Source organism: Ursus maritimus, unplaced genomic scaffold, assembly GCF_017311325.1.
Source record: "Ursus maritimus isolate PB19 unplaced genomic scaffold, ASM1731132v1 scaffold_28, whole genome shotgun sequence".
Classification (NCBI taxonomy): Eukaryota; Metazoa; Chordata; class Mammalia; order Carnivora; family Ursidae; genus Ursus; species Ursus maritimus.
In genome coordinates, this window is record NW_024425341.1 from 10284606 (window position 1) to 10356694 (window position 72089).

General features: G+C 45.7%; 1 long non-coding RNA gene across 4 annotated transcripts; it reads left to right on the forward strand.

The window, feature by feature from the left end:
• Positions 1–4905: 4905 nt before the first annotated feature.
• Positions 4906–25700, forward strand: LOC103659097. Of its 4 annotated transcripts, none has more exons than XR_005838250.1 (4): positions 5801–6157; positions 13746–14021; positions 16282–17335; positions 24709–25700. It is a non-coding gene; the product is annotated as an uncharacterized LOC103659097 (long non-coding RNA). The 4 variants fall into 4 exon arrangements; XR_567398.2 differs by lacking the exon at positions 24709–25700 and having other exon boundaries at positions 16282–16748; positions 17011–17661; XR_567399.2 differs by lacking the exons at positions 13746–14021; positions 24709–25700 and adding an exon at positions 6894–7023 and having other exon boundaries at positions 5800–6157; positions 16282–16979.
• The last annotated feature ends 46389 nt before the right edge of the window (positions 25701–72089 follow it).

The following is a 72089-nucleotide window of genomic DNA, read 5'->3' on the forward strand; positions in this document are numbered from 1 at the left end:
AGATTGTTCTCTTACTTGAACCAGTTCTAGGCTGACATCAGAGCCCTTGGGGTGTGGTTGATCTGACCCTAGCGCATTTGCTTCTTCCGCAGCATCAGGTAGGAAGCTCCTGTTTATCCTGGCACTGTGCCGGAAGCCAGCTTTCCCTCACCCATCTCCCAAGGGACGTCTCCTTCCTCATCCTTCAAGCTCCTGCTCTGGTGTCATCTTCCTGCGACCTTCCTTAACTGTCCCCTTTCCCATGGGAAGACCTAATCACAGGGACTCTGTTCAGGTGTGTCATACCCATTTGACTACAAGTTCTGGGGATCGAGTCTCAAAGGTGACACTAGAGCAAATGGTCAGGAATTCAGGCTGACCTGAACCAGACACTCAGCACTGCCACCTACCTGGGTGACCTTGGGCAAGTTACTCCATTGTCCTAAGTCTTGGTTTCCTTACCTATAAAATGGGCAGGGAGCGCCCGGCTGGCTTAGTCAGTAGAGCTTGTGACTCTGATCTCAGGGTTATGAGTTCAAGCCCCATGTTGGGTGTGGAGCCTACGTTAAAAAAAATAATAATAAAGTAAAATAAAATGGGCAAACAATCGTACTTACTCTTGAGGTTAAATAAGCTAATACTTGGCCCAGCGCCTGGACCACCCGCAATAAATGTCACTCTTTCATTGTTCCTATTTATATCCTTACTTTTAATGTAATCCCCACGGACTTAGTACCGAGTGGGTGTTTAATGATGTTTATTGAATTAACAGTTAAGATATGTATCCTTATCACTGGATCTGTTGATGAGTACGTTTTAAGGAGTGGGCAACTCAGTATTTTTCCATAATTCTTCAATATTTGGTGGTGTTTCCTCTTGCACAAGGATTGGTTTCAAGTGGAATTATCTCAGTAAGTTCAGGCGGGCTCTCCCACCCACTCTTCTTCTTTTGTGTCTGTTGCTTCAGCCCGTTCCTCGTACTTCTGTTCCCGTCCTCGCATTTGCTGTCCTGCTTCTAAAGGAAGAAATCAGAAAATGATGCCTATCTAAAAGTGCCTTCGACCGCGCCCTAGTTCTCCAGAAGAAAGTAGCTTCAGACTTCCATTCAATCTGTTAGAGATGTTTGAATTCCACTTCTCCCACTGTTGATTTCCACCTTGTGCGATGAGACAGGAAGAGCTAAATGAACGCTGAAGTCCTTTTTAATTGCAGTCACCTGTGGTCTCCTTTTGTGCACAGCTGGATTTTTAGGCTTAAAAAAGGGAAAGCAATTTTTGTAAACAAACATCATGTAATGACTGGTTCTGACTCCCTCGTATGGATCATCTCAGAAAGAAAGCAAAAATCTTTACTGCTTGCCCTGTTTTCTACTTGTCTTTGCTACTGGCCTGGAATTACCAGGGGCTGTTTGCATGGCTGAGTGAAATGTCTGGACACTTGGTGGAGGTCCCTGGGAGTTCAGGAATTCTTAGGAGAGCTAGCAAGGGTGGACTGAGCTCAGAATGAACCAAGCTATTCCTAGAGATCTTAATCAAATAATCAAAGGTTAAGATGAAGAGGAAAGTAAAAGTTAGGTGAAAAGCTGGTAACAAAGAATTTGCTAGCTTTCTTTCCTCTCTGGGAGAAGCTATGAGTCCCATCTAGCCTGTGGGGGCTGAAGGTGGGCAATGTGTTCAGCCTGCCACCCAGTCCACCCCACCCTTCCAAGTGGTCCCTGAGCCCAGGAGAGGCCCTGAGGGTGTGGGAGGAACCCCATCCCCTCCTCCGGCAGAGGCGCCTGGGTACAGTCCTTTGTCTTGTCTCTTCCTCCCTCTTCCCATCCAGGGTGGCCCACTTGGAATGCATTCTTCCTCTGGGCCATGTTTCTCATCCTCTCTTAATCCATTCTGCTTTTGAAAAGCATTTTTAAAAATCTCATATATACCTCTCCCCACCCCCACCCCCGAGGTTTTATCATAGGCACCACTGGGCCCAAGCCTGTCCTACACCCACCCACTTGGTGTGGTCAGTGCCAGTGTTGGTTCCTCCTTCCCACCACGCTCCATCGGTTGCTGGCAAACTTTCAAATCCAGACATCGTGCAGTCACATACAGTGTCTAAATGAATCATCCATTCATGAGTGTTTCTTAAGTATCGTCTACGTGCCATTAAGCACTGTGCCAGCCCAGGGGCTCCCACGATGCATGAAACGAAAGCCCTTCCAGCATTCAGGAAGCACCAGAAAGCTACATGGACAATTTCAAACTGCACTATCTAAAACTACGTACAGAGTCCTGTGGGACCCGGAGAAAGAAGCCACTAGCTCTGCCTCGGGGTGGTAGGGCGGATTTTGCAGGCGAAGGAAGGAAAGACGGCCAGGAACAGAGCGCAGACTGAGTGTGTCGAGGGGCAGGATTTGGAGGAAGCATGGCTTATTAGGGAAATGGCAGGTGGTTGGCGGGGCTGGGGAACGGGAACACAATGCTGGAAAGTGATCGGCCGTGATGTCGGGAAGCGCGGTTGCTGTCAGATGGGAAGGCAAGTTGAGGCATTTGGTCTTGATCCTGTTGGCAATGGAATAATAATCAGATAACTCGGCAAGGCACTGAAAAATAATATGAATTTTGGTCTTCCAATATAAAACTACCGGTTTAGACAGCATCTTAGGGGTAGTCAAGAAATTAGAGGTCAAACTTGAGAAGGAATCAGTGGGAGAAACGCCTCCAAAGCAGCTGGGGGCGGGGGGGGGGTACTCTTGACCAGCGAAGTTGCAGTGGAAAGTAGGGATCTAATCATCCTAAAGCTTTAGCTTACTGATTTAAACTGCCCCTGCACCAAACTTGGTTTTGCTGTGCTTCTAGACAGAATCAGCTCAGCTTCCTGCGTGACACCGCGATATTACAGCGAGAGATGGTAAGTAAGAGGATTTCTGTGAAAGTGCTTGCAACATACAGGATGTTCTACGGAAACACTGGTAATGAGGATTGCAGTTTTCCATATAACTACTCAGATAACCTCCTCGGAGAAGGCTGTTTCCTTCAATATGAGGGGCAAAGTGAAACAGAGCACAGTGAGAGAGGATGGGCCCAGCCGATCAGATCATCCAAATCAAATCTGTGACCATTAATATTGTGCTTGTTATTTAGAATAATAACCTGAAGGCAGCAAAAAATAAAGCATGGTTTTGTGGGTCTCCAGCTTTTGGACATGTTCCCTGGGGTTAATTAAACTGGCTTCTTTAAAAGCAGGACTTCTCAGAGCCTTGAATATGCAAATGAGCATTGTGAATTCAAATCAGGTTTTATATCCAGTGTCCCTCAAGTTGATTTGACTACCAAACCCTCTCCTACTACTTCCTGGTCCATACTGTCTGGAGGCCTTTGCAGACCCTCAAGAAGTATTAGAGTCCACTCTCAGTCAGTCTACATTTCTAGAGGAAAACACCAATTTCTAGGGGAAGTTGGAGGTAGCCTGTGAGGCCACAGCAGGGGCTCCAAGCCCCTCGAAGCCATCAGCTCTGCTCTCTGCTGCTGGGACTTTGGGTCTGACCCCAGGAGCTTCCCCTCCTGTTCTTCCCTAAGACCAGCCCTACTTCCCACCTGCCTCGCCGCCCCCACACACGTTGCCTGCTAGCCTCATCCCTAACTCGTGATTGTTCCCAATCCTTCATATTTTCAACCCTGGCCCAGAGCTTATGCCAAGAACTCAGCAAGAAGGGCCCCAGGCTACAGCATGAATCATCTCCCATTGCTGGTACACTGGCCTGTGAAATATTATTTTCTTTCCTCACATTTAAACAAAAATTGGGGGCGGGGATAGAAGGATTCTTTTAGGACATCTTTTGTTCTGGATTCTACTTCGCATAGGTACCAATTACTCATGTTAGTTTCATGTGCTCGCTGAGGTTTGTTCTGCTTTTCCATCTTTGTGTGTTACCTTATTTGTTTTTATTTCTGATACTTTTTATTTACATGGAGACAAGAAGAGACCTTAATTTGTTTTTGCTTTTGTGTTTAGTCTTAATAACATACGATTTTCAAAAATACGATTTTTTTTTCAGAATGACATGCACAAAATATTCTTCACAGGTGGTTATGATGAGGACAGCTGCATTGAACAGGAGACTTTTCCCTTTTTTATGGGAAAGAACTATATTTTCCTGATCTGGCCCTTTGGGTTTTGGTCTCTGGGCCTCTGCCCCTGGAGGGATACTCCTGAGCTTTCTATCTTTGTAAGGCAAAGAGCTGATTTCCAAAACTACCTGATCGGTTCTGAAAATTAAATCTCAAACCTTCCATTTGAATAAGAAACTGTCTTCCAGCTTCCAGCTTTACCTCAATCAGCATTAGTTTTATTCAAGTGAAAAATGTCCTCCTGGTTCCCTCTCCTTCCACTAAAATTCTTGGTTACTCTTACGATCCTCACGTTATTGAAAATAATACAATTTCTTCCATTCCCGTGTGCTCTAGGCTTATATTTCCATCTGTTTATGGAAAAAAAAAAGTCTCTCTCTCTCGGGCCTAGGAGTTTGTCAAATTTAGCCTGTCCAGAGATAAATCACATCACCCTCCTCCGAGCCGTCCCTCCCCTGTTGCCCGTGGTCGAGATGCACAACGGTCTCTGCCCAGGTCCCCCCAGTCCTCACGGGGTCTCCCTTCTTCCCCCTTCCATCAGTCTCAGCTGATCTAACTTAAATGTTCTCAAATCTGAATCAGTAATTCCTCTTGCCTGAATCTTTCTCTTCCTTCTGCCATCGCCAGCTCTTGTCTCCTCGTTTCTGGACAGCTGAATCATCTCTTAGGTGGTCTCCTTATGAGAACGTCCCCTCTTCGAAATCCACGCTCTGCGCAGCAGCGAGAAAGGCCATCAGCAACGAGCACTCCCCCACCGCACCGAGAACTCGCTGCCGGGGGCTGGCCCCGGGTCCTCGGCAGTGGATCAAGGTGCGGCCACAGCCATTCGTGCCTCCAAGAGGAGGAGTGGAGGTCATTGTGGATCTGAACAAAGTGACTCGAACTGCTCCTTCACCTACTATCCCAAAACGTTCCTGCCTTCTGACAAAGGGCCCATGGCCATGTTCCTTCAGCTCCATTCCCTTGGCTCTGGAAATTGCTGCAGGCTCTCATTCTCACCTGGTTTCCCCACTCTATATACTTTGCTTCATTCCAAGATCTTCCCGTTCCGCCTATCCTCCGAGTAGTGGCCCAGTGGGACTCTCTGGAGGTTTCTTCTTGGCTCACACTCCGTGTCATGGTCTACTGGCCATAGGCAAGCCCCATACAGCCCAGCTGACTGGGCCACCGCAGACCAGCCCAGGTCCAGCACCGTGACCTTCCACTGGTCAGTGACGACACTGAAGACTTTGAGGTGTGAGAGAGAAAGCTCATTGGCAACCTCTTAGAGTCCGCAACAAATGTTTCTGTGTGTTCATTCATGGACTCATTTAACAAACGTTTAGATAGAGAGACTGCTGAGTACGAGATACATCACAGAGTATTGGCAGTATAGCACAGAGGGCGTCAGACTGGATCCCGCCCATGGAATCCCGATTCTAGGGTTGGCGGAACAGAGACAAATTTAGCGTCAATAATTGTCGATGGTTTTAAAAGCATGAAGACAATGAAGATGTGCAATCTGTAAGTGATCTTAGTGGGAAGGGCTATTCTAGACAAGATATGCCAAGAAGTCACCTCTGAGAAATGACGTTTAAGCAAATATCTGAATAATGAGAAGCCAACAAACCAATTTTGGTCGGTCAATCATACTAGGTCAAGGGGTCAGCAAAAGTGAAAAGCCCTAAAGTAGGAATGAACTTGGGTGAGTCTGAAAAACAAAAGGAGAACAGTGTGACTGGGCTAGGTGAGCAAACAAGTGAGCGAGAGGAGATGAGATCAAACAGGAAGACACAGACCAGATCACGTAAGGCTTCAGTAAGTTTGCGTAAGATGTTAGCATTTCCCCCCGAGAGCAAAGGGAAGCCATGCTCTGCTCACCCAGAAACAGCAGTGCTGGAGGTCATGGTGACTGAGCAGCTAGGCTCCCACTCATCGTACGGGGAGCGGAGACAGGTCCGAGGAAGTGACTCACTGCTGAGTTTCTTGTATGTCCCCAGCCTGGCGATAATATCTGGGTAGGACCCCTGACTCCAAGGGCTAGTAAGGAGTTCAAAGAAGAAGGGGGCCACATGGATGCAAGAAGAGTAAGTACAGACCCACTGTTCTTTCTTAAGTGCTACTAGAGGCAGGGGTTTGGGAAGGTGGAGAGAGAGTCCCAGCGTTCATGGAGGCTGGAGATGTGAGCTCTAAGGCAGTGTCATTACAGCCTCAAGACAGGTGCAGGTTACGGGTTGCAAGAATGGGGCCACGTGAGAGGAGCAAAACCACTCGCGCTTAAGCCTAGCCAGCCTGGGACATACCATACCATTCATTCTCAGCTCCTCTCCCCTGCACGGTGGCTGTCCTGCCCGGAACAGCACGCACAATTCTGTAAAAATACATGCAGGAATGGCACCCTGCTCTTCATGGGGGGGGGAGCAGAAGTGCCCACTGTACGGTAGTATAAATCCCAACTCCAGGCAAAATGGCCCCCTTGACCTTTTTAATGGTCTAATAAGCAGATCTCCCTTCAGAAGGGCTTCTTCATTCATGGCTGTTCTTTTTATTGCGTGATAGTTTTACCTTTGCTAATACGCAATGGCACAAAAAAAGAAAGAAAGAAAGAAAGAAAGCAACCTTATGAAATAGAAGGTACTTTGAAAGTGCTAAGACTGCTCGGTTCTCTGACAAGCCTTGGGCAACAGTGAGGCTTTAGAATAAAATTAGGAACTGTATGAAGGATGAATGGGTCCAGTCTGTTTCCTGCAGAGCTCTGCAGCGTGGATGGGGCAGAGTCGTCACTCGGTTCCTCAGCTTTAATAGAGGGCCTTTCATTCAAAGCTCCCAGGACACTTTGCAGCTGCTAAAATGATCCTAAGCAAATATTTTGGAGCTACACAGTACAGGTGGGACTATGGAGGCACCGAGAAGAAAAAGAACTGACCAAAGACCCCAAGAGACAACTGTGGAGGTAGGACCAGAATCCAGGACCAGAGCCAATTCGGAGCGCCTGTCTGCAGGGTCAGGTCTGGGAAAGAGCACTGGGACTTCGTGATTGAGATGAGTCATAATCAGACAAATGAGGGGGGGTCCGCAGTCGCCACCAGTTGTGAGCCAGCTGCTGCCTAGTCCAGTGCCGCCCTGGCACGTGTGCATGGAGACTTGGTGACCTGCAGCTCAAAGTGGTTAGGACTTTAAAAATTCAAGCTCTCGAATGACATTGACGGTGTCTGTCAGAGAGAGCACTTGCAGCGAAGTGTGTTCTGTGTTCCTGACAAATTCACTTTATGGCTTCAATTAAACCCATTTCCTGTGTCCTGGGGCTCAAAAGGTCAATAGACAAAACGACCACATGGCCATATTGCCAAGATAAGGGAGAAACAGTACAGGTCACCTGTGCACGCTGCAGGCTGGAGTCTGAGTCGGGAGGCCACAGTGAAGACTGAAGAGTGCTATGGTCTGAATGTTTGTGTCCGCCCCCCACCCCCGCAAAATTCTTACATTGAAATCCTAACCCCGGAAGCCAATGGTATTAGGAGGTGGGGCCTTGGGGTGATTAGGGCATGAGGGTGGAGCTCTCATGAATGGGATTAGTGTTCTTACAAAAGAGCCCTGGGAGAGCTCCTCAGCCTCTGTGCCATGTGAGGCTGCGGTCTGGAAGTGGGCCCTCACCCCATCAGGCCGTCACCCTGATCTTGGACTTACAGTCTCCGGAACTGTAAGCAGTACATTTCTGTCCTTCATAAGCCACCCCGTCTGTAGTGTTTTGTTATAACAGCCCAAAGGGACTAAGGTGAAGAATATACTTTGATATGGTCCCCCAGGGTGGACACTGCCCCATTCTTGCCACTGTTGACCTTGAAATAAACAAAACTTGGACACAATGTAGAGTCATGACTTGGGGTACTCAGACCTCCTTTTCTCAACTGGCCGCACTGGGGCTGAGTCGCTGAATGACAGACAGGAAAGGAAGGATCTGGGAGCAAAATAGGAAGGATTGAAAATAAGAAGAGCTTCAAGATTCATGATGGCCTACCAGCAATAGTACTTCTCCAACCATTTGGTCCATAGAGATTGGTTTGTCCTGGGGCTTCTCCCAAGGGTCAGATCTCAGTTGAGATCTCCCTAAATAACAGGATCTCAGAGCCCAGAGGAAACATCCAGCATGGCTGTGGGAGGTCAGGGACCGTTGTGGCATTACGGGGAGGTGGTTACGAATTTGAATTCATACTTCTTTTACTAGCTGTGGGATCTTGGCCAAGTCACTACATCTCTGTGCTTTCTGGGCACAAATAGTATGGACTGGACAGGGTTCTGAAGCAAGAAGTTGATAGAGTGAAGTGCTTAGAACAGAGCTTGGTCTGCAGTAAGAACTCAATAAATGTCCACCGTTATTATTAGCAAACTCAAAGTACCCCGGAGCTTATTAGATTTCTGGCTCCTCTTCCGTGCAGATCCAAGTCACTCTTGGGTTCAATTTAACTTTGGAATTACACCTAAGACTTGTTTTCCGGGGCACCTGGGTGGTGCGGTTGGTTAAGTGTCCAACTCTTGATTTGGCTCAGGTCATGCTCTCAAGGTCATGAGATGGAGCCCCGTGTCAGGCTGTGCACTCAGCAGGGAATCTGCTTAAGATACTTCCCCCCACCCTCTCCCTCTGCCCCTCCCCCTGCTTGTGCTCTCTCTGTCTCTCTCTAAAATAAATAAAATCTTTAAAAAAAAAAAGACTTATTTTCCAAACTTAAGGGCCTCGACCAAAAGACCACCTGTGTTGGCAGATGAGAAAGGAAGCCAGGCTGTCCCGAGGAGCCTCCTCGCCACTGAGTTTTGCCCAGCATCAGCCAGGCCTGGCCCTGGGTAAAACTGAGCGGCCAAATTTGCTCACACGGAGCAGCCCCCTTCTAGCACCCCGTCATGCTGGGGCCACCCAGGATCCGTGACCCCAGAAGCCTCAAGGGCAGGGACATCAGTGGCAGACACACCATCAGCAATCCGTCGGCAGGCTTCCAGTGGGCTGGGGAGCAAGGACCAGCTCAGAGGGCGTTACCCATCGCTTGGGGCGGGGGAGGGGAAGGAGGGAGACAATTAGAGCAGAGGGGGTGGGTGTCAGTGCTAGGATTTGTCTGAGCAGGCCCTCTGCAACCGAAAAGCATTGGTGTTCTATAAAGGGCCGCGGGAAGGGGCAGGGGTGTTATCATATCATTGCTACTACTTTTCATTCAAAAACCGGTTGTTAGCGTCTCCGAAACAGGGAATAGAGTGAAGGAAGCCAAAGGGATCTGGGTCTGCACTACCTCTGCACCTGGCACAGGACCGTGGCCTCGCAGAGCCTCCCTGGCCCCCGCAAAGGCCCAAAGAGCAGGGTCTTTGATGGACTGGGAGTGACCATGTGAAGTGCCTGGCCCCGAGCAGACAGTCCACCGAGGTGACTTTTCCCTTCGCTCCGGCGAAGACACAGGGTACTTTTTTCACATGGAAATGGAACTTCATAAAACTAGAAAACAAGACAGCGGCCCCAGGGAAGGCTTTAGAGGGGAGTTACTTTCATAGCGTCTTTTCTCTCGTCAAAGATCCCACAGAGAGGGAAATACCGGCTCAGTGTGGCTCAGGCTCGGGCAGCATTTGCTGCGAAGAGTGGGGCTGGGGAATGTTCTCCCTCTGCGGAGCTCTCTTGTTGACCTGGGTCGCGTCTCTGCAGACGGCCCGGCGGGAGCCTCCAGGTGTGTGGCCAAAGGGCAGAAGGAGCTCGCCAAGGAGGCGGACGGCTCGTGGAGAGCCCGTGGGAGCCTGCAGAAGACAGCCAGGCCGGGGAGTGCGGAGGGCTGTCCACGTGCCGTGGGAGCCTGCCGCTCAAGGCCGTTCCATGTGGCCAGCGGGAGTGGCTTTGTGTGGGTGCCTCTCCTTGGGCTGCTTCCAAGCCTGCAGTTGCACTGGTCTAGAAGCTGAGCAGCTCTGTTTGCGAAATCTCCTAGTCCCTGGAGGCCGAGGCCAGGCATCTGTCCAACAGGGGGATGGGCGTCTCTGGAGGCAGCGTGGATTTATTATTCCAGAATCCTTGTGATTGGCGCCCCTCTCTGCCCTGACTTAATTCCCTCCTACGTCAGTTGTACTCACACCACCACCTCATGGACAGACCGACTCACTACAGTTGGCACTGGTTGCCTTTCTTTTCTCGGTTAGTCCTCTTCTCTGGGAAAATGAACTCTCCTGACATCCACCCTTCCTAGGCCTGCGGGGTTGCCAAAAAGGAAGCACAGCCCGAGAAAAATATCCTTAGGGCGTGTGAGCCGATTAGGCCCATAGTCCCAGAGATGCTGTGCGCATATAAATATGCATATATAGGTTTATTTTCATATATGAAATAGGCATGAGATATATGTGTAAACATACATACGAGACGGGTGTTGTGTATGTATGAGAGTGGTATTCAACACATCTGTTTTTATTTACGGTACATAAAATACTTAAACAGAGATTTAAATAAGAAAATATGTATTGGAATATGTAACGTAAATATTGTATATTTATTCCTGGGCCATCTCTAGGTCAACCTGGAGAGGCGCCTTTCTGTCTTTCAAGTATTCCTCAAGCTTCATACTTTGTGACTTCTGCTCCGCTCCAATGCTTCTTCTAACTTGATGTCACCGGGATAAAACTCACACAGCCTCTGGGCCTCAGCATGCCTATCAGTGAAAAAGGCTAGTGGCGGGTGTTGGTAACAGACCCAGAACACCTAGCCCAGGCTTGGCGGTGTTGGTAACCAGACCCAGAACACCTAGCCCAGGCTTGGCGGTGTTGGTAACCAGACCCAGAACACCTAGCCCAGGCTTGGCGGTGTTGGTAACAGACCCAGAACACCTAGCCCAGGCTTGGCCCAGGCAGACTTTGATGAATGCTGTGGGTGGATGTGGGGCTTGTGGTCATGGGATAACACAGGACGTAGAGGGCCCCATGTGCCCAAGGTCAATGACATTCTGGAAGACCCCATAGCTCTTGCCCTCCAGGCCATCCTCCTGTCCCTCAGTTAGTCGAATGAGTTAACTAATCAGAGCCCGGGAGCTTGATTCCGGAGTGTCTCTACTGCTCGTGGCCCTTCGGCATTGTGAAAACACATAGTAGATGGAGAGGCAGAGCCGTATTTGAAGTCTGGTTATCGCACAAAGAATTGAGCTATCTGCGGGAGGCACGCCCTCTCCATGTTCCTGGATGTCTAATCAGAATGCTCCCCCTTGAGGTCCCTGGTAGGTGGGATAGGTTGCAGACTCCTTAAGCAGTGTTTTATTATGACAGTGAGAACAAACAGGGAAGGCTCCCATTTCATTCACTCTCCTTTCACACCAGGGTGCTGGAGCAGAGCTCAGAGGGTAGGATATAGCAGGGAAAGTTCCATTCAGCTTCCAGTCCTGTGTTCTTGGTTAGAGGTGACAAGTTACCAGGCCAGACACCTGGTGCAATCAGTAACCAGCCCAGCGCAGCATGAATCAGTGTGCTGTGCCCCAGAACACACACACTGGAGCCCAAAGGAGTGGGTTCCTGACACTCGGACACGGGTGAGCTTGTCTAAGGCTAAGACTCTGCTGTGACTCAGTTTCCTCATCTGTCAAGTGTTGATCTTAATGACCCCTAAGTTCCCTTTCATGGTTAACATTCTCTAATCCTCAATTTTCAAAAAAGATTTTTATTTATTTATTTTAAAGAGAGAGTGAGAGAGAGAGCATGAGCAGGGTAAGGGGAGAGGGAGAAGCAGACTCCCCACTGAGCAGGGAGTCCGGTGCTGGGCTCAATCCCGGAACTCCAGGATCATGACCTGAGCCGAAGGCAGACTTTTTTTTTTTTAAAGATTTATTTATTTATTTATTTATTTATTAGACAGAGACAGCCAGCGAGAGAGGGAACACAAACAGGGGGAGTGGGAGAGGAAGAAGCAGGCTCCTAGTGGAGGAGCCTGATGTGGGGCTCGATCCCGGAACGCCAGGATCACGCCCTGAGCCGAAGGCAGACTCTTAACCGACTCAGACACCCAAGCGTCCCTCTAATCCTCAATTTAAAAAATATAGAAAGTTTGAATTTAACCGAGGATAATGCCCAACATACTAGATTTGTTGAAACAATGACATCGAGAATCTAAAACAGCAGAAAGTCAAGTATTTATGTTTGAGTGGGAAATTCAGATTGACCATCCTATGAGTCATATCAAAATATTGATGGTTTTGTAGAGAACTAAGAGGGTCTGGGGAGACAAATAATGAAGGTTCAAGTAGTTTGCATTCCATGACCACGAACAGGAGCCAGCCCAGAGAGGACAGAATATGTGTCAGGGAGATAAGAAGGAGTCGCTCACATGGCATCTTCAGATACAGATTCTGGTCTAGCAGGTCTGGGTGGAGCCAAAGCTTCTGCATTCCCAACATGCTCCCGGGGAATCCAGATACACGCATGCACAGCAAAATAGCTGTCCTCCAGGGTTTTCTCTTGGGTGTTGGATGAGGGGGTCCCAATATTAAATGCGGTCATGGTTCAGAGGATGGGGACCACCCCAAATGGTAGAGGGGGAGGCATAGCTTCCTTGGAAGAGGAGGGTCAAACCAGTCTGAGAATAGAATGTAGCTGGGGTTAAAATGCTTGCGGATAGTTCGAAGTAACTGCTAGGGGAAAGCGGGGAGAGAAAGGGAGTTTAGAGGTATAGGCGCTGCAGTGCTGTTAAAATGCCGTCCGGGCTGAGACACAGAGCCCCGCAGCTCACGGCTCTGCCTTTCTGTCCTTTGAATTGAGGTTTGCCTTTGACTTAATGAAACAATTTTCTTCTGGTGCCACAACAGCCATTCCATTCCAAGATGGATTGCAATGTGAACTGATCTTTTTCCATTTCGGGTCCCAAACCGCAGCACAATTAGTTTCTAAATAAATGTCAGTGGCTTCTGGCGGGGCTCTGAATGCGAGGCTGGAATAACAGTGGCCAGCCACAAGGAGTGTCTACGTTGGCTGTTCCCCTGAAAGGCCTCGGGGTTCTGATTGCACCCAATGCCCTTAGACACCCCGGGTTTCCAGAGAGCTGTCGACGCTGACGAGCCTTCATTACGTGTTTTTGATGCAAAGTAGTTTAAAAGACAGAAAGAAGATGGAGTTTGTTTTGAAGGTTGACCTGTTTTTTGTTGTTGGTTTTTGTTTTTTAAGATTTTATTTATTTATTTGAGAGAGAGGAAGAGAGAGGGGGGGGTAGGGGTGGGGGAAGGGGCAGAGCATTTCAAGCCGACTCCGAGCCCAGCAGAGAGCCCCACACAGGGCTCGGTCTCACGACTCAGGGATCAGGACCTGAGCCGAAACCCAGCATCGGACACCTGACTGAGCCACCCCGGCGCCCCGAAGGTTGGCACGTTTTAAAGTAAACATGGAACACGTCTGCCACAAAACAGTTGTGCCTGCTTCCGTGAACTCATGATCTTTCTATCCTGACAGACTCTAATCGCATGTGGAGGCGACTGTGCACTCCACGCTCTCCTTGGATCAGAGCGAGGACAGATGTGATGGGTTGAATCGTGTCGCCTAAAATTCCGATGCTGAAGTCCCAACCACCAGTGTCTTGGAGCAGACCTAGTTTGGAAATAGGATCATTGCAGATGTAATTAGTTAGATGAGGTCGCACTGGAGTAGGGTGGACCCTTAATCTAACTGGACTGATGTCCTTACACAAAGGGCACGTCTGGAAACAGACATACACGTAGGGAGAGCACCGTGTGAAGATGAAGGCAAACATCAGGACGGTGCTTCCCCTCTGAGCCAAGGAACACGAGATGCTGTTTCAGGCCTCTCCCTCTCAGCCACCGAAGGAGCCAACCCTGCTGACACCTTGACCTCAGGCTTCCGGTCTCTAGAACTGTGAGACGACCCATTTCTGCTGTCGAAGCCACCTGGCTTGTGGGGCTCTTTCACATCAGCTCGAGGGCAGCTCTACAACAGACTGGTAATAAAGTAAGTATCCATTCCACTATACAGTGAGGTGTACGGCCTTGGAAATGATCTTCTAACCTCGACAAAATGAGGAAGTTGGAGCAAGTGCTTAATGAAACCCCTTGCATTCCGTGAAGGTAAAGCATTCTGTGGTTTTCCGAGGTTCTGATGTATTTGGTCACCTTAATGCCATTTGATGGATAGCGCCTGCCAATGAGAGCCGAGAAGCAGCAGCTGCACCCAGAGGAGGTCAAGCACGGGTGCAGGAGATGGAGCTTAAACAACCAAGAGACCGGGCAAAAGCTTAACTGCATGACGATCTCACATGCTAAACAGAGCCTGGACGGGACCTGAGAGAGCAGGACCCTGGGAGCAGTGGGCAATCTCTGCAGAAAGCCAGGATGACCTACACAGGGCTGGCGGCGGCCCCAGGCTCCTCCTGCAGACAGGGCCATCTGGGAGCCACAGTTAGGAGCCAGGTTAAGAGGGCTGGCCTGGGTTGCTGACCTCCGGGGTTGGCAGTCAGCAAAGGGCAGGGAGGACCAGCTCACACACCAAGGTGGGCCACCTCAGGACTCTTTAGGAAGGTCTGTTGAGGGAGGCCCCTGGGACGTTGGCAGGTAAACCAGAGTCATCATAATTTGGGTATGCAGGGAAATGTGACCTCAGGTTGCAGTCACTGGCTTATGGGCAGTTGGGTTCCACGTTTGTCTGTGAACAGGACAGAGTGGGGACCATTCTCTGCTGTTCATTACTGATTTCCCTTGCACATTGTAAACCTTCAATTTGTTGCATGACAGGAGGACAATGGAGTGGGAATTTGTTCCAGGAATAGGGAAAGCAATTAGTTAACTTAGTAATGAGGGCCCTGTTACCCTCCCAGGCTCAACTTTAATTAGCTGTTTACCTAAATCAGTTTTATTGTCATCATTACATTGATTATAATATTTAGTGCCTGTTGGTGAAGAATAATGAGCGTGACCGCAAAGGTTAGCTTAGGAATTCTAGAATTTCAGCTGGAGAGGTGGAGTTAAGCGTTTTTATGTTACCAGCCAACAAATTACAGCTGACTGTGGTGTGTGCAGAGCACTGTGCTAGACGTTTGTGATCAAGGTGAATGCCACATATAAAGTCGCCAACGATTATTCGGAATAACACTGTAGGTGGAATCCCATGTTCCCTGAGCAGTCCCTGTTTTCTCTGTTTTTGTACCTAGGTTTTTTCCTTTTCTAGAAATGCCCTACCTTACAAAATGTCTCTCTTCTGACTAGGTCTGTCTCTCAAGTCACTTTATCTACCAGTTTCCTCCAGATCTGCTCAGTGGGAACATTCTTTCCTTTTTATACCCATAATGCTTCGCAAGTCTCTCATAGAACATAGGTTCCACCTTCTATTCTAGCTAAGAGCTGTTGTCTTATTTATCTCTCGTACTAAATTACATGTTCCCTGCTGTGGTGTGTTCAGTAGTATTCTCCCAAAATTCACGCCCACTTGGAACCTCGGAATATAACCTTATTTTGTATTTTTTTTAATTTGAGTCTAGTTGATACACGATGTCACATGTACATGATCTGTGCTCAGCATAAGGGAGGCTCCCATCTGTCACCATACAGCACCATTGACTGTATTCCCTGTGCTGTACCTTTTGTCCTCATAACATTCATTCCATAACTAGAAGCCTGTATCCCCCACTTCTCTTGGCCACCTTGCCCATCACCACATCCCCTTCCCTCTGACAACCATCAGTTCGTTCTCTGTATTTATAGGTCAGATTCTGACCTTATTGAAATAGGGTCTTTGCAGGAGTAATTAGTTAAGGATCTTGAGATCATTCTGGCTTTAGGGAGGGCCCTAAGTCCAATGACTGATGTCCTTGTAAGAGAAAAGAGAGGGATATTTGGACACAGAGAGACACTGAGAGAGAAGGCATGTGAAGAGGGGGTACAGATTGGAGTTATGGTGCCAGGAGTCAAGGAGGGCCTGCGCCCACTGGGAACTGAAGTAAAGGGGGCAGGGAAAGTGTCTCCCGTAGGGCCTTTGGAGGGAAAATGGCCCTGCTCACACCTTGATTTCCGGCTTCCAGAACTGTGAGAGAATACATTTCCACTGCTTTAAGCCATCCAGATTATGGTAATATGTCTAGCAGCCCAAGAGAACTGGTACATCTGAGTGTGATGCATGATTTCCCTTTGTATCCCCTCAAACTTGCTCATAAGCATTTGTGAAAATACGACTTTTGCAAGGCATTAATCTTAGCTTTTCTTTCTTTCCTTTTTTTTAGTCATTGCGATTAAAAAAGCACTAGTATCGATCAATCAACTATCAAGGACCAAGCAAAGTCAAATTATATTAATTAGTTCTGTTTTTCCCTGCTGTGAGTCCTGGGAGATACACGTGCCTTTTGTGTACAAAAGAACAAAGGCAAACTACTTAGATTGATTGGGTCTGAGCGGTGGCCCTTCTGAGGACAAATGTCTGAATGAGGCCCCTCACTGCTGGGTACTCAGAGGGAGAGGGGACTCTGGGAGAATCTAGGTCCACTCTCTGTGGCCCTCAGTAAATCCAGTTCCTGGCTTCCTAGCTGGCCCCTCAAAGAGCATGTGGACAAGATGGGGTGTCTCCAACAGCCACACAGAGCACACTCAGGACCTGGAGCCAAGGATGACCACATGTCCAAGTAGAGAAGACTTGGTCATCATTTGAAGGCATCTGCCTAAGAGGTCTCCCAGCGGACACAGACTTCGGAAGGTCAGGATCAGATATTCATTTCTTTGGGTTCGGCGTTGGCTCTCCAACCCACCTGTTCCTAATGCATAAGCACCTTTGGGACATCTGCTCAGAAACATACTGATTTGCCAGTGGCTCTAGATTGATCAAAACTTGTAATAACTAACATATAGTGAGTGTCCTCATGCCGGGAACTGTATTGTACTAAGTACCTCACATGTACTGATCATTAAATTATCACTGGCAACCCTACCTAGTAGGTATTTGAATCCCTGTTTTCTAGATGCGTCAACTTGAATCTGGAGGTGTGAAATCACTTGCTCAAAGTCAGCTGTGCTGGATCTCGAACCCATGCTGCTAGCCCAAATCCCTATTGCTTTTCAAAGACAAAGGGGAGGAGCGCTGCTGAAGACCAGCTTTGCCATTTCTTGCACACATGGGTCCCCTCTGGGATGCACAGGGCTGTGTGAAGCCAAGTGATTCAGGAATTCCATGGGAGCCGAATGCATTAGTTAAAGCGAGCCCCCCGGGGACCTGGTAATTGTTTCCTGTCCTGAGAACACCCTACGCATCCCCTTGGATCTTCGCACTGGAACCAGGATGTGACTGTATCCTACTTCACTTTGCTGAGCCTTTCCCAGAGGTCCTGGCCAGCCACCATTATGAGGTTTTGCACTCCAGGGGTTCAATTCTCAGCTGGAGGGGTAGGAGAGAGAGTCCATTTTGGTAAGAACATGCGGAGGCCAAATGCACCCTTTCAGAGCCTCCTGCGTCCGTTATTTTGCTCATTCTGATTTAAACCTTCTGTCCTTGTCAGGCTCCTTCCCATTCATAATTCTTTGTGTGATGGGTACAACGTTATTATTCTATTAGGACTCACAAACCATGGCCAAATCACTATTTCAATTGATATTGCTTATAAATTATTACATCAGCTCCTCTGCGATTCCATAGTAATGCCTTTCCCCAAGTCCCTCAAGAATTTAAGGAAAAAAAAAAAAAAAGGCCAGCAAGATTTCAGTCCAGAATCTGCCAGCACAGGGCTGTTGCTTTGACTTTCTGCCTCAGTGGTATTTCCTGGAGTTGCAAGTTATTTAATGCTTACACGTGACACCTGATCTTTCTTTCGATTGTCCCCCATTGGCCACTGGAGTGCTCTCTCGTTCAAACACCAGCTCCCGAGAAAGCATAGAGAAGGCAGTTTTGCTGCGGGGCACCCCACAGCTGTGCTTTCTAGTATTTGCCCAAATGGCTTCCTACAGGAACAGCAATCACCAAAGCTCTCCATCTTGAGTAAGCAAACTTCATTTTAACCACAAAGGGCTCTGACTGTTGTGGTCCTGTAAGTTACCCAGCACAGTACTGAGACGTTCTTTTCTCAGCCTGGGCATCCCGGAGTGGGAGCGCGCCGTCACCAGCGTGGATTCCTGGCAGTTTCATTGCCAAGGCCAGGGGGAAGTTGTTTCCAGAAAAGGCTGGAAATGCAGCCCGTTGTGCCACTTAGAAAACAGCCCTCGGCTCTCCGGGGGGACAGTGACACGCATTGATTCCTGGCAAACTGGACTCGACAGGTGGATCTGGGTCCCTTACCTACGGCTATTCTGTCCTTCGTCTGGAGCATAGCCGTTTGCTCTGTCAAGGTCATTACCAGGTCTTTGGAGGCCCATGTTGAAAAATCCTGTGCTCTGGGGTTTGTGGGGAGGGCAGAAATGGTCTATCCCTTTTAGAGAAAGCCTCTCACCGGCCTGGCTCTGTAGCAACATAGCTGTGTTCCTGCGTAGAGTGCGCCTCGTTCTATGCCCACCCACAGATCTCCTTTTGACCGCTTACAGCAGAGCGATTCAGGAGAAAGAGATCGGGGATGGAACCAGCCCACCCATACCGAGTTCCTGGGACCTCCCGAGTGTCCACTGCCTGAAAGGGAATAATTGGTAAGGGCAGAAAGGACAACGAGTGCTAAAAAGAGGCTGATCGCTGCTGAGTAAACCAATGATGCTAAAGGCCTGAGCCGTCCGTGTAGGGCCCCATATTTGGCACTAGGTCGCAGTAGCAGATGGTGTCCCAGGGGACAGCCCTATGCTTGGCTCTCCTTAAGGGAGCACCAGGCTTGATGAGTCACTCGGTCCTCCAGGGGCCATATCATGCGCGGCATGTCTCCCTGGTGGTAAGATTTATGCCAACTGATGATATCACAATCCAAGAGTTGTTAAAAGGCCATGATGTCAAGCTGTTAGCGGCCGCACTCCCTTTGTCCAATCCCACGAAAAGCCTTTGTTTTCACACATGCAAACTCAAGAGTGTCCAGAGAAGCCGTTGTCACTGTGTGCCTCACAGAGGAGCAGTGGTATGAAAGGAATCTCCAGGCAACCACAGACCGATTTCTCATAGGATCGTGAGACTTGCGTATTATTTTGCACCATCAAAATCCTTCCTACTCCGGTGTCGTCCCCAATTGACATAGGCATCTGACTTGAAATGGTTCCTGTTCAAAACAAAAACTTTTTCTTGACCTTATATTCCCATCCGACCATGGCTCACCTGTTTCCCCTTATAGTGAAATTCCTCACAAATGATGTGTTATCACCATCTCTATTTTCTCTCTTCCAGTCCTCTCTTTTTCCAGCCAGCTTTCTCACTCCTGCCTCTATGAGAGTGGGATTGAGGACCTCCTCTTACTCAATCCAGAAGTCAGTTCTCTGATCTATCTTACAGAAAACCCAAGCAGCTCTTGTCACTGTGGACCCCTCCCTCTTTCTTCAAACTTTTTCTTCTCTAGGGCCCCATGACATCACATTTTCTGTGTTCCTCCAACCACATTACTGCTTTTTCCCAGTCTCTTCTGCTCGCCCTCTTAATGTGAGATCCCCCAGGATTCAATCTCTGGATCTCTTCCCTTCCCTTCGCTCCTCTCCTCTCATCCCCCGCCCCCAATGCACCCCATGCTCTATCCAGTGACCTCTTGTGGTTTCATACCATCTATACATTCATGATGCCCAAATCTATCTTTCTAGTCCTATGTTTCCCCTAAGGAAACTGACAATATGACATCCCTGCCTGGATGTCCAATTGACATCTCAAATTTAAATGTCCAAAAGTAAACTCTTTGTGGTCTTCCAAAGCCTATTTCTCTCCCCTGGGGCTCCTTTGTGAGGCAAATGGCACCATCACCTACCCAGTTGCTCGCATCCATATCTTAAAAATTATTTGTCTGTGACTCTTCTTTTTCAATAGGACCCCACATTTGATCGGCCAGTCCTATTGGCTCTAACTTCAATATATATCCCAGAATCTGGCTACATTTCACCGCCTCCACTGCTCAGCTCTGATCCAAGTCCTTATCTCCCGCCTAGCCCACGGCAAGAACCCCTATCCCACTTTTCCACACTTGTCCTCCTATAATGCATTCTCCACCTGACAGGCAAAAGGATCTCTTACAATTGAAGCCACCTGCCCTGCATGTAAAACTCAACATGATCTGACCCCTGGGCTCCTTGGCACCCAGCTCAGCTCGTTCATGACACTCAGTCACAGCGGCCTTCTTTCAGCCCTCAGACAGCCCTGGCTTATTGCTGCCTCAGGGTCTTTGCACTTGCTGTTCCTTCTGCCTGGAATGCTCTCCCCCCAGACTTCCACACGATTAGTCTCCGCTTCAGCATCACCTCTGAAGACAGACCTTCTCTGACTACGTAGTTTAAAGCAGCTCCTAAACCCAGCCCTCCTCTCTCTCTTTACACGGTTCGTTTTCCACACATCCATGAACGTTCTCTACTTGAAGTTATCTTTTTATTTGTTTGTAGTTTATTTTTGTCTCCCACTAGACCACATGACAGTCATCCCTAACTTACACTCATTCCTACCTCATATTGTTTGCTCAGTAAATATTTGTTGTCTGAATAAATGCTCCCATTATAATAAGTTCTATATGGTGTTGCTGCTTCTGGCATGAAGCAACATCATTTCAAAAAGCATGGGAGAATGACCCAGATACATTTTTTAATAATTCAGATGCTTGGGCCCCATACAAGGCTTTATTGATATGCCTCTGAAAGTGTCCTGATCTTTTCATTCACTCTGATGCAAAGTCTTAAAGTGGCAAAAGTAGAGGACAGGGGGTTAGCATTCAAGCTGATGGAATTTGGGTTAAGTGGTCTTGTGAGTCCTTTGTTTCATCAGGGTACAAATGTTTGAAACCACTGGATTGCAGTTGGGCGTGGGGGTGGAGAGGAAATGAGAAGTTGAACCCTGTGCCACGAGCCCGTCTGACTGTCGAAAGCCAAGGTCCAGTTTTACCCACTTTGGTGGCTCAGTGATTCTGTGAATTACCAGGGCACCTATTAGTACAAGAAAAACTCTTCCCCTCCCACGTCCTTGAGTTTCATGATCTAGAATTCTGCTGTCCAATCCAGTGGCCATAATTTAAATTGGAATTAATGAAAATTAAGGCATTTTCATTTGAACTCAATTTATTACAACGAAGATGAAATAAAATGGAGCATTTCATCCGCCAGTCTCACTAGCCTCATTTCAAGTACTCACCGACCACATGAGAGAGGGCCCGCTGTGTCGCACGGGGCGCTTTCATCATGGCAGAAAGTTCTGCGGGGCAGAGCTGGTCTAGAAAGTGGGCTCCTGGGACAGTCAGGGCATCCGCCTGCTATTGTTACTGCCTTACACGCCAGCCTCGCCAGTCCTGTGTGGAACTGAGCTCTTCCCTGGTTAAACAATGCGTCTCGGGAGGCCTGGGAATTTCAACCGAGCAGGTGAGAAGCTGAAGAAAACAGCTCGTAAAACCCTGTGCCAGCAGACTTGCCCACACACAGAGGAGATGCGCATTTTCACAGACACTGCCTCTGAGGACCTGGGAAAAAGCACATTTCTGGGCAAGGGAATGCACTTCTCTTAGCTAGCTCTCCTTGAACTCTGAGTCCAAGGTCACCCGAAGGAATATCATCAGAGTTTGTTATATAACTGTTTCTTGGGGTTACATTTTCTATCCCCAGTGAGATTACCCACCACTTTAAGGCAGGGGAAATAACTTATGCTCTTGTATTATCTCCCCCTCGGCATTTCGCGTACAGATGATAAACACCAGCGCTTAGTCTAAGTTGCATTATAATTAGTTCTGTATATGCTTCTCTTTGTTTGCTCATGAGGCTCTCAAGGCCAAGGCTAATATCTTATTCCCTTCCCTGCAGCATTACTATGCATAATGTGTTATTGTTTTTCTACATATATTCATTAGATTGAGTGGATAGGAGGATGGATGGAAAGGGGGATGGCTGAATGGATGGATGGGTGGTCGGACCGATGGACAGGCTCAGATCCACACTGATAGAAAATCCCATGTTTCAGTAATAACCTTTCTGGTAATCCATCATTTCTCATCTCAGGACTTCAGAGGAATTACGCATTATTCTCTCTTCTGAAGATGAGGAGACGTACCTTCCAAGTCAACAGTGGATAAATGAGGGAAATCTTTTCCAATGTCATCAGAGTTTTCTCTTGGGATTTCATCAGAAAAGCCATTTTCCTTTTCTTCTCTCGAGTGAAAAGCCCAGCTAGGGAAAGAACAAATCGGTCTCAAAAGGAAAATAGGGCAATGGGAAAAATGTCATAAGAAATTGTGTACATGCCATTGAAACACTCAGATTCCCAGAGCATTTTGTGTTACTCTTTTGAAACCCCAATCTCGAATGCGTATTATGGATTATTGAATATTCTGTCCCCGCCTTCTTGTCTCTGAGGGCGAGGAGAATGAGACGGCCTGTAGCGCTGCAGAGAGCGCGTGAGATCACAAAACCAGGCACAGGTCAGCTCTTAGCCCCCCAGGAGAGGAGGCAAGTTCATTGGGGGCCCATTGATTATCTCCCAGGTGTCCGTTCGTGTCCTCGAGGGTTGGGACACTAACGGGAAATGCCATAATGCTTATTTGGGACAACACAAGCAGACTGTTCCCCCCCCTCCCCAGCATATGGCTCCATGTGTTGGTTGCTTTTCTGTTTTGTAAATCTTTTTGGATTATAAAAAATAATTCCCTTTCATTATGGAAATATGGAAATGTACACAGGAATTATAGAAAGGTATAGAGAAAATTAAAAATGCTGGAGCCCTGCTAGCCTGAGTTAACTGTTGCTTATATTTCTTTCTTGTCCTTTTTCTCTACATGTACAGCACAAATATATAGATCCGTGTCTTTGGGGGGATAATTGAATCCTATTGCTCACACTTTGTTTGAGTTTTATATTTAACAACACATTATTAAAAGTATATCCCCATGCCATTAAATATTTTTCAATGCAAAGTGACATAGTAAAAAAAAAAAATTTATATATATCCTCCTCCCCACTCTCCAAATGTATAGACTGCAATTTAACGCGCTATTTGGGAGGGAATTTATAATTTTAAGTTTCTATATTAAGAAAGAAGTTTAAAAATTAGTGGATTAAACATCTAATTTAAGAGGTTAAAAAAGGACTAGCAAAATTAACAAAGTGCTAAACAGGAAATTAAACTAAAGTCATCAACAACAGGAATGCTTTTCGATCTGTCTCTTGTGGGTTTGTTTTTTTTTTTTTTTCATTCTGTGCTTGCAATCTTTTGATCCTTCTGTTTTAAGATGTGTTTCCTGTTAAAAGAGCATTTAACTAGGTAAATCCAGTCTGCCATCTTCGACTTCGAGAGAGGAATTTAGCGAGTCTTCGTGTAAAGGAATCACTGAAATACTGTATCTCTTCATGCTGTTTTGTGTTCCGTGACTGTCTCCAGATCTCTTCTTGGTTTTTTGCCTTCTTAGAGACTGACTTCCTTTTATTTATTCCTACCACTTTGAAAGTTATAAATGTAATTCTCTTCCAGGGCTTCTCCAGGATTGTTCACAAGCATACTTCACTTATCATATGCTAAATTTAATTAGTAAGTTTCCTTCCTTCTGCACATCCTAGCGGCCTTAGGACATTGTAATCTGTTACCCTTCTGATTTCTCTGCTATTGGTCCTGCATTTCTCCTTTCTATTGCCACTGTTTTGTAAGGTTAACACTTTTTGGATTTACTCATACATTTGCCACTTTCTTGGCTCATTATGCCATTTTTCATCTCAATATTTATACACAAGATGACTTCCTTCTGCTTCAAACAAGCCCTTGGAATTGCCTTTAAATCACTGTCTGTTTTTTCTTACCTCAAAGCATCTTTACTTCACTCTTGGTTTTGAACAGTATTTTCACTTCACGTGTGGCTGGAGGTTGGCAGCTACTTTCTATCCTCATATTAAAAATTTTTCCGCCGTCCTCTCGCTCCCATGGTTGCTCTCGAGAAGTCAGTTGTAAGTTTGTCACTCCTTTGTATGTAGTCCTTCTTCTCTGCCTGCTTTTTAGATCTTCCCTGGCTTTAGTGTTTTAGCGCTATCTTTAGTGTTTTAGCGCTTTCTTTCTTTTCTTCCTTCCTTCCTCCCTCCCTTCCTTCCTTCCTTCCTTCCTTCCTTCCTTCCTTCCTTCCTTCCTTCCTTCCTTTTCCCTCTTTTGCAAAGCTGGCTTAGGTTCCTCAGGATGTTTAATTCTGAGGATTGGAGTCTTTTCTCAATTCTGATCGTTTCTCTTTCTTTTTCTCGACTGTGAAATAGGTAAACTGCTGTTCTGTCTTCCAGTTGTCTAATTATTTCTTCGGCTGTGGTAAATTCTCTTAAATCATCCACTGATGCTTACAAAAACAGTTATAGTATTTTTTCATTTCTAGAAATTCTAGTTGGATATTTTTTCAAAAACACTTGAAAATTTTTATAAGTTTTTTTCCTTGCTTATATTCTACATAGCTTGTTATGGGCTGAAATCCCCTCAAAATTAGTCTATTGATATCCTAACCCCCAGTGCCTCAGAATGTGACTGCATAGGAGAAGGAGCCTTTAAAGAGGTGATTAAGGTTAAATGAGATCATTGGGGTGGGTCCTAATTCAATATGACTGGAGCCCTTAACAGAAGAGATTAGGACACAGATATACACAGCAGGAAGACCATGTGAAGACAGAGAGAAGATGGCCATCTACAAGCCCAGGAGGGATGCCTCAGAAGAAATTAATCCTAGTGACACCTTGATCTTGGACTTCTAGCCTCTAGCACTATGAGCAAATAAATATCTGTTGTCGAAGCCACCAAATTTGTGATACTTTGCTATGATGGCCCTGGCAAACTAATCTAGACCTTCAATTTTTTCCCATAGTTTAAACTACTCATTTTATATTCTTTGGCTGATAATCTAATATCTGAAACCTTTTGGAAGCTGAATCTCTTGTCTTTTTTTCCCCCCCAGTGGTATTATGTTGGTATCGTTGTGAGTTTTGTGTTCTGTACTGGTGATCAATTGAAATTCTCTGAGATGAATCTGAGAGCCTTCATTTTTCTTAGTACCTTGAGCCTAGGGCCACCGCCAAGCCAGTAATCCTCCACTAATTCCCAACTTGAGCTTATTTCTTGGGACTACCCAGGTAGTGTGAATTGAGGTTGGAAAATTATACGACGGCCTTGTGTTTATGAATAATCAAAGCAGAGATTTTGTTCCCTTACCCAATAATAAGATGGAAGAAAGGCGATATTCCTTGATGTTTTGGGTAGTGGTGGCAGGGGGAGAAGCTAGCATATATCTAATTCATGCTTACGTTAAAGATACAACGCATTGGGCTCCCAGTTTTCTGTGTGAAGACCTTCCACTAGATTTCATGCTTTATGAAATCCCTAGGTGTTTTCTTCTGTGGCCTGTCCACTGGAGTTTGATAAATGCCCTCAGGATGAAAGTTGGATGTAGTGGTTCAAAGATAATTCTAGAAGGAGAGGTGATTTTTAGCCCAGAGTCTCTCTCAGTTCTCCAGAAGGGTCAGGCTTGTCCTTGCACAGAAAAGTTTAACGGGGGGCGCCTGGGTGACACAGTGGTTAAGCGTCTGCCTTTGGCTCAGGGTGCAATCCCGGCGTTACAGGATCAAGCCCCACATCAGGCTCCTCCGCTGGGAGCCTGCTTCTTCCTCTCCCACTCCCTCTGCTTGTGTTCCCTCTCTCGCTGGCTGTCTCTATCTCTGTCAAATAAATAAATAAAATCTTTAAAAAAAAAAAGAAAAGAAAAGTTTAACGGGGCTTTTATCTCTATCTGCTATCTCCATAACCAGCTAGATGAACCTTGCCTCTTAAGATAGCTAGGTCCAGAGGGAAGCATTCTCTGGAAGTCAGTTCTAGATTCCCCAGCAATGTGCGTAGAGTCCTTATCCACGTGTGGACCATCTTGCCTGAACTCTCGCTTCACACGATCACAGGGCTCTTCGGAGATCGTGTATTTCCACCGCCAGCTCTCTGATCACCTATTCTCCGTGTTCTACACCCTCCTTTGAAAAAGTAAATAGAAGAGCCATCTGTCTTGGAAGATATTCTGGCTACACCGTCCTCTTTCGGAAAGTGCTAGAAATAAACGCCAAATTCAAAGGCATAACATAACCCAAAGCTGTATGCTGACAGGGCTAAAATGCTTGCATTTGCCACATCCCTAAAGGAGAGCCTGCTGACTCTTATTTCAGGAGGATTTTCTGTTTCAAAAGCCTGACCCAGTGTGGGAAGTGGATTTCTGGCCTGGAGGCATTTTGAAGCATCATGACATAAGGCAGGTGGCTGAAAAGTGTCTACAAACTTAACCTGGCACTGCCTTTGGCTTCCCCGAATGCAGAGTTGGCCTCAATCTCCCCGCTGCTCACTGAGAGCACATGGCATCCAGCACAGGGTGAGGGAGCCGTACACACTGATGAGCTAGTGGGCCCCGAGCAAAACTCTGACTCAGACACACTCTACTCCATCTGATTATTCTACGGTTTTATATAAAACTTCCAGCGTGATTTATGATTAGTTCTTGATTCTCTTTCTTTGGAGGTAAGTCTTATCCAGGGAAGCCAGAGGAACGGCATGACCCAAAGGCCTATGGCCCGCCCCTCTTACTCAGGCAATTTGTTGACCAAAGCAATTTGTGCAGGTTTAAAAAAGAGACCAGACAACGGGCACATGGACATACCTAATGCCCTCTCCAGGAGCTGTCGTTGCCAGACTGCCTTAGACAGCCTCAGGGAATCACAGGAGACGCTAAGTACATTTCCACATTCAAAGTCAAGTCTACAAAGGGCTGGATCTGGGTATTCTCCTTGAACAGGGGCAGAAGTCAGCCATCCGCCTTTTATTACCAGTCCTGGGTGCCCCGTGTTTTCAACAGAATAAATCAGGCCAATGAACTCTACTTGTTTAATGGAAAGTCAAAGGCATAGAGGGTGCATATGACTTAGGAGATGAAAGATCGGCTAGGATTCAGGAAATATGTCGGCTGAGAGCATTCTTTTTCTCTTCAGGAAAGTGGTCACTTGGAACTCAAGCTTAAGTTGTATAGGAGCCTCGTGAGTCTGGAAAACTTTTCAAGTACTCTTCAACAAACTAAGTACCAGTTCATCCGATAAGAGATGGTGGATAAAATGCTGTGTGTCTCTCTCCCTTTCTGGAACACACCCCAAATCTTATCTGCACCTCCTAAACCATTCTGAGGTTCTCTGGAACTGGCCAAGTGACAGTAACAAGAGCAAGGAATACTAAAGTCGGACCAGGGCCTGGCACTCCATAAATATTGACTCTCCAGACCCTAAAGCCAGATGCTAACATCTCTGAAAGTAAGTGAAATAGCACTATAAAACCCAACCGAGAGTGCTATACGCGGCACCATTAAGTTTAAGTTCCCGGAGAGAACACAGAAGAAAGAAAGCCCATTCTAGAGTGGTGTTCTAAAGTTTGCCCTTTCAGAGTGACAGGGGTGTGTGGGTGTCCCAGGATGGAACCCTAGGCCAAGCTACCTGTGCCTTCTAAGACCCCCACCCCCCCAGCCCCGCTCACCGCAAAAGAGGGGAAAGCCAAAACCTTAACGTAGGAAGGTATTCAGAGCAGACCCCAGGACATTTGTGCAGACAACCTAGATAATGGTAATTATAAGTAAATGTTTAAAGCTATGCTTCATAACCTAAGGTTGTGATTAAAGCAGTGTTTAGAGGAAAATTTTTAGGCTTAAGCACTTAGCATTACCGAATAAAAAATAAACAAAATAATGCATTCATTATTCAACTCAAGAAGTTTGAAAAAGAACACAAGGGAATTACAGAAAGCCAAAGGAAGACATGAATAATGATGAGAGTTGAAATGGATACATTTTTAAAAATTAGATGTTTGGCAGAAAAAAAATAAATGAACCCAAAATACAATGCTTTTCAAACAAAATAGAAAAACCCTTCATAACCCCCTTCCCCCAAAAGGAGGTACGAAATACAAATATGGAAAATTAGAAAGGAGAATCAGAACGGAGAATTAGAAAAGAGAATCTCCATCCAAAGATGGAGAAAATTAAAAGAAAATTCCATGTTCAGCCGTATGCACACAAGCGTGAATCCTAAGGAGTTAGCGTGTGTGAAGCCGAGGAGGCATCGTCTGGCTGTCAGGCCCAGATAATTTCACATAAGAATTATTTTAAATTTCTAAGAAATAGATCATTCTAATGCTCTAACAACTTTTCTCGGGTAAAGACAATAAGTGCTTCCAACATCTTCTTGTAAAGCCAGCATAGCACCGACGCCAAAACTTGACAGTGATGGGGTAGCACGCACACACAGACCAGTTTTACTAATAAATCTAACTCAAAAATATTAAATCAAACACCAATATGTTAGTTAGAATTTTCTCTTTTGCAGCTGACATACTTTTGGATGTCTCCCTGACCGGAAGGGAAAGTCAGCCCCATTACCAAAGAAGGAAACCATTAAACCGTCTCCACAACGCCGAAGGGCACTGTGGGAAAAGTGACTTTTGAGCCTGGCCTTTGGATCAAAGTCGGTGTTCAAAGCACTGGGGGAAAGCATATTGAACCAGCATCACAAGGTGGCCGGCCGGTAGCTGGGTCTTCCCAGTCATAGAAAAGCTGGAGACAGACATGGCTCACAAACCCAGACGTTGACTCTGTCTTCTCCAATCAAGGAGATGTTTCTTTTGTGACGGGGAATGTTCTGCTTAGGTAAATTCTTCCAAAATGATGACGTGAGCCTGTGGCACCGGTCTACTTCCGGTCTGAAATGCCAACAGGCTCCAAAGGGGGCCATTGAGGAGCCCAGCCCCGTGGAGGGAGAAGCAAAACGTGAGCTCTGAGGATGGGGAGGCATTCTTCAGAAGAATAAAGATGGGGTTTGTGAAGGGGAAGTAAAGAAAGACACAGCAGTTAGGAAGAAACCCAGTCATGACCGGTGGTCACTGACAAGGCCTACATGAGTGGGAGATTAGAGCCGAAGCCATTAAATGGTCTCTGTGGACACGTGGCTGACTGTGCTCTGTTTAATCCTCTTAGGCAAGCAGGCCCTTCTCACCAGGCCTTGGACAGAGGCTCACACCAATTCGGGCCTGAAACGCCAGCCAACTTTGGAAATGAAAGCAGGTATTCTGTGTGCGCTGGGAGCAAGTACATAAGCCGGTTTGTGAGGTGTGGAAAGCCAATTTGCTAATGGCACGCGTCTTCCATAGAACTCCAGCCGAGCAGAAAGTGATGTAGGAAAAAAATCTCCAAGATAAGTATTCAGCGAGGCTTCGCAGGAGCCACGGAAGAGTACCAGTACTCCCTACCTTCTCTCCGACGCTCCCCAGCTGACCAGGCCCCTGAGGGGAGGTAGGGCAGAAGTCACTCCAGCACGTGACCTGTGGGATTCGAGATTGAAACTGGCCTCTTGAGGAAACAGGGCCAGAAGTTAGAAGCCCCCAGAGACACTTGAAACTGGTCCTTTCCTTTCCAGAGGGATTCCTGTCTCAGCTCAGTGAGCCACAGCACGCTGCTGCTGGGTTGTCGAATGTCAGAGTAGGGCTGGAGGTCAGTCGGGGTCTGAGACAAGGCTGTCAAGTGATGGGGTCTGCGGAGATCTTCCTCCTAGTAATCGCCTGCTAACTAGCTGTAAAAAGAAGGGATAAAGGTCAGCTTTTAATTCTGTTAAGATCTCACAGGTTCTGAGATCAGTTTCTTCTCCCATGAGTGTGGGCTTATCATCCAACCTATATATACGTTTTTGTTCTAGATTTGCCACCTGAAAAGGTACCAACCACCACGCTACCCAAAAGAAAAATAATCCCTCAAATGGAGTGTTAAAGTTTTCGAGTAGCCACCTTAAGAGGTAAAAGGTTACGGACTCTGGGTGATAATGAAGTGATTGTGGGTTCATCGGCTGTAACGAATGGACCATTCTGGTGCGGGATGTCCCTAATGTCAGAACATTCCACCTCTATATTGGCCAATTCCCAAAAGTCAGGGCCTGGTGTGCGTTATCAACGTCCTTTCTTTCAGTACCGATACTGCCCGAACACCTACGTCACAAGGATGTTTCTGTCTGTGGGAGCTGGAAACTGTATCAGACCACTGTGTGATGACTTTCTTTGTACTTTATGTCCCCCTCCTGCCAACAACTTAATGGGATAAATACTCCCCCAGAAGATTTTCAGCTATTACCCAAATGGCCTTTACGCTGCCGTCATTTTCTTGGTTTCCCATAGCAAAAGCTCCACTGCTTTTGAATTCAAAGGGGCGACCTGTACTGAGATCTGTGACATAAAGAGTTTCCAGCCTGGAAAGTGTATTTAATTCTTTCATTCCTTCTTAAGAATGATGGGTGTCCTGGAAGAGGTCTGAGTTGCTGAGTCGCACAACTCCAGAGGCAGCTGGGTTTGGTGCCCCCTGCTCTTTCCAACACATCAGGGGAGAGACAGCCCGTTCTCCTTGAGGATCGCTCCGTGGCCAGGCTGGCGGCCAGCTTGCCAGCAGGAGCGTGTCCCGCTCTTTCTCGTGGCCATCATCTGCTCAACCCTCTACTGTGAGTTGGAGCAGGTGGCTTCCTCATGTTTAGCTTGGGCTGCAAACCTGTTAGTAAAATAAGAGGAAGCCATACCGAACTGTCACTTGACACAGATCTTGTCCGCAGCCCTTTGCACACAAACCAAGGCCAACCCTCAAGCAGAAAGCAGATGCCACGGTGGAATTCTACCCAACCGATCAGAGCTTAGCAGGTCTACACCGCGTGCTGTCTTTACCACACCCCGGGGCACATTTTGTGGTTGGGTCCCCTTGGCGGTGAGGGATGGAGAGAAACTGATGTGTGCACAGGCATGAATGGGGTTGTGCGGATTATCTGTACTTCCCGGGGAGTGCGTTCTGTCAGGATTTCTTGAGCACGAACCTGAGGAGAGGGTAAAGAGTTCTACTGTGTGTTGCCTGCAGTCCATAAAAATCCACTGGCTTAGGCATCAGTTTTTGCTCACCTCCAACTAAAGAAACATTTAAAAATGGAAATCCTGAGACCTCTCTGTTGTTCTGAATCAGATGATCATGGGGGCTGAAATACCCCAGCCTTCCACTAGGGGGGAGTCTAATGCAGCTCAGGCACCAGGAGGAGGGAGCACTGAAGAGACTAAACTAGAAAGAAATTGAATGTGTGTGTGTGTGTGTGTGTGTGTGTGTGTGTGTGTGTGTGTGTGTGTGTGTGTCTTCTAACCGGAAACACAACTCTTTTCTATATATACTGGCTTCGATATGATTTTGTGGCTAGGTTTAATTTTGGTGCTGTCAGAGTGAATGCTACTGCTCTCTTTTCTTGTAATCTGAAAAGCTCAAAACACTTTCTCTGCAGTAATGGCTTGTTTTGTTGTTGTTGTTTGGTTTGGTTGTTTTTTTTTTTTTTTTTTTCCTGTTTCTACTATCAAATAATACATATAATCTTCTCTTCTTTCTGGCACTGAGCCGGGCCCCATACTGAAGTCAAATGAATGGGTGGGCTCATTCCTCCTGAGCGTTGGCTAGCTCACTCTCGATTTCAAGAGAGCCCAGTGTCTGCCCGGCTCTCTGGACACTGGCTTCTCGTTCAGTTTGACCAGCGATATACAGCTAAGCCTACTCAAAGCCAAATCTACTTCGCACATGTATCGACTTCCCTGTGTTAAATATAGTTAAGAAGAAATGGGGTCATCCTTGCTTTTTGAATAACTTTTTTTTTAACTGGGTGAAAACCAGTGAGTAACATGCATCTGCTTCTAGGGCAGTGAAATGCTCTATTCTAATGGTAGGAGGTATAAAGGTGGGGAAAGAGCCTTGTTCTGGAGGCGGAAGTAGTGTTTGAATCCTTACAATGGGTCCAAGGTTCTCAGTCTAACATAACCCCTCCAGCTTCCATTTTCAACAACTGAATAGGAATAATAAGGTCCATGTCCCAGGATTTTTAGGAGGATGATAAAGGTATCCATGTGAAAAGACATAGCACTGTGACGGGCACATAGTAGGTGTTCAATCTCTTACTTCTCCCCCTTAATCAAGAAGCCTCTTTGCCATCTGATCAGTTTTAAAGACAATCTCTCCCTAATGTAATTTTCCCTCGTATTGTTTAATGGCCTATGCTCTTGATCAGTGTGAGATAAGGATGTTCTCGCACAGAGAAATGGGAGTGGGCAAATCGATAAGAGAAAGCCATCTGTTAGGAACAGAGAGCATGATGTAGTTGTAATCTAAATGGATAAATGGATTAAAACCGATTCCCAAACCAGGTGGCCAACCGAATGCTGCCTTTGCCAGAGCCCCGAGCCCCAACTGCATTTCTGCCCGCCTGTTTCTGGGCGTGCACCAGAGCCTGGCCCCACCCCTACAGGGGTGGTTTCGTCCTTTCTCGATTCTTTGACTTCGACCTCATTCCAAGATGACAGACATTACAGGACTTTGGTAGATGGTATTAACTTGAGGCTCCACTTCCACAGGACTAAATTATTTTGGAAGCTCGCAGGATTTGATAAACGACTCCATGAACATCGACATCCAACATTTCTCCACCCTCGGGGCCCTAGTTTACAAGCTACAAAATCCCAACAACAAGATACATTTTTTACATGTTTTTTTATTATATTATGTTAGTCACCGTACAGTACACCCCTGGTTTTTTATGTAAAGTTCGATGATTCATTAGTTGCGTATAACACCCAGTGCACCATGCAATACGTGCCCTCCTTACTACCCATCACCAGTCCATCCCATTCCCCCACCCCCCGCCCCTCTGAAGCCCTCAGTTTGTTTCTCAGAGTCCATAGTCTCTCATGGTTCATTCCCCCTTCTGATTACCCCCCCTTTCTTTATCCCTTTCTTCCCCTACCGATCTTCCTAGTTCTTATGTTCCATAGATGAGAGAAACCATATGATAATTGTCTTTCTCTGCTTGACTTATTTCACTTAGCATTATCTCCTCCAGTGCCGTCCATGTTGCAGCAAATGTTGAGAAATCGTTCTTTTTGATGGCTGAGTAATATTCCATTGTATATATGGACCACAACTTCTTAATCCAGTCATCTGTTGAAGGGCATCTCGGCTCCTTCCACGATTTAGCTATTGTGGACAATGCTGATATGAACACTGGGGTGCATATGGCCCTTCTTTTCACTACGTCTGTATCTTTGGGGTAAATACCCAGTAGTGCAATGGTTGGGTCATAGGGTAGCTCAATTTTTAACTTTTTAAGGGACCTCCACACTGTTTTCCAGAGTGGCTGTACCAACTTGCATTCCCACCAACAATGTAGGAGGGATCCCCTTTCTCCACATCCTCTCCAGCAATTGTTGTTTCTTGCCTTGTCAAATTTTGTCATTCTAACTGGCGTAAGGTGGTATCTCAGTGTGGTTTTGATTTGAATTTCCCTGATGGCTAATGATTTTGAACATTTTTTCATGTGTCTGATAGCCATTTGTATGTCATCATTGGAAAAGTGTCCTGTTCATATCTTCTGCCCATTTTGTGATTTGTTTATTTGTTTCTCACATATTGAGTTTGAGAAGTTCTTTGCAGATCTTGGATACCAGTCTTTTATCTGTAGTATCATTTGCAAATATCTTCTCCCATTCCGTGGGCTGCCCCTTAGTTTTTTTGACTGTTTCCTTGGCTCCCAACAACAAGATACATTTAAGTTTCAGATTTATTTTGCTCTGCCTCCTTGGCTTCCCAGTTGATACAAGACACGCATTCCAATGGAAACACATGGCTAAGCACGGTTAGATTGCTTGTAGCTTTATTACCTCAGTTCAGCTACATTTTGGATAAGTAGATTTTTTGTGGATCGGCCTGGGAACTCTGCCATTATGTATAATTTCATAGCTATGGGCTGTGGGGCCCAAGTTCTAAATGACTGGCGTACCAACTTACTCTCAGAATTTACCTTCTTCTAAATTGGGAACAGCCGTTCTTTTGTAAATGGCGGGAGCCGGAACTATGATTCAGCTAAGTAAGAGCACCTCTAAATGACAGGAGGACCCACAGGAAACATTATCTGTAAGAGAGGCTGATGTGCCTCAGGAAGACAAGCAAAGACACACTTTGGTTCTTAGATCATGAGTCAAGGTCAGAGAGCAAGGTGTTGGAATAATGGACACTGTACTTCAGGCCAGCCACATAGATCATTGCCCGCATCTTAGAGAAAAGGAGAAGGTACAAACAGAGAAAATACCCCCAGCTATTGCTTTCTGCACGGGAGGCAGTGCTGTAGCAAGGACAGGAGTCCTCCCAGTGAGAGGGGCAGAGCTGGTGACATCAGCAACCTCCGGGACCCCAGCCTCCATGCACCCACGTGAGGGGCCGCCACTGTGAGCTGCAACAGGAAAGAGTGCAGACGTCATTCTTAGAGTCATCAGGAAAGACCAGGGAGCACAGGGCGACACTGAGAACTTCTGTAACGATGGGAAAGGATGTGAGGCGTCTGGAAATGCCAGATAAATTGTGTGAGGGTTGCTGGGGCCATAGGTTTTTACCTACAAACTGCTGTGGACTAGGAAACAATTTTACATTAAAAACAAGTGTGTAGGGGCGCCTGGGTGGCTCAGTTGTTCAAGTGCCTGCCTTCCTTCAGCTCGGATCATGATCCCAGGGTCCTGAGATCGATGCCCGCATCAGGCTCCCTGCTCAGCGGGAAGCCTGGTTCTCCCTCTCTCTCTGTCTGTCGCTCACCCTGCTTGTGCTCTCTCTCTTTCAAAATAATAAATAAAAATAAATAAAATCTTTTAAAAAAAACCAATAAGACAAAACAAAAACCAAGTGTGTATATGTATAATATATGTACGCATATGTATGTTACGTGTGTCACACATCTATGTACTGACAAATATACATATGTGTATTAATTATACACATATACACACACATATATGTATATATACAGTTGACCCTTGAACAACATGGGTTTGAGCTCCACGGGGACACTTATGTGAGGATTTTTTTGATAAACACATCCACTACTGTGAATGTATTTTCTCTTTCTTATGCTTGTCTCTCTCTTTTTTTTTGAAGATTTATTTATTTGTTTTAGAGAGTGGGGAGGAAGAGGGAGAGGGGGAGAGAAACTGAAGCAGGCTCTACACTGAGCATGGAGCCCAAGGCGGGACTTGATCTCATGACTCCAAGATCACCACCTGAGCCGAACCCAAGAGTCGGATGCTTAACTGACTAAGCCACCCAGGCGCCCCTCTTATGGTTGTCTCAATAACATTTTCTTTTCTCTAGCTTTATTGTAAGAATTCAGTGTATAAGACATATACAAAATAAATGTCAATTGACTGTTAATGTTATTGGTGAGGCTTCCCGTCAAGAAAACGCTGTTGGGAGTTAAGTTTCAGGGGTGTGGGGGGGCAAAAGTTACAGGTGGATTTTTGACTGCATGAGGGTCAGAGCTCCTGTCCCCCATGTTGTTCAAGCGTCAACTGTATACACATACATATACCTACTCACATATCCGTGACATGGCTGGTGGTAGCCGGACACGCACATTGAGGAGCCCAGCAAATAAGAGAAGACAAGACACGTGAGATCTTCAGGAGTGAAGGAGGGGGCGGGTCCAGGCAACACAGTCCACCACAACGTGCCTTGTCCCTGGCATTCTCTCCCCACCTCCTGAGTCCTCCCTTCTTTTGCCCCCTTCCCAACTCTTGACTCCGGGTTTCCCATGGAAGCTGCCTCTTGCCTGGGCACTCTTCCGACTTTGCGTCTCTCATTGCTTACACTGGTATCTGACTCAGTCTCTGAGTCTGTCTGTCGTCTCAAGCAGAAGTTCCTAAAGCATTTCCACAAAATACAGTTCTGAGCATGTGGTGCCAACTGCATGTATGCAAACTGTTCATAAAGACCAGAGGGTGTGCCTACAGCCCAGGGCCCACGTTTGCGCCTGTGTGCAGGAAGTGGCCAGCATATTTGTCGCATGAACAGATGGCCAAGTTTGGGGAACTCAACTTCAATCTAAAAATAGATGTCTTTGATTTCAGAACGTTAGCCCTGAAAAGTTAAAAAGCATTGAGAACGAGCCTTGACCTCAATCTCATGCCTTATATAACAATTAACACCACAGGAAATCAGGGATTTGAATGGAAAACTGGAACCATATAGTACATTTAAACAGATTTAAATGTCAGGGTAAAACCATAAAACTTTCAGAACACATTGGATGAAATCTTCAGGACCGAGGGCTAGGTGAAAGGTTATTAGACGTGATACCAGAAGCATCATCTATAAAATGAAAAGTACATTGGATCTCTTCAAAATGAAAAGACTCTGGACTATGAAAGATCCAGTTAAGAGAAAGAAAAGACAACCTACAGCCTGGGAGAAGCTATTTGCAAAGCACATACCTGATAAAGGACTGGGCCAAGAATACATAAAGAACTCTGAAACTCAACAGTCATATAACCCCAAAAATCCAATCATAAAATGAGCCAAAGACATGAACAGACGTATCACCAAAGCGGAGGTACAGGTGAGTAATAAGCACACGAAAAAGACGTTCAACCTCATTCATTCGCCAGAAGGGAATTGCTAATGCAAGTTACAATGAGATGTCACCGCATAGCTACCAGGGGAGCTAAAAGGAAAAACAAAAGCGTCGGAGAAAGTGCAGAGAAACTGGATCTCTCATGCTTCCCTTGTGAGCCTATAAAATGGTACACTGGCCATTTCTTTTATAATTAATCACGCAACTGCCATACAACCAAACAATTATAGTTGGGGGCATTTATCTTGGAGAAATGGAAATTTCTGTGTGTGCAAACACCTGTACACAAAGGTTCATAGCTTCTGTATTCCCAGCCCCAAACTGGGAACAACCCGAATATTTTTTACTGGGCGAATGGCTAAACAAGCTATGGCACATCGCTCCCGTGGAATATTAATGACTCAGCAATGTAAGGGGATAGACTATCGCTACGCACAACGACCCAGACCCAACTTAAGAGGATCGTGCTGAGTGAAAAAAGTCTATCTCGAAAGGTGACATGCTGTTGTGATTCTACTTATATAACATTATTGAAATGACAAAATTACAAAGATGAAGAGCAGATCAGAGGTTGCCAGAGGAAAGATGGGGGAGGGGTATGAATACAAAGGGGTCACATAAGGGAATCCTGTTGGGGTGAGGGAATGGTTTTGTATCTTGATTGTGGTCGCGGTTACACGAATCTGTACTTGCGATAAAATTGCCTGGAACTAGATACACACAAATAAATGCATGTAAAAAAGGCAGAAAAGTGAATTATAGTCCGGTAATAACAGTGTCCCAATGTCGGTTTCCTGGTTCACATTGTACTCCAGCCATATAAATGTATTTATGAGGGAAATGGGGTGAAGGATACATGGCGCTATTTGTACTATTTTGAAACTTCCTGTAAGTCTGTAGTTCTTTCACATAGAAAGTTTTTTAAAAAAGGATTTCAAATGTCCAAGGCAGGGTTTTAACCGTGAGACTCTTTGTTCCTGGGGCATTGGGTAGGATTAGTGTTCTACGGAGCAGGTACTGGGAGATGCATGTCACAGAAACGGGCTTCTGAAGCAGCTATCATTGTCCTCATTGTTCCCACAGGGAGAGTGAGTGACTGAGAGAGAGAGAGAGAGAGAGAACAGACCTGCCAGTCTTCACCTCCATCAGCAGCCAAGCTCGCCCAAAGTCCTGTCTTACAGAGTTGGTTTCGTTCGAGAGAGCTTTCTAGAAAAGCTGTGTTTTGATTCATTTCTAGTGTGTGTGTGGGTGTGTGTGTGTGTGTGTGTGTGAGAGAGAGAGAGCGCGCGCGTTGGCTCAGCCTACTCTATCAAGCTTCTGCCCCAATGCGTGTCAGTCTTTGACAAGCGCCATGCCTCATTCTCAGAACCTGATGGAATGTGACACAGGTGGCAGGTCAGGATGGTGACAGCCAAGAGTAAGGAGGAAATGGATTCATTGTTGTAATAACTGCCTCCTCTCCGAAGGTATTCTGACATGAACAGCAGCCATGAACGGATCTGGGAGAAAGAAGTCATTGTTTCTGGGGCTACGGGTCTGCAGTGTGGACACACGGGGGTTGATGTCTTTATCTCAGTTGATGCACAGCCTAGAGCAATGGTTCTGAAACCTCTGTGGCTGGAACAATCACCGGAAGGGCGGGTTACTGCTCTGTCACATCAGATTTTGAGGGGAGGGACCTCACCAGCTGATACTGATGTGGGAGATTCTGGGACCAACTTGCTTCTACAGTATCGCTTCTTAAAAAATCAATTTAGTTGACAGCCTTGGTACTTTCAATTCATGGAACGTGAAGTATTTAATAACGTTTACCCACTCAAACTAGCACATATATTTGCCACATGCTTTTTTTTTTAAGATTTATTTATTTTTGAGAGAGCGGGGGTGGGGGGAGGGGCAGAGAGAGGAGAGAGAGAGTCTTAAGCAGACTCCTGCCGAGCACTGAGCCGTACTTGCGGCTCAATCCCACGACCCTGAGATCTTGACCTGAGCTAAAACCAAGAATCTGGCGGTTAACTGACTGAGCCACCCAGGATCCCCTACCACATGCTTTTTTTAAATTTCCTTGCAGATCACTCAGAAACAGACCAATATCAGTGTGTGTGTGTATAGAAAAATAAAGCATGATTATCACTCCCAACCTGATGGGATTTCATCAGCATTTGTAATATTCCCAGAGTTCTGGGAAATAGATTTTTGCTCTGTTTTGTTAGCTTTGCTTAATCATGGTCAAGTTTGAACATTACCTTTATGAGCTCTGCAAAAGTCTTTGTGAGAGCTCTTGAATGCTATTTTTTTAATTGACCAAAAAGAAATCCTAACAAATGAGTCTGGTCCACTTGGTAACTGTTTGCTATTGGATATTCCGTCTTATCTTTAGAAGCCCCGCTGGAACATTAAGGGAAGGACAGCAGAGCTTTATGAAACCAGAACAAAGGCTCACTTAGTCATTCAAGGTAATATAACAGAAATGTCCCAGTCATGTACACTCCTGGACCTGCAGGTGAGTTTCCTTCACCAGACAATGGCGATCAATTTCACCCTTGCGTTTCCCAAGGTGATTACAAGCAATGCAGCAGAATCTAACAGAAGTCAGCCTTTCCAACCGTCCTTCCCGACAAGGTTTCTGAGTGTCTCTGGGTCCTGTGATTTTGCTGTGTTGATCCAGATTAGTGATCTCCAAAATGAGGTGTCCAGTATTGATCCGCTGGGGCGCAGAAGAAAATGTTAGAATTATATTTAGTTTTGGGGCACCTGGGTGGCGCAGTCGTTAAGCGTCTGCCTTGGGCTCAGGGCGTGATCCTGACGTTTCGGGATCGAGTCCCACATCCGGCTCCTCGGCTGGGAGCCTGCTTCTTCCTCTCCCTCTCCCCCTGCTGTGTTCCCTCTCTCGCTGGCTGTCTCTCTGTCACATAAATAAATAAAATCTTTAAAAAAAAAGAATTATATTTAGTTTTATCTAAAAAATAAAGACGATTAACCTAATACTGATACACATGTTGGAATTGGTACCCTCACTTAGTCTGTATGTCTCAGACCCAGTCATAGAACTCCTGCGGTATCCCCAATATCTTCAAAAAAACAGCGGAGACCCTTTGCTCAAGGAGGCTGATGACGGCCTTCAGGTCACAGAGATACTGCAGCAGACACGCTCCTGACTACGTGGGTTTATGGATCATGTTATCTAGACTGAACTAAACTAAGCCTCACAAAATGAATAAGTGGCTTAAAATGACTCTTCCAAGGGAAGTGCCCATGTTTTTACCGCAGAAAATTCACCTAGAAAATGTCCAAACAACTTAAATTGTTGCTTGAAGAGAATAATCATGCAAGCACAAGAGAATATCGAGACCACAGAAGACCTGACCTTTTTCCAGCTCCCCAAGTTAGTTCTTCATCTGCCTGCATCATGGGGTATTTTACTTTATTTTATTTTTATTTTTTATTTTTTTGAGAGAGAGAGAGCGCGAGAGAGCACGAGCGCCCGCACATGCAAACGAGCATGCATCCAAGCGGGGGTGGGGGAGGGGCAGAAGGAGCCACAGAGAACCTTAAGCAGGCTCCATACCCAGCACAGAGCCCCACTTGGGGCTCAATCTCACGACCCCGAGATCATGACCTGAGCCAAAATCAAGAGTCAGACACTTAACCTGCTGAGTCACCCATGTGCCCGAATCATGGGGTATTTTAAAAATCAGAGATGACATATTAGATTTGAAAAGACATCGGCCAATCTGTTGGGAAGTGTTTTATGAAGAGATGCGTGTTATGAAAAGAACAATTCAAAAGGGGGTATTTGGAAACATTTCCATGTTTACGTGATTTTGTTTTTACCTGAAAAAAATCTGTGCGTCACCCATAAAAACTCACGTATCAGTACACTTGGAGAGGCTATCAAAAATCTGTTGCAAATTCTTCCAGAGTTTTAGTGGATTTTGAACCTATTTGTTAAAAGTACCAAAATGAAATAACTTGTGATGATTTAGGAAGAGCCACTGACTGATGTCAGAGAAGATAAAATTTACTAGCAGAATTTAAACAAAAACCTTCGCGTAATCAGTGGAGTGGAATGACAATGAGCAACTAGAGAGGCATTGCTTCCATCTGGTTCTGTGCGTCTTTGTGAGGGAACTTTACAGCTGCAACAAGCAATAAAGCCAAGTATCGAAATGAGAGAGAGAGAGAACTGTAGCGATAACCTGAATTAGAATCGGTGTATCGCAAGGACTAAACCGAAATATTCTAAAATGATAAAATAAATTCAATCCTACCATTCTCATTAAAAATTATTATTAATAAGTTTCATAGTGAGGGCACAGGTTTATTAACTTGTCAATAAATATATATACTTCAATATAGAGAGAGAGAGGGATTATGAAAATGACTTTTGTCTCAAACTTTTAAATTTCGATATACATTTTATAATGGATAAAACATGCATATCAATAGTATCTAAATATTTTAAAACTTTCCCCCTCTCTCTCTAGTTATCCATTTTTGTGCATGGGATAAGCAGTCCAAAGTTTGAAGACCACTGATGTAAATAGGAGAGGCTAAATTAATCGACATGATAATAAGGTCAGCCCGACAGCAAGAGGCTAGGACAGGGATCCACAGGGCTGAGTTGCTGGAAGGGCGGGGGCAGACTGGCCTTGGTCTTTGTCAGTTTGTCCATCTGCCGTGCTGTGTAGGGGAGATGGTGAAGGGAAGGAAAGTACCCATGTGAGGAGGACTGGGGAACGTGTGACCACAGGACAATCAGTGCTTTGCACTTGCCAGTTGGAAGCCTTTAGAAGAGACTTAAACAAATGTCTGAATGACTTTTGTGTGCTTTTAGGATAACTGACTCGTAATTCTGTGGGAGGTCACACTGAGCTAAGACTGTCATCATGAGACCTGGCTGCCTCCGGGTGATAGAGGCACCATTGCCCATGTCTTTGCCACAGAAAACTCTGATCCAAAAAACCCAAAGAGTCAAAGAGTGTGGCTCACCAGACTGATCACAGGAAAAAACTTATCAGCCTAAAAATTGCCAACTCAGTGAATATGTATAAATACAGAAACACAAATGTATAAATAAAAAATTTTTAATTTGCTGAACATCAAAATCTTTTGCGAAAGAAATGATAGGGTCAAAGGTGCATAGAGTCAAATTATGAGACGTAAAGGGCAAAAACATCCACACTCAGAATGCAGTTGGAGTTGGAGATTTGGAAATGGGCCAGCAGAAGGGAATCTGTGGCTCCCCTGAAAGCAAATGTGCTATGTAAATGGAAAAGTGTGGGCTGCCTATAGCCCTGTCCCCTCACTGAGGTCCCCAGAATGCACCAGACCTCTTCCAACAACTGGGACTACGTGAGTGGAGTGGCCACATCCAGCTTCCTGAGGAAGTCAGTGTGGACCTGTCCCTTATCACCCCGGAGACATACAAACTTTTAGAAATGGTAGCGGTGTGCATGGAGTTCTCAAGGGAGACGGAAGGTGAACAGAAACGGACGCCCAAAGTGGAGCATGTGATAAGAGATGCTTTAAGGTGATAGAATTGGGATATCAAGATTCTTAAGTCTTTGGAGAAGTTCCCAAGGAATCAGGAGTAGAGAAAGACCTTACAAATTATGTAAAAATCTACATGTGCCCATGCGGAATGTATATGAGCCAGGATAGAAATCAAAATATTAAGAAACGTTTCAGGGGTGCCTGGTTGGTTCAGTCGGTTCAGTGTCTGACTCTTGACTTCTGAGATCGGCTCAGGTCACGATCTCAGGGTCGTGAGATGGATCCCCACATCAGGCTCTGCGCTGGGCGTGGAGCCTGCTTAAGATGCTCTCTCTCTCTCTTTCTCCCTCCGCCCCTCCCCTGCTTGTGCTATATCTCAAAGAAAAAAAAAAAAGAGAATGAAAATGATAGAAAGAAAGAAAGAAAGAAAGAAAGAAAGAAAGAAAGAAAGAAAAAGAAAGAACCCACCGTACATTTCTAATTGAAAACATTTTGAAAATAAAACCACACCTTCAGGTATCACAGCTTCTATGACTCTTTGCAAAACAATTCACTGTGCTGGGTGCTTTCTTTCTGTTGGACCGTTGCCTTCATCAGCTCGGGTCGCCACAAGAAAGGGCCACAAAGTGGGTGGCCTCAACGACAGAGTTTTTTTTCTCACCGTGCAGGTAGCTAGAAGTCTGAGATCGAGGTGTGGATAGAGTTGGTTCCTGTTGAGTGCTGGGAGGTATTAAAAAACAAAATTCAACGGAGTAAATGTTACAGATCATCTTGGCTCGATTCAGCAGTTCATGAATCAGGCAGCATCCAGTCTGGCAGAGAGAAAGGAGCTCCGAGCAGCTGTACCAAAGGAAAGACTTTCATCGGCAGAAGGGAGCGGGATCAAGGAAGTTATACTGGGACGAAAAGCAGGCTGGCTATTGCAAGGTTACTTTCCTTTAGGGGAAGACAAGAGTCTATCAGGCAAATCACCTACCAAATGCTCATTAAGCCATTCCTGATTGACTGATCTAAGATTCCATTTCTGGAGAGCCAAAGCTATAATAATGTTAAGTCTTGGTTTGGTGATGTGGGGTTTAACATAAACACCTCCATTTGGGGCCCGTTGTCCTGTGTTTAACAGGGAAGGATCTGTTTCATGTTTCTCTCCTAGCTTCTGACAGTTTCCTGGCTGTCTTTAGTGCTCCTGGCAGATGGCATTCTACCTGTGTCTTCACATCATCTTCCCTCTGTACATGTCTGTTTCTGTGCCCAAATGTCCCCTTTGTATAAGGGACACCAGTCATATTGGATTAGGGGCTTATTCCAGGGTGACCCTTTCTTAACTAGTTACATTTGTAATGACCTTATGTCCAAATAAAGTCATATTCTGAGATATTGGGCGTTAGGATTTCAGTATATGAATTGGGGGTGGAGACACAGTTCAATCCATGCCAACCATGACTATATACAAAGAACGTGGCTTTGGTCAAGGGCTGGGACTTGCAAGGATTGCAGTTCTGCCTCACTATCAGGGAGTCACATCGGCCCTTAATTGCCCCGTATGCAAGCTCCATCCTGTGCTCAGTGTGACACTCCTCAGGAGAAACTGACCAGAAATATTTTGAGGCAAGAAGCAGTTATATAATTTACATTCCTGTCCCCGTCCCTAGCCATGCCTTCCCACGGCTGGTTTCTCCTTTTCATATGTGATACCCTTTGCTCTTCTAAAACTACAGATAAAAGATTTCAGGCCAGGCAACATTTCAGAGTTTATCTGAACCATCTGCGAAGTATCTTCCCAAGTGAATAGTGAAAGGAAGCGCTTTAAAGTTCTGATTTTAATAAGATTTTCATTCTGAACATTCCAAAAGTGGGATTTAAAAAAAAAAAATTCTTGCCCTTTACTCGCTATCATTTTCAATATGAATAAAGAAGTTGTCCTTACCTCAGGGCAGGATGTGTTCCTTCGGAATAGAGTGTCTAGAAATATAACACTTAGGCAGCGGTAAATCCTTAGTGTGGGTGATAAACAGAAAGTATTCTGTTGCATTTCATGACCTGTGAGGATGAAAATCTTTCACAGTCATCAGGTATTGCTTTTGGTATTCATGTGACTGAGTAGCGGTTTGAATAATGAGGGAGGCCCTGGAAACAGCCAGCGAGCTCCAGGAGCGGCGGAAGTGACTCAGCTTCCATATGTAATTTCCAGCTAGAAATTACAAGTTGAAATCGTGAAGTGAACTGAAATTTCCGAACTCAAAAAAGTCTTCCTGAAATAGTAAAATAACGCAATCTGAACCTAATACTGAGCAAGCAGAATGAAAAGGCTCTGGATTAGTGGAAGATACTTTAAAAATATGTTTATGTCTAAAACTTGGAAGGACTCTCTAGAGAGAGAGGGTGAATAACGGTCACAAAGTGTGACCTTTATCAAAGATAAACGCCATTCTGGAAATGTCTGACCAAAGACCAAACATTTGACAGTCATCACATCTGTAGTAAACAAGAGGACCTTCCAGGCCTCTCCCAACCTTGTAATTCTATTTGTCTCTAAACTCTGGCTGGTGACAACATTCAAAGCCCCAAAGACGGCAGAGTAAAGTGAGTGGGCCACAAATCCAAAGCCTTTACCTTTTCTAGCTCGGCACTGAAGTATTACGTTCTGGACGTGAAAGACAAAGGGGGGGCGTGGGGAGTTGGCATTCAAAAAGATGTCGCATATACTGAATGGGATGAACTGTTTATCACTTCCACAAGAAAAGTAGGATGGGCCACCCCAGAGACAAACTCTTAGGTCCATCTTCTGGAGGATGAAAGGAGTCAAAGCATATTTTCAAAACCTATTTAAGTATTAGGAATTAAAGAAACTCCATTAGTTTCAGAATTAAATCAAGTATAAGCAACTGTATGGTTCCTACAATAAGAGGCAGATTTTGTCTCTACTCCCAAGATAAGTCAACGGAGGGACAGAAGATCCCTTGTTCAGTGTGCCCTTTGAAATCAGGAGGGAAGGTGGCAGGTGTTAATGATCTCCCTTCCAATGCCTGCACTAGTCTATGGATAAGCCAACCACTTCCAAAAAAAAAAAAAAAAAAGGTAAGATACACATATATGAAATATACATAACATAACATTTACCCATAAAATTTTGACCATTTTTAAGTGTCCCATTCAGTGGCATTAAATACCTTCAACAATATTGCACTCCCAAATCTTGTCATCATCCCAAACGGAAGCTGTCCACTTTCTCTTTCATCCAAAAGAAATACAGGTGCAAAATGTCTTACTCTCTCCTCTCCGACTCCAAGCATTGCTTCAGTCCCGGGGTGTCTTCTACCAAGAGACAATGTGTGAAGAACAGGTAGTGAGCATCAGAACCACACAACTCTCTTAGCTCAGGTTCCATGACCTATGTGGGGTCAGGGCCCAGGCTGTTCCTTGCTGACAGGGAGAACACACTCAGACCCGCCGCCAGTGTTTTTTCAGGAACACTGCCTCCTCCACATGGCTTGCCCGGCCTATGTTGAAATGAGCACTCGATTAATTTTAACGATGTCATAAACGAGATCATTGGAAAATGAAATGAACCAGTCTGCTTTTACTCGGAAGGGTTAATGACAATGGACACACGATAAACTAAGAGCGTTAAGGCTGAACAACTATGCCTTCCTCTTGGGCATCTGTCTGGATTGGGCGTTTAGAACGCCAGGGGCCTTGTTTCTGTAGGAGGCAGCAGTAAGTCTCTGAAATCAGAGTGGACAGAGCAGGAGGGCCGGAGCATCTGGCTTCCCTCTACCCTCCAGCTTTTCCATCCCCAAAGCGGTGGGAACGACAACATTGCTCCTGCCTCTGGGGTGCGGCAGGGATTATGGGCAATGCAACCTCTTTTCAGTTCTCCTTCTAGAATTCTCAAGCAGCTCTGACAAGATACCAGTTCTATCTACATCACCACCGTCCGGGATCAGCGCACCTTCAGGTACTCAAGACCATCGGATGAAAGCTTGCGTATTTTTTCCCTTTGGTGGCTCCCCTGCTGTGATGATATCCTAGGTCCATTTCATTCATCTCTGGAGGATAAACTGAGTTGCTGAGACTTGTGAGTTGTAGCCCTTGTTGCTGATGGGGAAACTGAGGCTTGATGCGTGACATGGCTAACTCTAAAATAACCAGCTAGCTAAAACCCCAAATCCTACCTCTTGGCCAGTCTAGAGGTGCTCTCTCTCCCATAGGGAGAACAACAGAAGACCCAAGCTTGAGACTGACAATGGTGAGAATCAATAGAGGCAGTACGCAGGGAGCTTGAGACCATGGAACCAGAAACAGAATACTCTGAATAATAGAATTTCAGAATTAGAAACAACCTTAAGGATTTTTGGGGACTAGTGAGCCTCAAACAATTTGTCCTGGCTAAAATGTAGATCCTTTTGCTCTTCCCTAATCTGTTCATTCAGAATTTCTTGAAGGTAGAATCCAGAAATCTGTACTTTTTTTTTAACAGCTTAGCAGATTATTCTGGTGCTGTACCAGGTCTGGGGAACAGCGACCACATTGATCAAACCTCCCGCACGAGATGTGTATGAGAATCCTATGGGACAACCCCCTCTTTGTTCTGAGCTTGCACTCCTGTAAGTGCAGCCTGAGATGGCATTAGCATTTTTCATGGCAAATTGTAGTGGGGAATCATCACTGAGTTTGAAGTCAGCAAATATTCTCAAGTCCTTTACTCATGAACCACTGTCATATTTATTCTAGAAACTCGAAAAGCACAACACAGGGATGAGACTTAACAAACTGGCAGCGTAATGTGAGCCTTGTTAGTTTGTTCTGCCCTCTTTTCTCATGTCCATCTTTCCTTGTGAAAATCAGTGGTGTTTCCTTCTCATCATGGGTATCAAATTGTAACACAAATAGAAAGTAAGCCTCATCCTATAGCATGGTTCATACATCGATTCAATTCAAAGGATATTTAATGAGCAAATAATTCAGCAAATTATTTAAATGCCAGGTACTTAGGGTGTAAGTATACAACTGAAACACAAGATAGCATTGAAATTCACCACAAGAGACGTACCAAGTGTTATGAATGCTCAACGAAGGCGTGCTCTTGGGGCTGGGCTAAGGATAAAGAAGGGCCTTTGTAGGAGAGATTCCATTTGAGCTGGAGTTTAAAATACCATCAGCGTAGATGGGCTGAAGAACGCATTTCATATATGGAAAAACTTGTAAATCAAGAAATGAATGTAAGAAGTAGGTGTGCTGCGAGTGGGGGTGGTCAGAGCACACTGAATTGTAAGGTAAAAAAAAAAAAGCTGGTTAAGGCTAGTGCATGGAGGACCTTCTAGTTAAAGAATTTAGATTTCATTTTCCGGAACTGGAGAGTCTTGAAAGGTCCTGGAGCAGAGGAGTGGCCACGTGGGACAGGCTGAAGCTAGCGGAGATTGGAGTCAGCGGTTCCTGTTGAGAGGTAAGAGGTAATAAAACATTTACAAAAAATCCAAACAGCTGGAAACAGCCTGTATTGTTTCTGACGGCTGCTTAACAAATCACCACAAATCTCATGGCTTAAAACCACAGCGTTTATACTCTTGCATTTCTGGCGGTCAGAAATAAAAAACCTGAGGCACCCGGGTGGCTCAGGTGGTTGAGCACCTGACTTGATTTCAGCACAGGTCACGATCTCAGGGGATCCAGCCCTACATCACGTTCCATGCTCAGCACAGAGTCTGCTTGGAATTCTCTCTCTTCCTCTCCCTCTCCTCCTCCTCCTCTTCTTCTCTCTCTCTCTCTGAAATAAATAAATAAATAAATAAATAAATAAATAAATAAATAAATAAATCTTTTTTAAAAAGTCCAAAATCTGTTCCACTGGACCAAAATCAAGGTGGTTCTAGGGGACAATTAGTTTCCTTGTCTTTTCTAGCTCCTAGAGCGGCATTCCTTGGATTCCTTGGCTCTTGGCCCCTTCTGAAACAAGCATGTTACTTTTGTAATTAAAATAAAGAGGAGAGAAGCCAAGAGGGACAGAAGTAAGGCAGTGAAGATGAAAGGGAGGGACTGCTGTGAGCTGAATTGCAGGGGTCGAGTCTCCAAGATGAGCCAACCAGTTAGATATCAGGAGTGACGGTGAATGAAAGAGCACTCCCAGGCTTGCAGCCTGGGTGATAGAGAATGACCAGGTTGCCAGCAGCCATCTGGGCAGGAGAAGCTAGTTTGGGGAAGGTGAGATTTCTTTTAGATAGGTATATCCTTCTAGGCAAGCCCCCTAGTACTTGGCTTTTATGCTGTGTGACATGAAACTTCCAGAATTTCCATCTAATCAGTCACTAGGGGGAAATTTTCTTTTAAAGAACCAAGATCCTTCAGCGGTTCTGAATTTCCACTTCAAAGACTCCTCTGTTTCAGCATTCACAGAGCCCTAAGCTTGGAGCCTGGCTCTAATGAGATGTGGCAGTGCCTTTGCTCTGGCTGCTCATCAGCCATGGCAGCACTGAGCTAGATCGCCTGGGAAGTTCTGTTGGAGTTCTACTCAGAGTTGAAGGGAGGAAGGAATGGTTGGCAGTGGTCTACTGGGACTAGACGCAGTATTTTTCCTACTGCCAGATGAACGGCTTCTACTCTGTCCCTCTCTAGTCCCAGGCCAGGCTGGAACCTCCTGCCCCACCTCCTATGGTTTCTCCTGCAGCAACAATAGTGGAGGAAGCAAGTGATTGGTATGGTTCAGAACACGTCCCCCTAAAATGTGCCACTTTGGCAAGTGGACTATTCTGAGCTGAAGGCAGTCAAGATCCAACAGATTCAAGAAAAAATTTACCTCTCTTTCAACTACCTAACAAATGTAGAGTCCCAGTCCAGGAAGAGAACTATCACCAGAGATAACTACAAAGAATGTGAGCTAGGTGTGGTAAGTTTGGGTCAAATTCCTCTCTGTGTCTCATTGTCTGTGTGGCATGGCAAATATTTGTTTACCGAACGTGTGCTCTTCTCATCTTCCTGTGAATTCTCTTCCTCCTCTTTGTTTTGAAGTCCCAGACCCCTACCCATTTCTCCTTAGCTCAGAATGGCATGTAAGCATCAATTACCTGACTGCCTCTGGGTCTCATTTTCTTAGGGAACCCCCATATGAATGTAATTCAATTTGTTTTTCTCCTGTTAATCTATCATATGTTAATTTGATTATCAGACCAGCCAAAGAACTAAGAAGGGTAGAGGAGAATTTTTTTCCTCCCCTCTAGAGTCAAAACAGGCTGGAGAGAGGCCCAGGAGGGGAGTGAGAGCAGAGGGTAGGGAGCCTGTATGGGCAGAGTGCCCATTTCTGATCTCAGTGGAAAATATTTTTGCAAAAAAAGTCCTAGACTGAAAAGCAAGAGACCAGATCCTTCCACAGTTATTAGCTCTGCACAAGTAACCTGCGAAAGGCCTTTCTTTCTCTGGACCTCCATTGGATTGGATTCTCCACACTCCCTCTAAGTCCAGTATTCTGGCTGATGAGTGGAGTTCCTCTGGAGATTAAAAGATAAACATTTATGGTCTCTTCTCAAAGTGTACTTTGGTTTGCAGGTATATAGTAGACTGAAGAATGGCCTCTAACTAACCCTGGAACCTATAGAAAAAGGCTTTTTGCACATGTAATTAAGGATCTTGAGAAGGGTGAAGGAGATTACCACGGATTATCCAGGTGGACCCTAAGTGCTGTCCTAAATGTCTTTCTTCACAAGAGAGAAACAGAGGGAAATTTCATGCACACCACACGTGCCCACACACACAGGAGAAGGTGGTGTGAAGATGAAGTAGGGAGGGGTTCACACATGTTGGCCCTGAAATTAGAGTGATGCGGCCACAAGCCAAAGAATGCTACTAGAAGCTGGAAGAGACCAAGAACAACGATTTTGTTTTTTCAGCCAGTGATACTGATTTCAGACTTCTGGCCTCCAGAACTGTGAAAGGACAGATGTCTGGTGTTTTAAACCTCCACGTTTGTGGTGATTTGTTACAGTGGCCACAGGAAACCAGTCTAAGGTCAAGGCCACGTTGAGCCTGTGTGTCCTAGAGAAGCACTCACTATGACCTTGGTAAGTCCTGACTCACCCTGCACGTTGCCAGGCTAGCCATGGGTGGGACTCCTCTAATGAAAGGTTTCTCCTCCTGCCCACCATCATAGAAAAAACAATGAGAAAAGAATCAAAAGACCAGCATGGTTTTGAAGTCACTCCATTTATCTGAACGACGGTTTCCCCGATCTGATGAGAGAAGGAACCAAATTTCATTTCTCTTTGTCCCTACGTGGCTAGAATAGTGCTAGGCACATCCATGGCTCACACTCAGTGTTTGCTGAAGGAATAACATGGTAATAATTATTTTCTTCCCTGCTCACTTCATAGGGCTGTTTACTGAGGGGCCGTAAACGTATTTTGAAAGTTGCCATGCGGTAAACAGAAGTTAGGTATCATTAGCTCAGAGATGATGTCTCTCTGAACTACATTACTTGGAATGAGCAAGTTACAGTTGGGACCAGGCTGGCCAGAAGCCCCATTTCCTACACACAACCAGAGAGAAAAAAAAAAGTTGCTCGGGGCCTAGGCAGAATTGGAACCCAGAGGCTGTTTCTGTGAAGGCAAGGAGAACGTCTTTTTCATGAGCTGAGCAGTAGTGGAGTCTGCATTTGCATCTGCCAAATTGCTCTAATCCCTGTAGATGGTGGGAATGGGAAGACAAGAATCTGAGGAACTGTGTCTATAGGACAGGCCAAGTTCGGAAGGATGTGGGTACATGCGCTACGGTATGAAATAGATCTGGTCTTCGTCCCAGGTTCCTAGCACAGAGCTTTAAAAATCTTTGGAATTTTTTGAGTGATAGGAGTGCATTTTGTTACTTACAAGGAGCTCCTTTTGCACATATCTGACTTTATGCTCATGGGGTGATGGGGGGTGCTTAAGTAGTTTTAAGAAGGGGCTGACCATAGCAGAGAGACCAAGCGTATAATTAGAGGGTTGGGACATTCAGCCCTACCCCCAATCACCAGGGAGGGGAGAGGGCCTGGAGATTGAGTTCAATCACGTGGTCAATGATTTCATCGATCGTGCCTATGTCATGAAACCCCAGTAAAATCTGCGCACCAAAGCTCAGGGAGTCTGCCTGGTTAGTGAACATATTGCTGTACTGGGAGAGAGGTGCACCCTGCTTCCACGGGTCCGGGAGCTCCTGCTCCGGGGGCACCTTCAGACCCCACCCTGGGTCTCTCTTCCATGGGCCATTCATTTGTATCCTTTATGAGGAAACAGTGATTGGAAGTATAGCACTTTCCTGGGTTCTGTGAGGTGGCCTAGTGAAGTAACAATCCATATCTATCTATCTATCGATCGATCGATAGATAGATAATCCATTTCTCAGTTGTCCAGTTTGTTGGCATGTAATTTTTCAGGATATTCTCTTACAATTCTTTGTATTTCTGTGATGTCAGTTTTTATTTCTCTTTCATTTCTGTTTTTATTTGAGTCCTCTCTCCTTCCCTCTCTCTGTACCTTTTTTAAAGATTTTTAATTAATTAATTTATTTATTAATTTATTTATGTATTTATTTATTTGCCGGGGGGGGGTGGGGAGAGCATGAGCCGAAGGAGAGGGACAAGCAGACTCCCCATTGAGCGTGGAGCCTGAAGCAGGGCTTGATCCCACAACTCCAAGATCAGGACCTGAGCCAAAACCGAGAGTTGGCCACGCAACTGACTGAGCCACCCAGGCAACCCTCTCTCTCTCTCTCTTTTGATGAGTCTGGCTGAAGATTTATCAATTTTGTTGATCTTTTTAAAGAATTGGGAACTTTGTCTTTTAACTTGTGAGACCTGATGCTAATTCCAGGTCGTTCGTATCAGAATTAAATTGGGTGGGGGAGGGGGACGTAGAGTTGGTGTCAGAAACAGTGTCAGAACTTAGTTCAGTAGCCACCTCTTTGGGCTTCTCTGTGTGAAAGTCAGTGGCAGAGGAAACAGCCATTGCACGTGTTCGGCCAGGCAGAAAGCAATATGGCCGTGCGGCCACGCACGGGGACTTCAGCCCTGCAGGTTCGACTACCACTTCTGCCACTCACCTTGAGCAACACTTCAACCAACGTCCCTGGGACCCTCACCTACAACCTGAGACAACCTGGCTACACTTCAGAGTCACCTGAGAAGATTTAAAAATGCAGTCTCCCAGCCCTACTCTTCAGAATCAGAATCTGACGAGTGGGAGGAGGGGATCAGTGCTCGTTAAAAGCTCCCCTAAGTGATCCTGTTGCAATGAGGGAGGAAGGAAGGAAGGAAGGAAGGAAGGAAGGAAGGAAGGAAGGAAGGAAGGAAAGAATGGCCGGGACCTCATTACAAATCTACTGAATTCGACTTTTCTGTAGAGGGATCTAGAAAACAGTATTTTTAAGAAGTGCTCCATGTGATTCTTAGCATCACAGGTGCTTTGGGCATAAGACCTAGAGCAGGGGTCCCAAGAGTGGGATCCCAGGATCAGATGACCTGCATCGTTCCTGACTTTGACATACTCCGTTTGAATACCTTTGACCTAAAGGGTCTCTAAGTCCAGCCAGCACTAACAATTTCGGTCTAAATTTTGCATGGGCAGTGGTATTCCAGATTTCCTATGGACTCAATAATAAATAAGACCCGAAGGTCAATCCTGAGACCTCGTTCTCATGGAGACTGACTGGGCATGCGGGCCCCAGGCCAAAAGTCAGGATGGGGTCCCCTTCCACTACTAATTGCAAAAGAAGCAATTTTCCAGAGTCTACGGTCTTCATGGGACCTCCTCGTTTGCAGACAATGCTTGGGCACTATTTTCTCCTCTAGACAGGTAAGAATATTTGCAGGCTTATCTGATTTAAGTCTTGGAGGCTCTTTAAAGCCCATAAACTCATGTTACTGAATGGAATAGAGCACCTCATCTAATCCCATCTTACCAGTCAAGAAATGCAGCGACCCGGAGCTGATCAGTAACCTTTCCAATAACAGAGATAGTAACACAGTCGTTTGTGAAAAAGCTGGACTCAGACCTTCAGACTCATTTCACTGCCCCATATGCTCCAGCTTGGAAGTCACAGGCGCCTGGACTTCTAAACCCCAAGACTGCAACCTCAGTATAGCCTCCAAGGCCATTCATGCACATTCAGGGAATTCAGGGTCTCCAAGAATGGGTGGATTGGATTCCTGTTGGCGCAGTGGAAGTAAACAAGGGGAACAGGGAGAAAACTTTTTTTTTTAGGCAGTTACACACTACATTAATGACAGCTCCTGCTACAGAGGCGCCACCATATACTGGGTGTTTCTTTTCTTCAAAACAAGTCTGTAAAATGGGCCCAATTATCTCAATTTCACCAGAGAAGATATGATGCACAAAGACGCCAAGGACATAATCAAGTCCGAACGGTGGACAGAGTGGAGGTAGGATTAAAGCCCTCAACTCCGAATCCTGTGCTCTTTCCATGAAGCCATACTGCTTTCCAGGGAGTTGCTTGTGAATGGGTGGTGTGATTTCTTTCTCTCTCTGAATCAGTGGGTCCTAACCTTGACTGCTGGTTAAAATGAGGAGGAGCTGTAAAACATGCTTATAGCTCCTGCCCTCCCTCCCACTCCCATGATGTCAGGACCTCTGGGCGTGGAACCAGGATGCTGGTGATTTCTTAAAGCTCTGCAGGTAATGCTAATGTGCAGACACGGATAAAACCGCTTTTCTAAATGTCTCATTTGCTTCAAAATCATTTAGTTAATGAGGGATAGATCCTGTTCTTTCGGCAAGCGGTAGTAATTCCATTAATTAAATTACTAAAACCTATGATTGGACATATTTAGAAGTGAGAGAGAAGAAATGAAGGAAAAGTGGAGAGTGCAGTGTTTGGTTAATGGTTTATTCGTGGACATGCCCACAGGACTGTTGCCGAGGACAGACATGGCAGCTCATCTTGGGGAAACAACCCCCCCCCAAGATTCCCTGAAGCACAGTGTTTGAAAATATACATATTTTTAAAAGTAATCAAAGCAAATTGAAAGTTAATTATTCTGAACATTATTTTACCAAGAGAAAGCTCTCTTTAAATTCAACAAGCATTTTGTATGTAGCAGACAATAATGTCATGGCAAGTCCTCGGGGCTTATCCAAAGACTTTTTAATTAATAGCACATTCATTAAGGTTAAAAATAGATCTTTAAGAGAGGGCTTTCTTTAAGGAAATCTATACTTCCCACTCTTTAATTAAAGCTTTTTGGAATGAGACATGGTCCCAGAAATTCTAGTCCCTTTCTGATTCTCTAAAAGCCTGATTCTCTAAAAGCTTATTCCAAAGGGACAGGAAGCAAACAGTTCTCTGTTTTGGGGGACGAAAGTGGGCAGTGATGAGCGACAGAAAGCCTCCACCTCACCGAATCAAAGGTCCCCCCCACCTCCTTCACTTCGACAACACATTGAGGGGATGGCAAAACCCAGTGGCGAACTGCATCCCCAGAAGATTGCCATCTACTTTTATTTTTTTATTTATTTTTAAAAGATTTTATTTATTTTTGTGAGAGAGAGCAGGAGCAGGGGGAGAGGGACAGGGAGAGGCAGAAGCAGGCTCCTCGCTGAGCAAGGAGTCCAATGTGGGGCTTGATCCCAGGGTCCTGGGATCATAACCCGAGCCAAATGCAGACGCTTAAACTGTTGAGCCACCCAGGTGTCCAGAAGATTGCCATCTAACCAAAAAGTGGTTTGTAGATATACATATTTACAGTTTTTTTTCTCCCCCCAATTTTTTTGTGCCTTATTTACTTTGACATTTATTTAGTATTGAAATTATAGGGGGTGCCTGGGTGGCTCAGTTGGTTAAGTATTGAAATTATAGTAATGGGATTTTTTATGGAGTAATTTTTTTTCAATAAAAACTTCTCGTTTCTGGACACCCCCCCCCAACTCTTCAGTTCAAAACTCTGTAATTCAGAGAGAAACATACCAAAAAAGATCTTTGAGATAGACATAAACTACTAGAATTTCTTAGCCTGGAGGGAACTGGCTTCAAAGTAACCCATTAATTGTCTCAATGTATGCAAAGATTGCTCTGTGGAAGATGGTAACCAGCTATTTTGCACATTCGCTGAGAAAAGAACAAAGGAAGCCTAGTTAAATTGCTACAGGAGAGATTTAGAGGGATCAATATAAGGGGGACTTTCACTACTGAAACAGGTAAAAGAGCAAGAGCCCTCTTCTCTAAAGCTTTAAAGGAAAAAACAAAAAACAGAAAACATACTTCCTTGTACCGACTGACATTAGATATTCTTGAGAGTAAGAGAATTAGTTAAGACCTTTCCACTGTACAGCGACAGAAACACAACAACTAGCTCTTTATAAAAGACGAAATCTCTGGCTCATATAAATGAAAGTCCAAAGGGTGGACCACAGGCATGGCTTCATTCAGGGGTTGAAACAATAAGATGAGAACTTAGTCTCTTTCCATCTCTCACTCGGTTTGGTTTTATTGTCTGAAAGACTTTCTCCTTGTGACAGCAAGATGGCTGGAGGTAGCTTTGAGCTTACACTGCCCTTAAAGCTTCTCTCCGAATACCCACATCAAGGAAAGATCCTGATTAGCCCCGAGTCAGCCCCTGAACCACTCACTGGTCCCAAAATAATCTAATCAGTTGGACTTGGTTGTGCACCTGTCCCCATGGCAGAGGCAGTGAGAACTCCCAACTGGAAGAACCACAGATCATATGAAGAACAGAAAAGAGAGTTCCAGAAGGAAAAAAGGAAAGATGGACGGAAAAATACCATGGCTGCTACAGAGGACACATCTGGGCAGAATTCCCCTTATTCACCTGCAATCACATGATGACAACTGTAAGCTAAAATTGTTAGAGATTACACTGCTTTCCCAAACCCCAAAGCTAAACACTAACGTTTTTTTAGCTGAACCTTAAGCTTGGAGTATCTTTTTCATTATTTTTGTGTTCTGGTTTTATTTTTGGTGGGGGATGGGAGTGAGGCAAAAAAATAAGCTACCGATAAAACTAGTTAAGATAGGAAACCGTGTAACTTTTCCCCATCTTTGGGTGACTATTAATCAGTCTGAATTTGATTTGGACGAGCCCATTGGCCACAACCCTCCACTGGAAATTTCCTATTGGCCTTTTCTATTCTTGGTATTTCTCTCTACCTGTCACCATGTTACAGGGACCAGATAACCGTAAACCAGTGGGACCCTGGCTATCTTTCTTAGACTCTAGGCCAAAAGTCTTCCCTGGATCCAGAGGAAAATCTGAAGCCCTCAGAGGATTGATAGTGGTCTTGCTCCCAGGACCCAGAGAAGACAATCACGGTTGTTGAAAGTACATTGGCAAAAGTTTGGGTTGTTTGGTCATAACTACCATGTTGTGTATCATTCAGTGGTCTGAGAAGACACAGAACTCATCTCAGGTGGTTCAAAGAGATTTTAAGAAGAACTATCTACAAATGTGTAGCCAGGATTAAGGGGGAGAAACAGAATGAAGATATTCAGAAACTAGTGATTTGGAAGCCATTTGCCACCTCTAAGGCCAGAGAGACAAGGAGGAAATGGAGTTTCTGGAGCCCGTGAGACCTGAAGTTGGCAACAGGGTCCATCATTTGGTAAGAACCAAGGGGATGGAGGCCATGGTCCATTTCCCTCTCTGGTGCCCTGCCGCTGTCTCCCTGGACCAAACCCACCTGGAAGCCAGTCTGCAAGGGGCGCTAGGGCTGCAGTCCCCAGGGGCTAGTGTCCCGGGGCATGGAGCGAGGCAAAGAGAGAGAATGGACCGGGAAAGAAGCGAGGCATGGGTAGAATAGTCCTACACTGTGGGGGCTGCCAGCAGACCCATCTCCCTGCAAAGTCCAAACCTCATCTTCCTCATTTTTAGGATCTGTCCTTCCAGCATCAGCAAAGAGAAGACCAAATCTGCATCTCTCTCCTGTGCATGTGTGTGTGAGTGTGTGTGAGTGTGTGTGAGTGTGGGATGGTGGTGTCAGACTCAAAAATCACACTGAGCTTGACTCCGAGCTCTGCAACTTGCTAGCTATATGATTTTGAACAAGTTATTGAACCTCATTGTGCATTGGTTTCCTCGTCTATAAAGTGAGGATAATAATAGTACCTACTTCAAAAGGTTTCTGTGCTAAATAAATGAGATAATCCATGTAAAGTGCTTAAAGTAGTGCATGGCACAGAGAAGACACTCAGTGGGACCTGGTCCTTTCTGAGCTACTCATTTAAAAAAAAAGAAGAAGAAGATTATTTATTTATTTATGAGAGAGAGAGAGTAAGCAAGCAGGGTGAGGAGCAGACGGAAAGGGACAAGCAGACTCCGTCCTTAGAGTGGAACCCGATGCGGAGCTTAATCTCACCACCTGAGCCAAAACCAAGAGTCAGACGCTTAACCAACTGAGTCACCCCAGGTGCCCCCTGAGGTACTCTTGAACAAAGAGGTTCACCCATCTCCCAAGGGCAGGCAATCTGGGGGGTCACACCACCCTACATCAAATGTAGAGGGAAGACTATTTGGAAGTTGTTAATGGAGTAGGTCCCAAGGGTCCTCATCACAAGGAAAAAAACATTGTTTTCTTTCTTCTTTTTTTTCCTTTTTGTATCTCTTTGAAATGATGGATGGTAACTAAATGTAATCATAATTATTTCACAATATATATATAAATCAAATCATTGTACCGTACACCTTAAAGCTATACAGTGCTGTATGTCAATTCCATCTTAATAAAACTGAAAAACAATGTAGAGGGAAGACAGACAAGCATCCCTCAAAACTGCAAAGACACAGCCTGCTAAGAATTCACGGAACCCACGCCTCATGGGAAGGCAGTAATGTTGGCATCAGGGTTTCCCCAAACAAGAGGCAGGTGATTGCTTCAGAGGCATGTGACCGAGGGGCCCATTCTGGTTATTTCTTCAAAGAAAAATGCTTTGCAAATAACAGAAAATTACTAGCAATGTTAAAATGCTATTTTTCCAACTTCAAAAAACAAAACCAAACAAAATGCCTTAGTCCGCTTGGGCTGCAATAACAGAATCTCACAGGCTAAGTGGTTTACACAATACAAGTTCATCTTGCCACAGTTTTGAGGGCTAGAAGTCCCAGATCAGGTCCAGCTGGGTCTGTTTCAGGTGAGAGCTCTCTTCCTGGCTTGCAGATGGCTGCCCGTTCGCTGTGTGCTCACGTGGCCTTTCCCCAGTGTGTGTGGGAAGAGAGAGGTCCCTCTTCCTCTTCCTATAAGTACACCAGTTCCACCGGATGAGGACCCAACCCAGATGACCTCACTTAACCTTAATTACTTCCTAAAATTAATTACCTCCTCCATCTTCAAATGCAATCACACTGGGGTTAGGGCTTCAGTGTATAAATCTGGGAGGACACCGTTCGGTTCACAGCACAAAACGAAATAAAACTGTGGTCCCACAGGTCACCGAGTTACCAAGATTTTCAGCCCACTTCCAAATATTTCTGGTTATCCAAATAGCCTCATTAAAAGCCAAGAATGCTATGCTATGCGACAATGGCCCCACTCACAAGCATTTCTCCAACAGAAATGTGCCCATTTATTCACCAAACAATAGAGAGTTCATAGCCCCAAACAGAAAACGGCGCAAATACCCGTTTACTGCAGAATGGATAAACAAATGCTAGTATAATCATACAGCAGACGAGGGCACTGCAGCGAAAATGAGCAACAGGGGCACCTGGCTGGCTCAGTTGGTAGAGCATGCGAGTCTTGATCTCAGGGTTGTAAGTTTGAGCCCACCACGTTGGGTGCAGAGATTACTCAAAAGAAGAAAAATCTTAAAAAACAAACAAAAAATGAACAACATAGATAACTGCTACAAACCTAATGGAAGAAAGCAAGACTCAGCAAAGTATATGTTCTGTGATTCTATTAATGTCAAGCTCAATATTAGGCAAAACTATGGTCTAGAAGTCAGAATAGTGGTTACCGTTGGGAGAAGGGGGTAAGGACTGGAAAAGGTCATGAAGGAGAGGGCTGTGGGATTCCAGCTGTGTTCTGATGTTCCATGTCTTGGTCTGAATGCCGGTGACACGGGTGTGCTCATGTTGTGAAAATTCAGTGCGCTCTGCACGTATGGTCTACACGTACTTTTCTGTGTGTATGTTAGACTTCAGTGAAATTTGCAAACCTCAAGATCTGAGACCACATCCTGGCACATGCAGTTTTCCCTGTCCTCCGCGGGCGCCCACTGTCCCCTATCTGCTGTGTGCTTTTGCAGGACCAGAGCAAGAGGTCTGGAGGGCGAGGAGGACACGAAGAGAACGGCTGGGCACGCCTGGCTGGCTCAGTCAGCAGAGCATGTGACTCGATCTTGGAGTCGTGAGTTAGAGCCCCACGTTATGGGTAGAGATTACTAAAAATAAATAACTAAACTTAAAAGAAGAGGGAGAATAGTTGTAAAAACCACGGGAGAGGGAGAAGCAGCCAGACTCAGCTGGGTAGAGAATGAAGGCTAAGTGGGAGAGTTGGCAGGGGCACAGGGGAAGGGAACTTTGGCCACAGGAGCAGAAATGAAACAACATAGTGAAAGAACGTCTGGTTTCTGCAAACGTGGGTATTATGGACAGAGTCAAAAAGGAAAGAAATTACTTTGACAGAATAAATTTAGCATGCTAATGTGCATAACGTGAATGTGGTAGGGAGAAACCAGGCTTACTGAGAGCAGAGGCAAAGTTAGTACAGGCGGGCTCCGTGCTCATTTGCATCTGAATCACTGGGACATTTCCTGTGAAACAGGATATGGAGATCATTCCACCTCACCCAGCAGGTGATGCTGATATTTTTGCTGTCACCAGTGAGACTGTTCACAATAATAACAACTTTTAAAACTAAGGGGAGAGAATATTTATTCCAGGTAGTCAGACTACAGTTCTTTTTGGCTGAACAGACAGGACTCTGCCTGCCAGCCCAACTCCAGAACATTTTTAGATTTCAATCTGTAGATATTGTTGCTGTCTTTATACACACAGGACCAAAGAAGTAGTTTATAGTCTTCATAGAAATGAAAGTAGGGAGAGGGGTGGGCATGTTGGGGTGTGGGATCCTGCCTCTAACGGTTACTTAGGGAAAAGGGCAGCAGGAGGACAACACCGCCCACCCGCCCCTCAAGAAACACTGAGATCTTAGCATCGTCACCGCCATTATTGCCATTTCATGATCAACTACCAACCACCAGGTGCTGTTTTATGAGTTTGCACACGTCATGTGCAATTCTCACAGCTGCTGTTATTTCCGTGATATTGACAAGGAAGCTGATGCTCAGAGATGCTATGTAACTTACCCAAGGACACACAGTCAAGCAACGATGGGCCGGATTTCTCAGGCCCAAAGTTATGCCTCCAAAGTTATCCTCTTTGCAGTCTGCTTTACTGTCTCCAAAAATGAGTGCAATTTTGAAGAGATTAGTGAGACCAGAACAAGTCTGCAGACAGAAAAACCCAGAAGGAAAGGAATGATCTCTTAAGGCAAAAAAGCAGGAATAGGAGTGAGGTTTAAAATATTCTACTCTGCTATCATTGCCTGTGAAGGCGGTCAGGAAAGATTATGGGGGAAAGTCAGCGTTTTTTGCTGAATAGCCTCTTAGATGGGTTACAACTAACAGAGAAGGGAGACATGGCCCAAGGGTCATTCCTGGAGCCCAAATGGCACATGCTGGGCAGTTTCCTGAGACCAAACCAGAGGGCTCCCGTTGAGCCCATGAGAAGTAAACCATGCAGGAACATACCAGTTAATCAAGGCTGACGATTCTCTTTATTCCAACCTCCCCTTTGCCCTACTTGCCCATAGATCAGGTGGCCCTGAAATGTCCCACATCCTTCTGGGGGATCTGGCTAAGGCGAATTTGACTTGGGGATGCATTTACAGTCTGTGTTTCATGAGAGAACATATTAATATGGGTTTCAGTCATTTCCATGCAGAGTCATTCCGTGTCGGGATGGCTTCTAGAACATACCCTCCATGTGGGTGTCGCATAAAGATGCAAGACAGGGGTCACGCCAAGATATGAACAAGTTCTCCAGTGATGCGCGGGAAAGGATCTGGATCGTGGGAAAGAAATAACCTTTAACATTTGTGGAGCCAGAGCTAGTCTAAGAAAATTCTCATCATCAAATGAATAGAACCGGAGGATTTGGTTCTCATCAAAGCCTAATTAAAGTCAGAGCTTTCTCTGTCAGGACTATACTCAGTAATGCCACATACACAACTATATGCCTATATGTATAAACATAGACAACTGTAAACTCACCTTACGTTTTTATTTCTTTTTTGATGGGAATTGAACAAAATAGAATTTATCAGAAATCTTCTGTCTGAAGGACCCAGACCTGAAACAGTACTATACACAGCAAGCATGTCCGTGTGTGAAGATGGTGTCTTTTAGTCCATCCAACTATCATAAATAAGAAACCAATTCTGATGACCTGTGGTACAGGGAAGACTAAACTATCTTGCTCTTCTCTCTATAGAAAAGCTATGACAAAATTGTTGTCGTATGAAGTGATCAAAGAGTTGGCAACCAGAAAAATCGGGAGGAATATATTATTAAAGTGTTTCAGACAATCGAATAATAAAAATATTGTTCTTTTTATGACTTTTGTGATGTTTATGGTATCAGTCGGCTGTTTCAAATTTATGACTGGTTGTGCTTTCTAGTCATATTCCAAAGACATATTCACGTTTGTGTTTTAATTTTGAATTTACAGTTTTATATTCCTTTTCTTAAAGAAGACCCACGAGGAATGGAGTAAGTTTCAAGCTCCCCATCAGCTGGCCCCATTCCTGAGTGAGGAGGTGGGTTCAGAAGAGGTCTTAGCAGTAGGTTTTTCCCATGAAAACAATGAAGAGGACTCATGGGGCCAGTTTTATGAACCAGGGAGGAGAGAGTTCTGTGGCTGGTGGCTGACTCCCTACGGGGGAGCAGGGAGGAGCTGGTCAGTGGGCGTGCTCAAGCAGAGAGTATGGCCCTGGACAGCCGAAGCTATCAAAGCATCTGACGAGACCTCTCCTGGCTTGGAATTTGCTGAAAATGGGTAAGGTTTTCTGTTTGAAGCAGAAGGGCTGTCCCAGAATTTTCAAAATCAATCCAGGTCTGGCTTCCCAAGAAGGGAAGTGACACTTGAGAAAACTCAAAGAAGACAAGGATACTATCTCCTAAAATTCTGGAGAAAGGGTAGCTTTAGTCCCATGATGCACTGGGCCTTTCAGTGGCCCTAAGGAACTTCTGTTCTCAGAGCTTCGAGATTTGTTTCTTCCAAATTTTATCGCAGGTGAGCATACAGTGACATCCGTAATAGGGCACTGCAACCCATTACACCTTGGCTTCCCTGAGAGCTGGTGCTCGGGAACGAGTTCAAATTAATTATGTGGCTACGTGATGGCAGGATTAACCTTTAAAGTGGATGCAATGACCATGATTTACATAATCTATTTAATCATTTTTCAATAGAGTTAATATTTAGAAGGCAAGTGGGGAGAAATAAATTACATCTTATAGCTTCTCACGAACACCAGACTCAGCTCACAAAAGAATAAAATTAACATTGTCTAAGCTATAGAACATATCAGGTGCCTAAAGCAATAAATTAGATTACAGGGATAATTAACAACCCTTCCAGAGTCTTCTTGTAATATGAATTCGTCCAGAAGGTAAATAAACAGTGACATACGCACAAGGAACAGACTTCATCCATCACTTTGCTCTTGGGATCCAAGCAGAGATCCCCTGATCTGATAAGTCCTAATGAGATATTTGACGGGTGTGTGGAATAAACGTCGAGACCCTGTGTTTAAGGATCTACCAGGGCTATATCTAGACCACAAGGGACAGGCTAGAAATAAGCCAAATGAAATTAAGTTTGAATCTGGGCACATTTTTTATCTGATCATTTTCTTCATAGGTTCCATTATGGGCAGGACATGTGTCTTTTATTCTGCTTTCTGAAGAGACAAAGGCAAACAACGAAACAACTATAATAGTGTGTTCTCTAGCCCCGAGGAACCTGGTGCCTCAGAGCTGTTATGCAAACGATGAATCATGGAACACTACATCAAAAACAAATGATGTACTGTATGGTAACTAACATAACATAATAAAAAAATTTTTTTTAATTAAAAAAAAGAATAATCCAAAGGAGTTCTTGGGGAGTGCCATTTAGGGGGTGATGGCTTTTTCAAAGAGAACTTTCTGAATCTAATAATTTTGCAAATTTATTTTCTTTTAAGATTTTATTTAATTATTTGAGAAAAAGAGAGAGAGTGAGATAGAGCATGCGTGGGGAGGAGAAGGAGAAGCAGGTTCCCCACTGAGCAGGAAGTCCGACCTGGGACTCGATCCCAGGACCCCGGGATCATGACCTGAGACAAAGGCAGATGTTTAACTGACTGAGCCACCCAGGCACCCCCAATTCTGCAAATTTAGATCGCCCTGAGAGAATGAGACCAGAAGAGGAGGGCTGGAAACCAGGAACTGTCATTTTTAAAGCAGCTTACATAGACATTTAATTTTTTATTAAGTAAAAGTATTCAGTGTGAATTTTGCAAACATGGGAAAAGAAAGGAGAGTTCCAGAAGGATACAGGAGTATCCTATACCTATATCCTCCTATCCAGGAGGTAGAGTGACGTATGAAATGGAGGGACGGGGGTCTGGGAGACCAGAGAGCTGGGTTCCAACCCCATTGCCACTAACTAAAAGACTCTGAGTGAACTCGCATTTCTCCTCTGGGTGTCCGGGATCCTCATCTGAAAACTAAGGACCGTGTGGTACGCCCACCATGGTTGAGTATGAGTGTAGACTCTGTCAAGCCTACGTTTGCCTCTGTGCCCTATTAGCTGCATGACCCCGAGCAAGACATTTACATCTTTATCCTCAAGGTTCTCACCTGTAAAATGGAGCCCTGAGTAGAAACCTACTTCATAGGATTATTGAAATGTTTAAATAAATGTATAAATCACTTAGCACATAATGCCTGGCACACAGTAAGGGTTTGATACGAATTGACTCGTATTAATAATACCGCTCTAAGATCTCTGCAGCTCTACTATTCTATAATTCTAGTTTTATGACACGAAGATAGAAAACCCACAGCTGGGGCACCTGGGTGGCACAGCGGTTAAGCGTCTGCCTTCGGCTCAGGGCGTGATCCCGGCGTTATGGGATCGAGCCCCACATCAGGCTCCTCTGCTATGAGCCTGCTTCTTCCTCTCCCACTCCCCCTGCTTGTGTTCCCTCTCTCACTGGCTGACTGTCTCTGTCAAATAAATAATCTTTAAAAAAAAAAAAAAGAAAGAAAACCCACAGCTGAGCAGTATTACAAATGATGAGTCTGTAAGTTGTGTCAGCTCGTGAGAATAAACATACAGTGTAATATTAAGTAGAAGGAAGTTGGAAATAGTTGTCCTTAGCGCACCTGTGCTAGGGAAAAAGAAGGGGTACATCAGTAAGCAATGGAAGGAAATCCTCATTGAAACGGTTGAAATGTTATATTATCCTTTCCTCTAAAGTTGTTCGACAGTTTCATACAGACCTAATAGGAAGTGAAACGCTGTGAAAAGTGGTTTTGCTTCTCTTCTTTTTCTATGAAATTGTGCCAGATAAGTAGAAATCGCCATTGAGGGGTACAGTTGGTGCTCGAGGGCCCTGCGAAAACCATCCTGCCAAAGTGATGGATCTAGTTGTTTTGTGGCTCATCGGTAGCTCCTTACAAAAAGCTTTTCAAAAGAGAAAGATGGTCCAATCTCTTCTAGTGAGGCTTGCTGAACATCTCTCCTCCGAAATTGTCCCTAATGGCTTTTCTCCAACTCAGCCCCAAGCATTTTAAGAAAGGCCCATAAACGTAGCCTACTCCATCAATTAAACAGAAACACTCTTTATCAAAATTGACTTTCTGCTTCTTGGATTTTCGTGGGAAGAGAGGTTGTGCAACCATTTGAACAGCTCCAGAGAATGAGAGGCCGTGTGCAAAATCGGTGACAGGCACAGCCCCCCTCTGCGTGAGACTGGAAATGCAGGTGCCCAGGTTTGGGGCCCCTGAGGGCACCATCCTTCCACCCCACCAGGCGGCTGCTGTGTTGTTCTAATGATTTTAAGAATAACAAGGGCTCAACTGAGTGTTTTCTAGATGCCAGACACCACGCCGAGCACTTGACACTTCTGTCATGACCTTCTCACAAAAGCTCTGTGAAGTAAGTGGTCATATTGTCCCCATTTTACAGATGGAGACATGGAGGCCTAGGAATTTGAAGCCTCTCACTCAAGGTCACAGTGTCCATAAACAGCAGAGAGGGATGAGAATTGCCTTTTACTTGGTTCCAAAGTTGGTGGTCCGAACGGTAATTCCTTAAGTCCAATCTTGATCTCTCCTCCTTGACAGTCTTCCCCAAATTACCAAGCTGTCTCCTCTCTTCCAGGAAGAAGACATCCCCCTGCCCTTGCTTAGGGAGCGCTTTCTCCCCGCGAGGATGCCTCAATTAGCCAAGAGTTTGATCGCCCGCTTTATGCCCAACAGTGTGCTGAGATAAAAAGCCTTTGAACTTCCAGGCTTGTCGTTCTGCAAAAGGAATGTATTTGAGGAGAGTTGACTGACAGCTCAGGTTGTAAAAAATTAAAAGTCCATCCTTAAAAAAGAGACTCCTTTAAAAGTAGACGAGAGGGCAAAAAAAATTCTAAACCACAGTGTGTGTGTGTGTGCGCGCGCGCGCGTGTGCATGCGCGTGTCTGCATAAGGGAAGTCAAAGAGAAATGTTGCCCATTTATTCCACAAAATGCCATCGGAAAAGAGCAATATCGAGGCAAGAGGAGATGATAGCTATTTATCCCCCCAAAGAAGAGCATTTGAAGAGATTCATCAGCATGACATTAGCAATCCTCGAAAACATTTATACATGAGTTCTTGAAGACAAGAAAACGACAAATCAATCAGGCATCCAGCCTGTGAAACGATCCCATTACACAGCGTGCAGTAAGTCATCATCCGCGAACGCAGTCGCCCTTCCCTCCAGCCGGCTTCCCCATCTTCCACTTGCAAGTGTGGAAACACGGCTGGGAATCGGGCCATTCAAGGTGGCTTCGCGTGTGCTCCTTAGAATCCATGAGCCGTCTAGGGTAGCAACATAGATGGACGAAGCCCCTTTTTATATCAGCATAAGAACCCTCCAAAGACACCTCTCCTTCTCTTCTGTATCTGGGTGCGGCACCCCCAGAGGAGGGCCGGGCTGATTTTTCTGCCTTTGAGGGTTAATTCCCCTCCTGTCCTTCGCAGAACAGAACAGAACATGAAATCGAAGGACATAGCCTTATTCATCTATGTCAGTAATAGGGGTTTCTGTCAGATCAGGGAGTTGGGGTGGGGTGGGGATGAATGAACAATTAAACTGGAGGAAGGTATCAGTTAGTCTCAAATGACCTTAAAATGAACTACCCAACACTCCAGCCTTGTGTTAGGTAGGTTCTTTGGGAATATTCCGGACCTTAAGACTGGCTCTGTTATAGCCAAGAGAGTGTTCCTTTTCTTCATAGAAACTGACTTGTGTACCTAGATCTGGGACGTGCTGGTTCTCAGGCTATAAGTCTCGTCCCCCACAAACACTATGGGCGGCAACAGAGTTTGGCCATACAACTTTGAACTCTGGCGAAGTTGCTCAGACCTGAACTCAAGCCCTCAATTTAATTTCGGCTTCAAAATCTACTGTGATTCAGGGAAGGAAAATACAGGTGTCAAGGTCAGAGCTACTTGTTTACGTGATAAGTTATGGCTCCTTAGGGACTGTTGTCAAGGTTTGAGAGAAGAGAAGAGGATTCTCACAGCAACCTTCTAAAGGCTTCATTCTATGTTTGAGATGCGACAAGGGAAATTCTCCAAGTTTCTCTGAAATTCTGTCTCCTCTTCAGTAAAACAGAAATAATCTCATCTGCTTCCCACATAGGAACAATCTATCAGAACAAGAGTTGCTTGTCCCCTAAAGCAGTACCTCAAGTGTCGGAGCAGTGCGTGGCACAGACGAAATGCAGAAAAATATGGTTGCTGAGTGAATGAGTAAATCAAGATCGCATCAGTGGATTGAAAGTAACAAAATAAGAAAACTTTGCGACGTCCTCCATACTGTTTGTAAGCATGCTCTTCTCCAAAAGCAACAAACTCTAAGGCATGTCTTTGGGCGTGGTACAGTCTAGAAGTATCTCAACTTTTGATTCAGAATGTTTTGCATTATCTAGTTAGTGGAATTGTGTTTTATCTTGGGCAAGCCTGTGCCAATCCAAGCAAGGCTTTTCCTCTCAACACTGGTGGCTTATCAGATATTCACCTGAGTTCTAGTCGAATCTCCTTCCGGGTCTCCAGGTAACTGGAGTATTTTCAGTTGTGACAGTTCAGTGAGAAGTTTTATGAAATTGCTTCCCCTTTGCCATAATCCCACCAGGCCTCCTCTGGGCTGTGCTTCCAGAAACCAGTTGCTCTCCAAATATCAGTGGGAAATGGTGCTCTTAGTGGAAAATATTAGTGAAATTGGAGGTCCCCATCTCAGGGGTGGTTTCCCTAGAAGGTGGGCAGCAGGGGCTGCCTGGGTCTTTACACTTGAGGCACACCAGCTGGGCTCACAGTTCATGGCATATCCCTAAGGGAGGTGTTGGCCACCAACCAGTTCTGACAAGCAGCCAGGCTCCCGGTGAGGCTCTGTGGCTAAACGGAGGTATGTTGTACCCACACCCTCCAGAGACACGGACTTGAACACGAAGAAGTTATCCAGTGATCCAAGAAAGCCCGTTTTAGAGGCTACCTGAGCAGGCTAGAGGTGCCAGGACTGGGAGAGCAAAGGACCAGAGACTTCAATGAAGATTTCGAGGAGAAAGTGGGCCTTGAATCAGGAGTTGAGAGAAAGGGATTCACTCAGTGGGCCAGAGAGGGGTGGGATTCTGAGTGGAGGCGGCTACGGGGGATGATTGAACAAGGCAGGGAGAAGAGAGGCGTGCAAGGAACGCACTAGACAAGAGCCGTGAGAGGTGGTGTTTGCACCGACCCTGCACAGGGCCTTCGGCAAAGTCAGCAGGCTGCTGAGGCCCCGGGTTTTCCTTTCTCGGCACCCCTTTCTCCCTCATAGAGTCCTTGGAAAAATCAAATTAGAGAGTGGATGTGAAAGTTATTTGAAAATTCTGATCTGCTGCAGAAAGGCAAGGTGCTCTTAACACTGCCCTTTAGGAAAGCGTGGCCAGAAAAGCAGGCTGGGCGCAGATCCCCATGCAACGTCTGGCTAAGGAGACTCGCTAGTTGACACGGAACTTTGTAAGCAATGAGGAGCCCTGGGCAGGCCCACTCGGCTCTCCCCTCCCCTGCAGGCTGCCTCCTTCCCTCCCTGTCTCTCCCTGCCGCCCACCTCAGCCTCCACAAACGTCACTAACACTAACGTGGTGGGACAGCTTAGCTCTGAGAGCGCTGATGTAAGGTGAACTCTCTCCACTTCAGTTCCACCCTCCCCCTCCCACAAAGCTAAAAATGACTAAATCAATTACTGTGGTCTGTTCTAGAATTTGGGCAACCACCGAGCATCTGATGCGGTGCTGCCTAGCAACAAGACTGGTGAGGCAGGGATCGTCTGCGCGCGGATCAAGGAGCACAGATTCCCTACGGGACAGACTTGGGTTTGACTTGACCTTCTTTGTCTGGGCCTCCGTCCTTTCTTCTGTGAAATGGGGGCTTGCGTCTTCAGATCTGCTCGTCAGATCTTCTCCAGGGATGTCCTCTCCTGAGGACAGACTAAGTGCCCTAGGAAGGACAGATAAAGCATATGGAGGGCACACTGACAACCACGTGCTCCAACTAGAGCCAGGGTGACAGCGGTCTCTTCACCCAACCCGGCGCGGGCCAAGTGAACTTGTGGATGAGTGACACCGAGCTTCTGCCGCGGCAGAGCTCACAATCTAGTGGCGGCAGGTCCGACAAATACACAGACCGGGAGGCTGGCAAGTGTCAGATGCCATAGGGCTGGGAGCAGAGCCAGACAGAGGAGGCCCATGTGCCCCAGCACGGTGATTTCCATCATGGCTATCTTGCGCTCCCCGCAATGCTTCGTCATTCCGTCTTCTGAATAGCTTCACTGGGCAAGAGGATTTGGGCACACTTGATCTTCTATTTTTAGGAACATTACAATGACATTAAGTATCTCGAACATGCCCAACCCTCCCAGTTCTGAGATGCCTGGGGCGGGGGAATCCTCCTCGGCCTCCGTGATGGCTCAGCGATTACCTAGCACCCTTTCCTGTGCTACCATCCCGTGAGTCTCCGTCTCGGTCTAAGCTGGCTATTTCTGCGTGATGTTTATTGGGCTCACTTCCAGGACACTGCCCTTCCTTTTCTCTTGCTCTGCACCTGCCACTCGGCAGTGTGACCCCTTTCAACAGGTGTCCAAAGTTTGGTGGGTAAATCCCCTATATCCTAGGGCAAATACCAGGGTGTGGACTCAGCACTGACAGAGAGACAAATTAATAACCCCCTGCCTGGATTGAATCAGGAGAGTTCACTCCCAAAGCCAGTAAGCATCTATGGGGTGGTGATCCGTGGTGTCTAGCAACCGTCTACAAGTTTGCTAAGTTCACCATGCACTCTAAAACTTCATCCTTTTTTTTTTTTAAAAGATCTTATTTATTTATTTGACTGAGAGAGAGACAGCCAGCGAGAGAGGGAACACAAGCAGGGGGAGTGGGAGAGGAAGAAGCAGGCTCATAGCGGAGGAGCCTGATGTGGGGCTCGATCCCATAACGCCGGGATCACGCCCTGAGCCGAAGGCAGACGCTTAACGACTGTGCCACCCAGGCGCCCCTAAAACTTCATGCTTTTATTTCTTTTTTCTAAAGCTTCAAGGGTTTGACAGCCAAGAATCTTGCGACTAAGCCTATAGTCTCCGTCCCTACCCTATTCTTCACTTCAGAGATCTGTCCCGTCCCTTCTTTGCCTCTGCTGCTCGGGACTGACGGTCCCAATATTTCCCACCTGCCCAGCCCTCCAATCCCTTGGCTATTTCCCTGGCCCAGCCCTGGACCTTCTCCAGTTCCATTGTGCCTTTCTTAAAGCGCATGGGAACGAGAAGTATGCATTTCCTCGGGTGAAAGTGAGTGGCCATTCTGGTCCACATTGACCTCTTGTCAGCTGATGAGCCAAATGATACCCTTTTGGCTTCCGTTCTCAGGGACAGGCACTCCTCCAAGGCTCTCTGAAAACGACTCCTAGCCAGAAAATAGCCCTATTTCCTTGCCGTGCTACTGTTCTCTGCCACAGGTAAGAATCAGTGAGAAGCAAAAAACCATTTTGCAGCCAGGAGAATTCTAATCCTTGGCTAAGCGTGTTCACATCCCAAATGCATGCAGGGCACGCATTCTGACAAACGAACGATGCAGCCGCGGTCGGGGAACAGAGCTGCTCGCAATCTGCTGGCTTCCTCCAAGAGCAGCGGCGCGAAGCTCTCCATCAATGCCAGTGCCTCTGATTACACCCCTACAGCAGAGTCGCAATGTGCAATTTCCTTCCAGGCAGCATGAGCCTGGATCTACGTGAAATGAACTGGATTGCGTTCATCAAAATAGCTTCAGCAAACTATGTGAGCGGGGCCATTTCCTATGTTCCCATTCAAGACTTTTGAGGTTTTGACTAAAACGTCAACCCCAGGCTTTACCTTCTTATTGCCCCAGAGACACGCTAATACACGCGTGTACACAGACACCTGACTTGGGTCCCGTACCCCACCGCCTCCGCTCTCTGGTATCTCTCTCCATCTTTCTGTTTCTCTGTTTCTCTGTTTGAACCTCTCCTTCCTTTTGTCCCCACCCCCCTCCTCCTTTTTCTCTCTCTGTCTCTCTGTCTCTGTCTGTCTCGCATTCTCCGTCTCCTCTCCTTTTCCTCACTGCTTCCCCCCTCCCTCTCCCTCTTCCCTCACTTCCCTCTCTCTGTCTTCTGTCTTATCTGAGTGTGCCTCTGTCCCCACATTTCTGTTAACTCCATGATGCCCAAACCACGCAAACAAGCAAGTTCAGCCGATTTCCCTGAGACCACAGAGTGTTGGCCCCGTGCTGGTAGTGTTCCCTGCTCGCTACTGCTCCCCGTGTCCTGATGCCTCGCCCTAAACATCCTCCTGATAAGTCCTTGATAAGCACCAATGTAAGAAACTTGTTGATATCCCAGGTTCCATTAGGCTGACCTGTCACAGCTACAGTGTGACATCTTTATGATGACAGTACAGAGCCCTGGAGTGCATTTTAAAATATGAAGGATAAAAAGATCAGAGTTTGGGGGATTTGGGGGTATTATATTATTATTTATTATTTTGATTTTTAGAAAACTGGTAACTTGCATGTGGTCTAATTTACATGCTGACTTTTTAAAAGATTTTATTTATTTATTTGAGAGAGAGAGACAGAGAGCACATGAGCAGTGGGAGGGGTAGAGGGAGACACAGACTCCCCACTGAGCACAGGGCCCTGACCTGGTCTCAATCCTGGGACTACAGGATCATGACCTGAGCCGAAGGCAGATGCTTAATGGACTGAGCCACCCGGACGCGCTACATGCTAACTTATAATTAACCATAACATTTGATTGCCCTAAAGACCCTTGTTCCCAATTGTGTCACACGGAAGGCACAAAGAAATAGCCGTATAAATTCTTTGTGGAACATACTGGAAGATAACACAGAAGAGTGTCTAAAAGTCTCAGAGTGTCATGTTGGCATATGATCCAAAGGTGCATACAAATGTCAAGAGACCTCAAATGACATTCGTTTCTATCCTTGGGGTCCTGATGGAGTAGCAGTTGGCTCCGACAAACCCTGGGTGTGAATCTGGCCCCCCGCCCCATGCCTTGAGGTGTCTTTGCTCAAGCAGGGTCACTCACTCGTGGGTGCTGTCTCTGCCTGGCCTGCCCACCTCCGTGCTGACCAGGGCTCCAGCCCCTAAGCCGCATGTGTTTGTCATTTCAGTTTCCCTGAGCCTACGTGACCTAAACAACTCCA